The sequence below is a fragment of the Anguilla rostrata genome, chromosome 13, assembly GCF_018555375.3.
Source record: "Anguilla rostrata isolate EN2019 chromosome 13, ASM1855537v3, whole genome shotgun sequence".
Taxonomy (NCBI): Eukaryota; Metazoa; Chordata; class Actinopteri; order Anguilliformes; family Anguillidae; genus Anguilla; species Anguilla rostrata.
The window spans coordinates 8114632-8171391 of NC_057945.1; the positions used below are offsets into that span (position 1 = coordinate 8114632).

The window sequence follows — 56760 nt, forward strand, 5'->3', positions numbered from 1 at the left end:
CGTCTGACTGTAGGAATGATGTTCTTACTATGAAATGCCAGTTTTGCTTCATACCAGACATAATGGGCCCTATGTCTTCCAAAAAGTTCCACTTTTGACTCATTTGTCCAAAGAACTAAACAGTAGGTAGTATGTTTAGTAGATATTTCATATTTTGAAGACATACTAGTTCGGTGGGCGTTTCTCTGCCCAGGTTGTTTGTGGCCAAGTGAAAGTGAATACAAGGTAATAAATTCAAGAAGCCTTTCATTTTTCAGCACAACTAGCCAGTCGTCTTGTGAGGGCATGTTCATATTATATTTGTACTCATAACTCATATTGTTCCCCTCATAAAATAAGTTTCTTTTTTTCGCTTCCACATAAAATTACTATCAGAAAAAGGAGCACCAATTTCTCCAGATCTAAACAGAAACACCTGCAATACCATCTACACAGGATGCTACCATTTGCGAGTTAAATCGAAGGGGGTTTTTCATACATGCATGCTCTGTCACACACAAATGCTCACACACACACTAATGCATTCACTCACATACTAATCTTCATGCATCCACACACCCTAATTTGCATGCATGCACACTCACAATAATGCACATACATGCAAACACACGTACATAGACACAGACAAACAAAACAAAAAAAACAACAAAGACAGACTGTTTTATTATAATCTGCCTTTTATTTGAGAAAAGCACATCCTCCTTCATTAAGAGGCACTCGTCCATGGAACCCCGCCCTGGGTGCGTCTTGGCTGAGTTAAGAACGTCATTGGCTGGATGAACATCGCACAGAGGTAGGAAACAATGAACTGATCACATCCTGCTCGACAGGTTCAGCTCCTGTCCTTCGCAGCGCAAGTGGAAGTTACTGCAGAGACCGGGCGATGCAGTTGCGGGCAGATGCGGGCAGGGGGCGCCAGACGGGCTCTGGAGGAGGACGGCCGGCGAGGCCTGACTTTAAGTGCTTCTGGCATTTCTACAGAACGCGGTCGGACAGCGGCTGGACCGGGGGTGGGGGGGGGGGGGGGGGGGGAGGGGAGGGAGAAGAGCTACCGGGGCATCGCTAACAAGCATGACGAACAGACGAAAGGAGCCGCTAAGCTAGGAACGTAGCAGGGGACACAGCGAGCAGCGATGCGTGCGTGTAGCCTGGTGTGAGGTGCACGTACATAAACGGACTGAAAGCTTTGGGGTGTATAGGGACACACGTCCTCTCCCTGCCCACACACACAGGTGCACACAGGACCCCACCCGTTCCGCCCCGCGGGCGTGGCCACGTGGCTCCGCCCCCACCTCCCCGTTAGTAGCGGTAATGGTCGGGTTTGAATGGGCCCGTCTGTGGGATCCCCAGGTATTTGGCCTGTTTGTCCGAGAGCTTGGTCAGCTTCACGCCCAGCTTATCCAGATGAGCTGCAGCTACCTCCTCATCCAGCTAGAGAGAGAGAGGGAGAGAGAGAGAGAGAGAGGGAGAGAGAGTGTGTTCGGTTTGAGTATATAGACTCCAGCCTCTGTTCCAGTAAAAGGATTTAATGATAATACGTGTGTAAATAATGCCTAAATATGCATATGTACTGACATAAATACGCATATATACCAAGATAAAATGTGTATATGTACTAATATAAATATGCACTTAGCGGGTGCTTGCTGGTGTTGGTCCACAGTTTGTTCCCTCCGTTACCTGGGCAACGTGATTGCTAATTACGCCTTGCCCTGTGTCGCTACCGAGGGGCCTACCCTCTTGTCCAGGAAGTAGACCCCTAGCGGCTACTTGCTGGTGTAGGTCCACAGTTCGTTCCCTCCGTCACCCTGGGAAACGTGACTGCCTATCACGCCTCGCCCTGCGGAGCTACCGAGGGGCCTACCTTCTTGGGCAGGAAGTAGACCCCCAGCGGGTACTTGCTGGTGTTGGTCCACAGCTCGATCTGGGCCAGGACCTGGTTGGTGAAGGAGTTGCTCATGACGAAGCTGGGGTGGCCCATGGCGCAGCCCAGGTTGACCAGGCGCCCCTCCGCCAGGAGGATGACGTGGCGCCCGCTCTTCAGCCGGTAGCGGTCCACCTGAAACCGCGGGCCGGACCAATCAGAAACGGCCCGATCGGCGGCCAAACCGCTGTGAACAGCGCACAGCGCACATCTCCGATCAGGAGAAAGACTGAAGGACACAATGACCGGGGGATGGCCTGATGCAGGTTAGAACACCAGCCCGTTTAAGACGTTCACGTATAAATAAAGCACATTCAATAAAGTCATAATGCCCACTCACAATGGACGGCTCCACTAACTTCTGTCAACAAAAGAAGAGCTAGTCCTGCACAAAGAAATACGAACGGGCTAATTTGTCAACTTTTCAAAAATATTGCATCCCTGCCCCATTTGTTACAGCTGATGCAGACACCTACACAAGTCTTCAGATTGCCAAACAATAAACCGCCAGATATGGCTTTGAAACGATGCGATTCAAAAATCCAGCAGAAACACTGAAAATATGTTGCTTCCTTATGCTTCCTTCACTTTTCTGACATGTTACAACATCACGATTTCAATTCGATAGTTAGAATTTTATTTGGAATATAAAATGTGTCCAAACAACCAACAGCCCTCAAAATTGAATACAACTGAGGACAAATGGATTTTTCAGTAAGAAAAAAAATATATATATATATATACTGAACCCCTTTATCACCATGGCAGACCCCGGGGGTTAGCGGTATTCTGCAAGAGCAGCGAAAGGCGGCGCCATCGAAGCCTGACCTGAGGTTTGATGTTGATCTTCTCCGCGGCGTTTTCGTTGAGCCACTTCACGTCGATCTCGCAGTCGAAGTGGCCGATGTTGCAGACAATGGCGTCGTCCTTCATGTTCTCGAAGTGCCTGCAGGGAACGCACACACGATCACGTGACGCGTGGAGATCTTGGGACACTGAACGAGTGGCTCTTCCTGCCTCGCCTGTGGATATGGCAGCACCTCGATGCGAATGACATAAATCATTTCCCACCGTGTAATTCTATCATTATCATTCGATTATCCTTGATTTCACCAGGAAAACCCCCCTGAGATTGACATCTTTTACAAGGGATGTCAAGGGAGGTTCACATTTCAACCTGCGCTCAGCCACAGACGGCATCACTGTTATCGCCTCTGAACACGCTGCTCAAATCGCACGTTGCGTTGAGCGCAATTTTCAGCTCCGCCGTGATCACGGTGTTCAGTCGCCTTTAAATTGCCGGTAACGCCGCAAACGTTAAATTACGTGAGAACGGCCTTGGGAAGATGCCGGTTTCCGGCGGTTTTGGAAGTCTTTTTGCCTGGAATTTTGCGGCTGCTAGAACCTGCCGTCGACAAACGATATTCCGAATAAGATGGGAGTCTCCCGGTGCCGATTTGAGTTTGGCCCCACAGCCACGAAAGAGCTCACAGCTGCCACCAGCATTAGTGATACAGGAACTTCTGAATTACACTTCAGCCAACCGTCCACAGGGAACTTTACATCTCTCTAGCTCTGCGTGTGACTTGTGAACGATGTTAATTTCTTGAAGCATTATGGGGGAATATTAAGACCATCTTACAAAGGACAGAATTGAATGAAACGCTCTGAGGAAGCACAGGTCTACCTGCCCATCAGGATGTCTTCGCAGCCTGTGGTGGTCACAAAGATGTTGCCTTCTTTACTGGCCTCGTCCATGGTGGTGACCTCATACCCTGAAACAGACCACGCCCCCTCGGTTAACATGGAACAAATCACATTAAAACTTCACAACGGCCCCACCCACCACAACCAGGGAATCAGAATGCGGTTGGCGTACGTCAGTACAATTAGTTGTTCTCAATGAAGCCGTGAACAAATTAAGCTCTGTGGACGTCTATGAGTAAGTCTGTGTCTTCATAATTGAAAATACATTGCTGTTGAGTTTTTCCCAAATGTTAATTTTTGGTGAATTGGGCACCAAAAAAATATTCTAAAAATAGCTGAAGCAAATATCAAGAAAATTCGTCACGTATCAGCAAAACTATTTTGGATCGCTACAATCGATGGACAGTACACTGGGTAAGTGGAAACAGAATAGGCCTTGCCACTGTTCATTCCAAGTTATTCAAGAGGTAGGCGTATATTCACTAGTTCAGCCGACAAATAGACAATAGCTATTCAATAGACAAAGAGTCAAGTACTCTTGGAGCACATATTTATTCTTTGTAGGCCAAAATTGCATATGCAGGAGTAGCTTACAAGATAAGAGCACATATAGTGTGGGAGACAAATACATTTTCGCTTGCAAGTATCATGCATTTCTGTTCTTAATAATCAGTGTCTTTCAAATTGTTTTGGCTTGGAACCACTGCCAACTGTAAGAGATGTTAGCTTCATTTTGCGCATTTCCACAAATAGCCAAATTTAACGTTTATCAACGTCTGCAGCTTATCAGTCCACTAAATCCTGCTAAGTATTAGAAAGGAGGTGGACAGCTGTCAAGTGCTAATTCACTAATTCCTGTCCTGGTGTTCTGTGAAATAAAGCTGGAGGAAATGGTCTGCGATGGCTTTAAGGTCTGTGTAAAACAGGAGTTGGGGGGAGTTTATTCGAGTAATCGCAAGGACAAATCAGCTCGCAAGAAAATCGTACTGTCCCACCTCTACGCTAAGCTCAGAACATACAGAGAGACGAAAGACATATCATATACATTATTACATGTACCCATCCAGAACCATAAACAAATTATACACGTCCTGCTCGCACACATACACACACACACGCGCACACACACAATCTCACGCGCACACACCTTCCATGGCGGCTTGCAGGGCGTTGATCGGGTCGATCTCCGTGACGATGACTCGGGCGCCGAACCCGCGCAAGGCCTGCACACAGCCTTTGCCCACGTCCCCGTAACCGGCGACAACCGCCACCTTCCCCGCGATCATCACGTCCGTGGCGCGCTTGATCCCGTCAATCAGCGACTCCCGGCAGCCGTAGAGATTATCAAATTTACTCTGTGTACAAATAAAACATGACAACCATAGAGATTATCAAACTTACTCTGTGTACAAAGAACATGACGACCATAGATATTATCGAATTTACTCCGTGTACAAAGAGAACATGACAACCATAGAGATTACCAAACAAAAATATACATGTAATGGAAATAACGTGTGTAACGGAAATAGAAATGTAACAGAAATATAAAAATATACATGTAATGGAAATAACGTGTGTAACGGAAATAGAAATGTAACGGAAATATAAAAATATCAAATGTAAATGTAAAAAATGTATATGTACCCAAAATATATACAGCATATATATAAATATAGATGAAATCAAAATATTAATGTAACGGAAATAAATACGTAAGGGAAACAAATGTAATGAATATAAAAATGTAATGGAATTCTAAAGGTAATGCAAGTATAAATGTAACAGAAACATAAATGTAATGGATAACAGCGTCACACAAGCCCAGCCCCATTCCGGAAGTTTCCCTGCCGGGTGCCCGGCGCACCTTGGTGACGGAGTCGTTGACGTTGATGGCGGGAACCTTCAGCTCGCCCTTCTTCAGCATCTTGTACAGGTTGTGCACCCCGGTGGTGGTCTCCTCCGAGAGTCCTTTGATGCCTGAGGGCAGACAGGGGAAGGGGATACTCAGCGGGAGAAGTCGACAGGAAAAGGCCGTTTCCCAGCAGGAAGTGGTCAGGTGCTACTTAAGGTGAGCCACAGGAAAAGGCCGTTTCCCAGCAGGAAGCTGGTCAGGTGCTACTTAAGGTGAGCTGCACAGACACGGTGCTGGAGCCAAGTGAGCTGTCAGAATCAGGCTTATATTAACAGCACCATTAATGCCGCAGAACACAGCACTGCTGAGGAAAAACCCTGCTCCGATCCCCAGCTTTGCATTGCGCTTGCCTGCCCCCTAGTGGTCCCACACTGCATGTGCGATATCGAGATGAAGCTGTCAGCTGTTCCAGAGACAGCTCTGTGCACTATAGAGCAATGTTGCCACCTAGAGCACGACATGGAGAACTACGAGCCTCATCGCTGCTGAAAAGCAAGCAACGTAGAACAAGACAGCAGCAAATCAAATTTAGAGTGAGATTAGGGTAAATAATATCTGCAATTATGAAATACGGTAATTTAAACAAGTTGCAATTACGCATGAACTTTGAAAACTACATTGCACTTATATTGTATTTTGAGCATACTGCATTTAATCTGAGCATCATAACGGCTCAGCTCACACGGAGATGGATATGTTAAATATTCAAATATACAGCCTCTAATTGGCTGGAAAAGCACAGTCCCTCCCCAGCACATTGCAACCATCTGTCAGATTTACACACACATTTACAGATCACACCCCACGCATTTCTGAATACTTCTGGCACTGATTTAAGGGACAAAAATGGGTCCCAAAATGCTTTGCCCGAAGGGCTGATGAGGATTGTGCAGAATCTGCGAGCCATGATGTAAATTTGTAAACTGCATTTCCTTGTGAAACATTTTCAAATTGTAAAGCATGATTTGCCCACGAACTGTTTTTTTATATACGAGATGCTGCTGAAAACGTCTTGCATATTTACAAGTAGCGTTCTAGGGTTCTATATCTCACTTCTCACCACTTACACAAACCCCTCCCCCCAACACCGATGTTGCTAGATCGCTGTAGCCGATTATAAGCTATCAGAGCGTTCAGCTGATTGACAGACAGGTGCATTTAATAGCTTTAGTCCATCAAGGAAAGAAAGGGCAGGCTTTTTTTGTTGCCTCTAACAGAACGTTAATTAGAAGCACATCATGCACAAATTGCATTAGGCCTACTAAAAAGAAAAAAAAAAAAAAATAAAATAATAATAATAATAATAATAAAACAGAGTTGTGCTACCACGTGTCCGTTTTTATTTCCTTAAAGTTTGTTTTGGAACAACCTGCTGTAGGCTACACGGCAAGGTTAGATCTCTGATAGAGAACCTGTTGTCCCTGATGTTTTTGTAACGGGGGAAGGAGAGCTCAGCAACACCTCTGTACACAGGGGCTGTCAAACACTTCTGACAAGGACTGGAATTTCGATCCCAGCGCATTCTAGAGTCTACACTGTCGCACTTTGTTTTCTCCCAGGGTTTGGCGCTGTCGTTCCGCGGACCTGGCGGTAATGTGCGGCATCTGCGGTAAATATCGCTCTCCTGCTCGCTTTAATTCCGGCATTCTCGTGCTAAAGCAGAGTAGCGGTCCTTCGGCCTGTGTGTAAAAAAATTAGCTTTTCTGTGATGTAGCGGCGAGCGGGGGTGCGGCGCCGTGGAAACCCTCCCCACGGGACGAGCAGCAGCCGCGGTCGGCAGGTCACATGGGAAGTAAACCATTTGCTGCACGCAACACCGTCCGCAACGCCTGCATCCACACCGCACCAGGCCCAGAGACAGAGCTATGCTAGGCAGTAAGTTTACATTCATACATCAGATAGCTGAAATACTGAATATGGTTACGGGATGTACCAAAATCCGCTCTGGGCTCAACATCACGTCTCAGTCAGCGATATTATAGCTGCACACTATGCCTTCCACAACACACTGCCCTTCAGAGCCCTAACATGTATTCTTATGTTCTAGATGGGCTAAATGGCCTGTTCTCCTCATTATGTGTTCTTATGTTCTAGATGGGCTGAATGGCCTGTTCTCCTCATTATGTGTTCTTATGTTCTAGATGGGCTGAATGGCCTGTTCCCCTCAATATATATACACTTATGTTCTAGATGGGCTGAAAGGCCTGTTCTCCTCATTATGTGTTCTTATGTTCTAGATGGGCTGAATGGCCTGTTCCCCTCAATATATATACACTTATGTTCTAGATGGGCTGAAAGGCCTGGTCTCCTTGCTTAGAGCCAATGTTAGCTGGCTATTTAGCAAGTCTCCATTAATTTGACAGCAGATGCTTGACAAGAAACCTTGTCAAAATACCTTTCTGTTGAGCTCCGACTGATGAAAAATATTCTAACTGGGTAAGTGAAGCTTGGCTCAAAAGATTGAGAACCCTTGACTTTGGATATGGATGAAAGCACTGTACATTAAAAACACTGCAGTTAGGTCACAGCAGTAAAAATAGCTTATTCATAGGTGAAACGGATAGGATGTGTTCATGTTGTTGTACATACTTTGAATGGTGTCACACTGGCATGGTTAACCTTTATAAGTGCTTTAGCTATATGTACACTCTCTCTGTTCTGGGTGTGCTGTTAGCCAGATCTGTGTCTCTCTCTGGTCTGGGTGTGCTGTTAGCCAGGTCTGTGTCTCTCTCTGGTCTGGGTGTGCTATTAGCCAGGTCTGTGTCTCTCTGGTCTGGGTGTGCTGTTAGCCAGGTCTGTGTCTCTCTCTGGTCTGGGTGTGCTGTTAGCCAGGCCTGTGTCTCTCTCTGGTTTGGGTGTGCTGTTAGCCAGGTCTGTGTCTCTCTCTGGTCTGGGTGTGCTGTTAGCCAGGTCTGTGTCTCTCTCTGGTCTGGGTGTGCTGTTAGCCAGGCCTGTGTCTCTCTCTGGTTTGGGTGTGCTGTTAGCCAGATCTGTATCTCTCTCTGGTCTGGGTGTGTTGTTATCCAGGTCACTGCTGCTTATGCATCTCAGGTGAAACCAACAGTGTTCCCTCCCACTGTGGGATGTGGAATGTGTGTGTCTGCTAAATCAATGCAATGTGATGTAATGCTATGTAATTTAATGGAAGTTACCGGCAAGCAGTTTAGGGTACTTCTGGTGAACCAGGTTGGTGAGATCACCGCCATCGTCCAGGATCATGTTGAGGGGCTGGCCGTCTTTGAAGTAGATGGTCTGCTCTATGCACCAGATGTACTCCTCATCCGTCTCCCCTTTCCACGCGTACACTGCAATGCACAGAGAGTTCAGAACAGGCTCCCTGTTCAAATTCCAAAAAACAGTCGCGCGCACGTGCACACACACACACACGCACATGCGCATACAAACACAACCCTGCCCACATTTCAGGGAGCAAAGTGTTGCACTTAAACGCAAGTGCATACAAGCTTTCAAAAAATAAAAAAAGGCTTGGTCACTCTTCCCTCTTCAAGAAGAGTGCTTTAACATTTCAGATTTTATTTTGGAACAGCCAGAGGGGCCATCATTATGTCATTTTTATAAAAATCATTTTGACACAAAACAAAAAAATTCTTTCCCTAGTAACAAGTGAAAGTTTTAGCCCTCCTGCCTTTTTCTAAATTTTTATTTACATCAGCTTTGAATATAGATCCCAACAAGTACCTAGGACACGAGCCTACCAAAGTTCAAAACAAATAAGTATTCCAGAACTGCAGTGCAAAGGTGTTCTGGGTATGGATTTAAACTGTCTGTGATGAGGACAGGCTGAGGGGGCGGGTTCAGCCGGAGTGTCTAGGATTTTTAGGACACTGGCCTGATCTCACCTAGCAACCTCCGGTTAATCTTTACTATCCTACGTCACGTGACATTTTTTTCTGTTTTTTTTTGATGAGTTAATGCTCCTCTATCTGCCCTCCTGATATAACGTTATTAAAAAATGAAAGACTGCAATTTCAGTACGGCTTAACCTCAATGTAAAAACAGCAACTGATTGGCTGCTTTGTATGATAAAGCTTTTAAAGAGGTTAATCATTTAGCAACTTTCAACAGATATAAAATTGCATGAGAACATAAAAATTTACAGGCACACAAAAACGCCCGCTGTCAGTCGTCTTGTGCTTCTGGAGGGAAAAATAGTCGGCGAACTGGCTGTTGAGCGCGAGTCTGTTCTCCCCGTGTCAGTTTAATCAGTGCTTCACTGATTAAACCAGGGACGCCTTTGCCAGTTACGTTCAGCCTATCGCTGAGGCGTACGAGGCTCCGCAGCGACCGGACAGGACCAGCCAAATCTGGGATCGGGAGGCAAACTGTAACACATTTATCGATTTTATTCAGTCACCTGGAAAACCAGCCTTGGCAATAGCGGCAGCCGCGTGGTCTTGAGTGGAGAAAATGTTACAGCTGGACCACTGGACCTAACGAGAGAGAGGAAGAGAGAGAATTTTTTAAAAAAAACCTTAAAACATGATTTACAACACGCATCCACATCTTGTCGAAAACAGTTTACGTTTGGATAGTTTCTCACAACTACTCAGTTTTTCTTTTTAACAAAACAAAATTTTCCAAAAAATAAATAGTTTTTTAAAACCTTTTTTTATTTTTATAAATTAACAAAGAAAAGATATATATAAAAACAAACTAGAGGTACTTCAAATGATACCAACAGAGAATATTAAAAAGCAACCAAGGCATTGAACATAACAGCCAGGAGGAATACACAGAAATGGACAGTCAGACTAACAGCCAAATGGGCAAAACAGGGGGAGGGTCAGATCTCCCTGCAATGGGAAAGCAGACCCGAAACGCCCCCAACCTGTCTACAAACAAGGGACAGAACAAACTATAACAAAACCGAAAACAAAGACCACTAAAGCAAATGAACCAGAGTCCGAAAACAAAAAAGGGAATCAAGAGAGGAAGAGAGACGGAGAGAGAGACGGAGAGAATGAGGAACATTTTTCAAGGACACAAGAATAATCTACATTACGCATTCTTTTCCCACACATTTAACTCAACCTTAACACACAGCAAGGACACCGCGCCATATCGCTGCGTGTTCTTTAACGCAGTGAGGGCACAGCACTGTGTGTGTTTAACACACTGAGGACACTGAGCTGTGTGTGTTTAACACACTGAGGACACTGAGCTGTGTGTGTTTAACACAGTGAGCTGTGTCACTGTGCTTGTTTAACACAGTGAGGACACTGCACTGTGTCACTGTGCTTGTTTAACACACTGAGCTGTGTGTGTTTAACAGTGAGGACACTGCACTGTGTCACTGTGCTTGTTTAACACACTGAGGACACTGAGCTGTGTCACTGTGCTTGTTTAACACACTGAGGACACTGAGCTGTGTCACTGTGCTTGTTTAACACACTGAGCTGCGTGTGTTTAACACAGTGAGGACACTGCACTGTGTCACTGTGCTTGTTTAACACACTGAGGACACTGCACTGTGTCGCTGCATGTTTTACACAGTGATGACACTGTGCTTCATTCTATCTTTTTATATTCTAGCACTCGCAATCTATTTTGATGCTGCAGCCTCTGTCCTCGTGAGTTCATGTTCTGAGAAAGAATCCACAGCCACTCCGTGTTTGTTTCATGAGAGCTAAGTCCAAGTTGCGTGAAAATGTGTGTTTATGTTCAGTTTTGCATGGGGTACAAAACAATTTACCCCCACTTTCACGAAAAACATTGGGGCATTGTTTAGCATGATCCTTAGCTGTTAATTTAAGTGAAAATGGTTAGCAATATCCATGCCAGTACAGTCAGTGCGGTGAACATTTGTCTGCAAGGAAGTGTGCTTGCAGGCATATGATTTCAATGGTAAACAGTAATCACTCTGGACCATTTTATGCAAGAATTGTGATTGACTTTTTTGTACACATCCTTCCGATTTGACCACCATGAGTAAACACTGTGGGGATTGGACAAATTTGCAAGACACCAAAAAGTTATTGTGGGGACTGTAAAAATGAACCAAATCAAACAAACAAAACCGCAAAATCCTTGAGGGACTGAATAAGGAAAAAAATCAGATTGACTGACAGCCGACCCAGCCAATCAGCGCCGTGTAACAGTGACTCGGCTTGTGCGGACTGTGACATTTATAGCAGAAAAAGCAGAATCTGACATTCAGTGGCAGAGAACTCAGCCTAAAGGAAGCCACGTTGCAGCAGAACTCTCAGGCCCTCGTGAGCCTTGGGGAACGGGGAGTGCAAACACTGCTGTTTGTCCGGTTTTAAACGACTGCGGCGAGGTTCCTGGTGACAGCCTGCTCGCTAATGAGACTGTGAGCGGCAGCTGGCCAACACTCTCTGGCTGTGGGTGCAAACGTGCCAGCGCAACCGGTTAGAGGTTTGCCCGAGGTGGGATTTGAACCCGAGGCCGTCATTTTGAACCTGGGTCGTGCCGCCAGACAGCGTCGTCACGGTAACCTGCCACGAGGCCATTCGTTTTTTAACCCGCGGCGCTCTGCTGGCTAACCGGCTAACCGGCTCACCTCAGCGCCCAGCGCCTGCAGCGTCTCGATCAGCACGGCCGTCTGCAGCGTCATGTGGAGGCAGCCGGCGATGCGCGCGCCCTTCAGCGGCTTGGACGGCCCGTACTTCTCCCTCATCTTCATCAGACCCGGCATCTCGTTCTCCGCGATCTGGATGGCCTTGCGTCCCCAGTCTGCCAGGCTGATATCGGCTGTGGAAGGGCACGGAAGGGATGAGGGGTTACTTACCCATCGGGAAGCTTGAAGCATCTCAATATACCATTTAACTAACCAAACAGCTTTTAGTTTTGTGCACCATACCGAACAAAAGAATAATAATAAAACATTATTCTCCTCCAAAAACTGCAAAAACAAGAGAATTTACAAAAGCGTTCATTCTGCATACAACATTAAACACAAAACAGGACGTATCGGCAAAACGCATGAGCCCAACCAATTCAGGTAAAACTGCACATCAATGGAAGTTGTCAGTTGCAGTAAAAATATAATCATCCATGTGTAAATCATTCATGTTTAAATCTAATCTGCAGTGATGGATAGCCACCCTGTGGGTGTGCTCAGGACGGTCCATCACTAATTTGAATTTGGCAGCCGTCCCACAGCTGTGGCCGGAATCTTCTGGAAATAGCATGTGTGCGCACCTGCTCATAGCTGGCCAAATGTGCCCATCCCTACAGATCCTAACAGCTGCACCCGCTGGGAAATGTAGTCCTCCTCTGACACTAACGCTGATCATTGACCCACACTGGTGTCTCATTGAGACTGAGAGAGAGAGACAGAGGGTATGTGTTTGTGCGTGTGCGCGTACGTGAGGGAGTTGTGGGTGTACGTCTGCGTAGACTGTCGCACTGAGCTGGTAAACTCTTTTGTGACCCCCGGTGCCGTCACCATTACGGTTCCCAGAGTCCCAAATATCGTAATGTTCCGCTGTAGTCTACCGCTGCCCAGCGCAAAGACACATGCGGTATACCACATCGTTTTGATCCGCAACACACAACAAATAAAGCGTACAATATGTTATGAATTTAACGATAATTCCGTCCATTCGGGATTTAGAAACCTAATTTTAGGCGCGTGTTGTAACGCCGCTTGTAGAAGCACTGGACTCTGGACCTACGAATGAGCAAACGGTCCAAATTCCATTTTGACAGCAGCATTAACTTATTCTTCTGAGAAATGTCTGATACTTCAATCGCATTAATACGATACAACTATAAACAATTTTCCAAGTCAATATGTATCAAGTAGCGTAACATTCAGTGCTTTACTGTTACAATCACTGCTACTAAGGAAATAATATAAAACACGATAACGGCACCAAACTATATTCATTTGAACAGCATCCAATTTCGGAAGAAAAAAAAACTGTGCCTTCATTTCCAAGCTCTCCTAGCTGACACTACAAGATTCGTTTAACAGCCCACGTGTTTAACTCAAGTAGTGGTTTGCTGTATTACGTTTCAATCCATTGCCTGGGGCTGTCGATCACAGAAAACTGGCGGCATCGCGTAGTGCATCGTTGGTAATGTAGTGTTTTCAAAAATAACCTGCTGCATATTGTAGGGGGCTTAATCCTCTATATGGACTACAACAACCTTCATGCAACTACATGCGCTGCTGTATGAAACCATGCTGCCCTGATAGGAAGCCAGGAGTTAAATATTACACGTTGTGTTAAAGATAAAGCCAATACGTATACGAGAATGCAGTGAATCTCTCCATTCGATAGAAATATATTGTGTAAAATGTTTACAATCTTATTCCCGTCTCTTCTGCAAACATCATAGTAAGCATTTCACGCAACCCGTTTTTGTTTTAGTTCAATCTGCGGTATCAACGCCTGCACAACCCACATTAACGCAAATACCTCGCTTGCAAGCTAGCTAGCGAGTTAGCCTGTGAGCGCTTATCACATTGGAGCTGCATGGCAAGTTAAACAGCTGGTTAACTAGTATTGCGTGTATGAATTAATCCAATACAAACATTGCCTAAAACGATATGCAAATACAATCATTAGAAGTACCTATGAACTCTATAGTGTATTGCTACAATTCAAAAGAGATTTATAGCTAGCTAACCCTAAATATATATTTTAGAAAGAACAAACGGTTAGCGCACAAAGGAGATAAACATGGTACTTTGAAATGATCAGATACTGACCGACTTTGAAAGGTAGCTTCTCCGACATGTTGGTATATTTTCTGTAGTTTCCAAGCAAAATGAATCCTGTTCACCGCCGGATATTGACAGGGAAGGGAAGGACCGTAATGTGGACTTGATTATATGTACTACTGGTTTCTTAACATATTCATTAGCTTTCTTCTGTCAATCATACAGCTTTTGCTACCAATAGGACGAAATGGTCTCTGCACACGCCTTTCAGACTTTGACCAGCCAATCAGTGACCGACTTTCCAGTGGGTGTGATAGCTTCGTTCCATTGGACAGTAGATTCCTCTTTCTACAAAATGCAATGACAGTCCAAGTTTTATCAGGTTAGATGTTTATACCTTTTGAGGGTTATTCCGAGTATTTGAACGAATCAAATACAACACAAGCTACGAGAACGAGACGAAGGACGGAAGGTTGATGTTTCGTGATGACTGTCTTTCTCAAAGCGAAAAACAATGTTATTAAATGTCTATAAAATAGAGATATACCTTTACATTTTACATTACACTACAGGCATTTAGCAGACGCTCTTATCCAGAGCGACGTACAACAAGTGCATTAGTTCAAGGTGCAGAGGTGCAAAAGAATCACATTTGCCTATCAGAATCAGACAAAAACAATCCTGCCAAATAAAAACTAAGGTTATCATATTAGCCTAACTAGGTACATTGAGCTAAACTATAGGCTAGGGAGGGGTGGGGAGAGGTGCAGCCTGAAGAGATGAGTCTTTAGTCTGCGTTTGAAGATAGTCAGATTCTCTGCTGTTCTGACCGCCACGGGAAGGTCATTCCACCAGCGAGGGGCCAGGACAGACAGCAGACGGGAGCCGGAAGTACAGACACAAAGAGGGGGAGGTGCCAAGCGTCCAGAGGTGGCAGAACGGAGAGGTCTGGCTGGTGTGTAGGGTCTGATGATCCTCTGGATGTATCCTGGTGCTGACCCCTTAGCTGCCTGGTATGCAAGCACCAAGGTCTTAAATTTGATGCGAGCCATAACAGGCAGCCAGTGGAGGTCAGTGAGCAGGGGGGTGACATGGGAATGTCTGGGGAGGTTGTAGACCAGACGCGCTGCAGCATTCTGGATGAGCTGCAGGGGTCTGATGGCGGATGCTGGCAGACCAGCCAGCAGCGAGTTGCAGTAGTCCAGGTGGGACAGGACCATTGCTTGAACCAGGAGCTGGGTTGCGTAGGTGGTGAGGAAGTTACTGTTACTGAAACGTAATTCTGAAATAGGAAGACTGTTTAATTACCTGCGATTATGTAAACAAAACAAAGAAAGTAGAAGAGGAAAAACATGTTATTTTGTTTTTAATTTTTTTTTTTTTTTTGGAATTAATATTTTTTGTTCACTCGAAAATGGTTTGTGACGTGGTCTGCTGGATCAGACTTTCCAGTGCGAGTGCTGAGAGGTAATAGGTCTAGGAAGTGCATGCTCAGTTCTGCTGTGACCTTATCTAATGATCTCTCCTGTGCGATTATCATCTCATGTGTTATTCACTGCCTTACTGATGTTTGGGAACCGATGTGTCTCTGCTTCAAAGCCATGATGGCAAGCTAACTCAGGGCCTGACTTGCGGGCACCTGGACATGGGGAGGGGCAGAGGCACCCTGATGGTGGGTGGGGAGCACTGCCCAATGCGCCCAGTGAGTAGGGCGATTGTCAACATAGAGGGAAATAATGTTCTATGGGTGTGACCTCATGCACATGAGTTTCAGCCAACTGTTCATAAAGGTGAATGTATCAGGACATCTCTCTGAGCTTCTCTTGGACTTCCCTTAGAGATGCTCTCCCTGTGTTCATTGGTAAATAAATTTCACTTATTGCATTTGCTGCTGCCATCTTATCTTTGGTGTTCCTGGAGCTTGTTCCAGGGGTATTGGTCACCACGTAAGTTTGAAACTAAAAAGACTTACAAATCTGGTCCAAATCAATCACTGTTGAAGGAGTATGACCAAACCCACTCAGGCAGGGCCCAAAAAAAGAGTGCCCTGGTTGCCTGGTCACCTGGTTACCTGGTCACAGAGCCCCTCTTCACAGGCTGCTGACTCACTCGAGTTTGCATCAGAGACAGAGTCGGCGTCACAAGTGTCCAGCCTGTCAATCAAATCAGCTCAGTTTTACAATGCTAAGCCGAGGTAAGCAAACAGTCCTCTAGAGCAGTTATCCTCATTTCTGGTCCCAGGGAGCCACAGGGTCTGCATATTTTTGTTTTCGCTTTAATATCATCAACCAGTTCTGACCCAAAAAAAACAGGTGAGGTGAGTCAATTGTAATTGACTGCTTTAATTGATCAATTCAGCATCGAGTAACAATAAAAATCAACAGGACCACGAACGAAGATGACTGCCCTAGAAACAAATCATTTTAAATTGCTAGTATCATATTGCATGTACCATAACAGTGTGTAGCAGGGGAGACAAGTTGAACTGATATATTTTTTTGATACGTTAATAGTCTTTTGCATGCAGTCTCCACAAACTCATCTGTATGTTTCCAAATTCAATTTGCATGTGTGCATAACAGTCTATTCCTTCTCAGGGGTCACAGTATTAACAAGGTTTACTAAGGCACAAGAGTGTGAGGTCATTCATTTAGAGATGTGGGTTGATGCAAATTCACAGGGCAGTGGTATTTTCTCAAATTTAAGGGGTCTGTACCACCACCGAAATCCAGGTCATAACCAAAACATAACTGCAGTTCCACAGCACTTCATAGGGGGCGATGATGAGAAAAATTACATTTAAGGAAGGTCTGATGCAAGCCATCAGACCTGAAGTTACATGAAGTATTTTGTGCTTCAAGGAACTATAAATTTAAACTCCAATATTAGCAAATTTATTTTATTAGCAAAAAAATTTGGTTGGAGAACAATTAAATAATGGTACTTAAATTTTCTGTGTTATATTTTAATATGAAATTGCTCTCTAGTTGTATATACTGTATCTATCTATATCTACATATTTATGAATGTTAGATGTGGGTGAAATAACATATTTGAAATCATTTTAAATTCTAATAATTTTTTTAAGTTAGTAACTGATATTTACCATTGCGTGAAAAAATAATTTTGTTTGACAAGAATAATGGGAATAATAATTTTTTGTTTGTTTTTTTTTTGTTTTGTTTTGTTTTTTTATTGCCATTCCCCAAAATATATATTGGAGGTCTAAAAGGTCAAACAGAACACAGACAACACAGAATGATTCATCCTAAAACATTTGTTGTGTCGTCAGGTAAAGATTTTAAGTTCTTCAGAAATTGATTTGTCAGTTGAATCAATGTTGCCTGTTACAGGCACAAAATGCAGGTAGGTTACCACATACCGTTTATCTGTTTATCAGCAGAGCAACAGGCAAATAACAACGCCACAACCAGACCTGGGGCAAATTAAGGGCTGGCTCTAGGCCTAGGCAGCAAAGGCCATCTGCTTGGGCAGCATTGCATCTGGGGGTTGCTAAAAGGTACAAAATTTGTCTAGTCCATGATTTTTTTTCTTTCTCATAAAATTCTTAAAATTCATTATTTAGAAATAAAACATATTTCCGGATTGGAAAACTCTTGAAAACGGAACAGAACTCTTGAGAACATTTACAGAAATGAATATAACGTATTTTAAGTACAGCAGTTGAGCAAATGTTTGTATTTACAATTGCAAACCATTCATGAATTTTCAAATGTTCTGACTGTGGCAGCGCAGTTTTGATTGGTTGGTCGAATTTCATGTTCTAATTACAGCATAGTCTCATGGGTCACGCAACTTAACTTTCGCCCACACTGGCATCATTCAAGTAAGTCATGTTGCACTTCGAGTTTCATTCTAAACTGCAAAATATACAGACATTTATTCAACTCATAACTTCAGCCTAATTAAATTTTGTTGTCTTGTCACAAAAATGAGATTTAAACAAAAAAGGTACATAATGCATGCATTGTAAAAGCATGTAAGAGTAAGAAGCCAAAATTATTTTTAATACCTGTCTTCTACATCCAGTCTTCACACACTCACCTGTCCATTTCCAAATTCCATTTGCATGTGTGCATAAGTCTACCCGTTCTCAGTGCCCAGATTTTATAGAACGCATACAAAGGGATGTTTCAGGGGGTTCAACCTGATTAATTTTAATCTAAACAGGTAACAATTCTGCCTAGATATTTTAAATGGGCTTTTATCCAAATTGTGAATTGTTTTATGAAGAATTGATTCGTGAGATATGCTAAAATAATGTTTGCTTTTCTGCATGAAAATAAATGTTTTGGTCTATAAATGGCATATAGCCTTGCTCACTCATCTTTAAACCTAGACACACTTTTGGGCAATACTTTATAAGGCTTTTAATCCTTGCCCTGCTTGCATCTGCTGCAACAGACCCCCAATCTTAGCCCCAAAGTGAGGCAAAAATGATCAAGGATCACCAATCAAACAACTTTCACCAGGATAATGAAAACATACAAATGTGTGCACGCTGCTGGCCCAGTTAAAGCGCTGTGAATGTGAACGTGCACTGCAGCTCTACACAGCCATCCAGCGTGTCTCATGAGGATGCCGTCCCCCCCATTCCACCCTGGACACACGTGGCGCGATGAATACAAACCTGACACACCCGCTGCAGTTAAGGTACCACACTTTTCTTCTTTTATGAAACATGTTTTAAAAAAGTTTTTTTTTTTCTCCCAAGGCGGACGTACAAACAGCAATGCAATCATGTCAGCAGATGCCACACGGACAGACAGACGGACGGACAGACAGACAGACGGACAGATGAACAAGGGTGAGAGAGTCGCGGCGGAGCGGGAACGAATTCAGATTTCATTCGACACAGAAAGCGATTGTTAACCCGCTCGTATACGTACAGAATGCCTTTTATTCAAAGCAAGATGGAACAGATAGGATCATTTGGCAAAAGTTTAATTCAGGCGTACCATTAGAATAAGGTCCGGTGGTGATGGGGGGGGGGGAGGGACAAGACAGAAAAACAAGGAAAAGAAAAAAAAAAGAAGTGATACGTGATCAGGAGAAAAAAGACTGAAAATGACAGTAGTGAATGCAAAGAAACCGTTGCATAAGTTCAAGTATTTCAGCGCGTGTCCATTTAAATATACAGTTGCCATACATTTGTTAATTTTATTTTATTTTTATACCTTCCTAAACCTCTGAAAATGATTTACAAACAGAATATACATATCTTTATATATTTTTGAGAGGAAATTAGAAAATTAGAAAACAACAACCTTTAAGAATCAGGATGAACTACAAAAATGTAGGGGAGAAAAGAAAAAAAAAATCACCAATTGAGGAGCATAATTTAAAATCAAAACTGGCATGCACAAAGTATTGCACCCTGGGACAGCTTTCAGATTCACCCCACCCACAGGTACAGAACCACCCACTGCATTTTAGAGCTTCGATGCATTTCACGGAGGAAGAGAATGAAACACACATGCACACACGCACACACACACACACACTCACACACATTCAAAAGCACCTGCACACCTGTGAATGCTCTCACAAGCACACAACAATGAAGTGCACACACACAGACATCAGAACACACACAAATGTAAGGACAATGTCATAAGTGCCTACGAATTTGCATGTGCACGCACACACCCACACACACGCGCGCGCACACACACACACACACACACACACACAGAGCCAGTTAAATAAAAAAAGAACAGATTAGTCATTTACAGCCAACGGACAGCCAACCTGCTTGCTATTAGTGTCCTCGTGTTGCTTGAAGACCAGAATTTGAATCACTGGCAAAAGAAGCTTTCAGCAGATAGGCCTACATTTCACAGTAGGGTGAGAAAGACATTTCCATTGGAGCATTTTACCTCCGTCCACAGCCAATGTGCATTCATGTTTGGGTAAATATTTGTACTTTACAGATATGGGGCCAAAATTCGTTTTTTTTTTGGCTTGAATGATTATATTTATGATTTATTATTTTTTTCAGCTCACCATCAGAGCAGTAAAATCCCACAGTCTCTGCCACAAATTCATGAAAATGTTGCCAGTTTAAAAAAAAAAAAGAAACATTGACAAATTTCCTTTTAGTAAATCTTTCTTTCATCTTGGATCCATTTGTAAGTATCAGCTTGTGGCTAAAAGATGCCAATTGTTCAGATTTTGCATGTTAAATATCATTAAAGTTTGGGATTGCGTAAAATGCCAGATGCAACTGCCTGTAATTATATCTGAATTTCCTTGACTGTCTGCAAAATACACTCTTATGCTTTCACAAATGATACTACTGCCAGTTCGCTAGCGTCAGCTAGCGGCTTTCCTATCAAAAGGGTGGCTGTTCATACGAAAACACACTGGGGCAGAGAGGACCCGGCTTTGCAGGGTCCCTGCCAAGGGACGAGGGCTTTTTTCAGTTTTTTTTTTAAATTTAACAATGCAAATGGCCGACTATACTGCTTTTCAAGATGAAGAGCTATGAGTTCGTGAGTATTCTGTTTTTTTTTTTTTTCTTTTTAATTTAGCATTCCTCCAAAAAAAAGACAAAAAAAAAAAAAAAAACCAATCAGCCGCACTGAACCAGAGAGTCCGTTCTTTCCTTGCGTTTCCAGGTGAGGTCGTCGTTTCCATGACTACATGGCCTCGGCCCACGCCTCCAGATCCTTCATGTCATCCTCGTCCTCTTCCTCCTTTTTCTTTGCTGGAAAAAAGAAGGGAAAATTAAAAACGTGAGGAAAGAAATGCTGACTGCTGACAGAAAACACAGAAACGGGTGCAGAATGTTTGCTTTTGTAGTGCTGAGACGTTGTGAGTCCAAATCATTTAACCAGACAATTCTGAGAAAATCGTGAGCTCACGCAAGTCTTTGGTGAAGAGCTTTTACTGGGGTCTGACTGCGTTAACCAGCACTGGCGGCCATTTTTTTAAATTAACCCAAGATTAACTGGCCGAAATGAGAATTCGTATAGACAACGGGCCCCCCTGGAGTGGAGCTGGCAACCTCTGACACGAGGCAGAGCAGGGAACAAAAAAAAAAAAATAAAAATAAAAAAAACTGACAGGCCATCCCAGAGATGAAGCACAGACAACCCAGACTGTCCAGAGAGAATTTAATTACGTGGGAAGCTAGAGAATAAACACAGTGTTCCGCTCCCCACACAGCCCCTCTGCAGGAACACCGTTACTGCACAACAGCTGTCCAGGACCTGGGAAATACTATGGTGGAGATAATGTACATTCAAAAATAGAGCACTTTTCTGTGAATGAAAGCAGTGTTTTTCTCATGAAGCAAACAGAAATAATGTGAAGCGAGTGTTGACGGTTCTACTGAAGCATCACAGGATCTCATACACATGTGAAATACACTACAATGCTATGTTTGGAGCGGTAAACGACCCAATATAAAGTGGTCAGCTCTTCAATTCAAAAAGTCAGATGGGGGATGGGCATGTCCAAATTTTAAACTGCATCACTGGGCATTTGTATTAAGAAGTCTCAGCTACTGGATGGAGGAAGATAAAGTCTCATCTTGGAAAAATATGGAACAAGAATGAATAGCACCAATAAGATTAAAGGATTTTCTCCTTATAGGTATGTCTACCAAAAAATGTGGTTTATATTACGGTCCAATTTTAACTCATATGCTACAAGTGTTTAGAGCAGCAGAGAAAATCCTAAAGTTTAAAAGCGTATGGTGCAAGTCATATGTAACAATAATCACCTTTTATCTGGGGGGAAACCATTCCCTAACAAAGCTTGGGAGGATAAAGGTATTACAACTCTTCAAGACATTAATGGGGCGAACAATATCCTTAACTTTCAAGAAATTGTCTCTCAATATAATATTGATAAGCACTCTCTTCTCTTCTACTTCAGAGTAAGGTCGGCCCGTAAAGCCTACAGGGTTCCCTGGGGGCCAGATTTAGGAGACCATCCTATTTTTAGTTGGATACAGAGTGCTCCAAAACAGATAGTATCATATATCTATGATAATTTAAACTCCCAGAAATATACGCCTACATCAGGAATGAAAGCTTGGGATAGGGATATGTCTGAAATGGGACAAGAGTTAGACTGGGATGCAATTTGCGATAATGTTATTGGTGCTTCGAAGAACCCAAATCATTTGAAATTTTGTCATAGAGCATATCTAACACCAAGAATTAGACATCGAATGGGATTGGTACCTGACCCATATTGTTCATTTTGCTCCCAGGGAACAGTTGGCTCTTTTATACATGTTGTATGGGAGTGTCCAGGGGTTTTTAATTTTGGGGGGAAGGTTATTAGTACCCTTACAGAACTAACCGGGGTACAATTACCAATGGACCCTGCAGTACATCTTCTAAATGATGATTCCCACTTGTCCCTTACGAAAAAAAAACACGTAGTGCAGTACATCTTCTAAATGATGATTCCCACTTGTCCCTTACGGAAAAAAAACACGTAAGGGACAAGCAGGTCACTCTGGATAAAAGCGTTTGATAAATGCCGGTAATGTGATGTACTTTGTCCCGAATGCTGTTGGAAACAGCTGTTTCTTTTACAGTGCGTTTCACATAAATCTAACCGAGGTCACATGAAAACATATTTTTGAAAAGGTTAATTTAATTCAAATATGTGTTAGAAATCGATGCCTTGTCCCAACCTTTGAAGAAGTGATGCACAATTAAACAGCAAATAAGCACAGGTGAAGTCCGAGCAGGCAAGATTGCACGTACGTGAGAGTGTCCTCAGAAAGGGTCATGTAACGAGCAGTGAGACCTGCAAAGCAGGCTGAAGCTATGGAAATGCATGAGCAGGGCCTGGATAGAGCAGGTGATAGTGACACGTAGAGACGGCCCGGTGGAGCAGGTGAGAGTACAACGAGCAGTGAAAAAGACAAAGGGCTGGTAGCAGAGCAGGGACGAGCCTGAGCAGGCCCCGCGTACGAGCAGGTGAGGTCACGAGCAGGTGAGAGTGCACGAGCAGAGCCATGTACGAGCATGTGAGAGTGCACGAGCAGGGCCCGCCGGGTACATGAGAGTGAGAGAGTACACGAGCAGGTGAGAGTGCACGAGCAGGGCCCCTGAACGAGCAGGGGAGAGCATGAGCAGGGCCCCGGTACGAGCAGGGCCCCGGTACGAGCAGGGGAGAGCATGAGCAGGGTCCCTGTACGAGCAGGTGAGTGCACGAGCAGGGCCCCGGTATGAGCAGGTGAGAGTACACGAGCAGGTGAGAGTACACGAGCAGGGCCCTGGTACGAGCAGGGGAGAGCATGAGCAGGGTCCCTGTACGAGCAGGTGAGTGCACGAGCAGGGCCCCGGTACGAGCAGGTGAGAGTGCACGAGCAGGGTCCCTGTACGAGCAGGTGAGAGCACGAGCAGGGCCCCTGTACGAGCAGGGGAGAGTGACGCTCACCTGGTCTGGCAGGTAGGGTTAGGGTTAGGGTTAGGGTACGAGCAGGTGAGAGTACAGGAGCAGGGGTAGTGACGCTCACCAGGTCTGGCGGGTAGCGATGAGGACGGCACGTTGGGCAGCGGTACGTTCTCTGAGCCGCCGATTTCCAGCAGGTTCTTGTCCAGTTCCTCCTGTTCCAGCTCTTCCAATTCCGCCAGAAGTTCATCCTGGAAGGGGAGATGACCAGCGCATAAGCAACTAAACAAATCTCACTTAATCAGCAACCCACTGAGACGCAAGCTAAATCCCATGTAATCAGCCACCCACTGAGAGAGAGAAGCAAGCAGAATCTGCCTATGCAGCAAAACCAACTTTGTACATGTTACTGACCCTGATATACAAGCACGCACTTTCAAATTACACACTGAATTACACAAGCCAGCCACGGTCTCTGAAATGTGAACAGAATTCAGGGCAAATTCACATTTAATAAAGCTCCCATTCTTCTTCAACTGAAGCACCACTGTTAAAAAAGGACAGACTCCATTTTGGTTCACGTTGCTGGAGCTAAATATCTTGCTGCTAATTGTGGAACGAAGAAATATTCGGGGGGCAATGCACATTAAGGCTGTCAAAAGTGCCATGAAATTGAGTTCGAATATTAGCTTTTGGAATTAGTTAGCGTTCGAATATATTCTAATATCATTTGCCGATAATTCACAAAAATAAGCTGCTTATTGTTGGGCGCAATAAGCACGTGACGCTCCCTAACTGGCCTTTGCGTTGTTTTCCACAAGCGGGCAGTAGAATAGAGGACATCGGTGAACTTTCATACTAGGTTACTACATCTGGTGCCTCATTTATAAAACGTATTTTAGATCAACTGTGTGGCGCGTACGTAGAAAATCACGTCAAAGTAGTGATTCATAAAATTTCAACATGACTCGATTTGACCGTGGAAACGGTCGTTGCTCTACGTCAGGTCTTCACTTGACGTATGCACACAAGTTCATTTATAAATGAGCCCCCTGCAGTTTCTATAGCCTAATGCGCAAATGAATAAAGAACTTTCTCGTGGATGTAATTTCCCGCAACTCGCCATTTATTAATCGCAATAATAGGGAAATGATTGTTTATGGTAAATCCCTGTTTATTTCTTAACACAAAAACTATTCAAACGGATACACCAGACTTGCTCTGCAAAGCTTGCACGTAACTCTTCTTGTCCTTGACCTCGCCATTTATGGCCAAGAAGCCGAAAAATTCACAAACAGGGCTTCTACTACCAGCTAGTGGGATCAATGGGACCAACTCCTCCGATGCTGCTCTGCTGCCATTTTCACCGTTAGTTTTCAATATTTTGACGTGACAGAGGACATAACGTTAGCACAGGAAATTTAGGTTCGAACTTAAAAAAAGAAAAAGATTTTCGAATAGTTTTCGAACTTCGAATATTTTTTGACAGCCTTAATGCACATATTTTCCAAGCGAGCAGAACAGCCAGCACAGAGTAGAGGGAAGCCAGCCAATCGCTGAAGAAGCCCCTCCCCTCCCAAACGCCCGTCACAGGGCCCTCACCTCGTCGAACTCTTCCCCGAAGCCCACGGGTTTGGAGATGGCGTCTGAGATCTCCTGAGCCAGCTCTTGCTGCTCGGTGATGTCCTGCATCAGGTCGTCGACCTTATCGATGTCCCTGAAAAACAACACGACGCGGATCATTCCGGAAATGACAGCCCAATTATAAAGAAGCATTTTTCTAAAGGCAGCCTCCAGTGCTGAAGCAAACGTGATCTACCCATGTTAAATTTTGTAATACGTGGTCATTTGTGCTTACTGTAGTATGAATGAAACGGTATATACTTTTCATACAGATATAAGAATTATTCAAGTTAAACTCAATGGAAAGGCATTTCTCAGCAACTGCCTGTTCAGCAAATAGCAACTATAATTTCCACCAACACCCACAAAGACTGAAAACATGCATTGCAGTTTTGGAAAATGAGGCAAAGGGGAAAAGCAAATAGATCAGTCCCCATCTTGGGTAACACGTAATAAAATAATGATGTCATTGCAATACAAATGCGAAATGCACAATGGTTTCCTGGTGCATCAAGACATATATCACTAATCTCGAAAAGAAATTGGACAAGACAGAGAACATAAAATGCTGGCTTTGCAGCTCAAAAAGCAAGAAAATTAGATTTCATGCTGTGAGCTAAATCGCAGAAAGGGGAAAAAGCTGTAAGACAGAACAGCCATAAGAGGGAACAACTCCAAGAGAGAACAGCAGTGGCAGGGACCAGCTATAAGAGGGAACAGCCGTGAGAGAGAACAGCTATAAGGACAAGAGGGAACAACAGTTAGAGAGAACAGCAGGGGGAGGGAACAGCTGTAAGAGGGAACAGAAGTAGGAGGGAGCAGCAGTGGGAGGGAGCAGCAGAGGGAGAGAGCAGCAGTTGGAAGGAACAGCAGTGGGAGGGGACAGCATTGCCCATGAGGTCTGCTTACATGTTCTCATGGGCGGCCTTCATGGCCTTGGCAGCGAAGCCCATGTTCTTCAGCACTTCGGTGTTAGTGTTGGCGTTCTCTAGCGCCTCCCTCTGGAACTCGATGGTGGACAGCGTCCCGTCAATCTGCGCCAGCTGCTTCTCGTACCGCTTCTTGCGTTTCAAGGCCTGCAGGGCAGCTGGTTACAGGAGAACAGGGCGTCAGAAGCGCTAGAGCGAGGGAGGAGCCCAGCACCACGGACATCGCCTCCGTAGCAGCAACACCACTACACAGCAGCTGTGCGTAAGACACTGTACGTCATACTTCACATTCTATCATGCCCATTCAGGAGCAGAGTCATTTTCCCTGAAAGAGCCTAGTGTTTTTCTCACTGAAGATACGGTTGCATTCGAAGAATTAAATATCAACTGTTGTGGCTCATGTTGAGACGCAAAGCAAACGTACCGGTTTTCCATCCGGTTTTTCCATCTTTTTCCGAGTAGTATCACCACAGGCCACAGCTCGGCTACTGCACAATCCCAATGAAAGATATAAACTAGGGGAGGAGCCGTTTATGGAGCGCACTGGTGGTAGGCCTAAACGGACCGTGGCGAGAGACGAGGACAGAGGAGATCTTCCCAGAAAAGTGCCTAATCCCAGGCCGACCCTCCTGACCTAATTAAATCACCCGGGCCTTGAGGACAGTGTGTGTAATCCCCCTAATGAAAGGAGAGGCAGCTGCATGCCCCATGCAGGTGGTTCCAGTGTACTTTCTCTCTCTCGCACGGCTCGGCGCTGATTTCTGCTTTTCACACAGCCTCATCCTCATTCAAAATCAAACTAAGTCCAACACTGGGGATCCCACTTCAATTAATTAAAGTGCAAAGGTTTTTTTTTCTTTGTTTTTTAAGCTTGCACTCATTTGCTGTTGCGGACCCCCAACCCTGGTCCTGAAGAGCAACAGGGTCTGTTGGGGCCCCCAACCCTGGTCCTGAAGAGCAACAGGTCGTTGGGCCCCAACCTGGCCCGAAGAGCCACAGAGACCCCCCCAACTTTAAAGCCAATAACCAGCTAAGAGCCAAGAAACCAAGTGAGATTAGTTAACTGTATAATCAGCTACCTTAATCATCCAATCAATGATCAGTAGCAACAAAAACCAGCAGACTCTGGCTCTCCAGGACCAGGGCTGGGGGCACCAGCAGACCCTGTGGCTCTTCAGGACTAGGGTTGCAAACCAATGTTGGAGAATAACCAAACATGCTGTGTGTCGACTGCTGAGATGAAAAAAAATATATCCAAAATGCAGGGGAAAAAACAGACTGTGTTCAATAAATATAGATATTATAAGGTGTTTTTTAAATACAAGATTACAACGAGAGACGACCCAGACTTAAACCAGAACAAAATAATCACTCCTGACTTTCTCTGTCTGACATTTGTGTCATTTATTGATCATAACATTTACACAGCATTGCCAGATTCAAAGAAAAAGCACTCCATTAGAATGAAAAGCCAAAAACAAGATGGAGGTAAAGTAATTAGTGGAATCAGGTAGAGAAGTGGATGGTAGGAGTGAATACCTGTAGACCCTGTGGCCCACAGGATCTGGAGTTGAGTAACCCTGAGCTAGAGCTACCCTAAATGTACAGGCTGTATGTTCAGCCGTGCGCTGGAAGTGATGACAGGGCTAAGATTTTCGCGAGGGGCAAACATTTTCATAGGAAAAGGCAAGGGAGAGCAAGCATTTCCTCATTCACTACATCCCAGAAACTCAATCCATACAAGGCAATATTCCCCCTATTACCAGAGTCTCTTACAGCAAGCAGCAACAACCGCTCAGCATCGATTATCATTCATTTTGGATTTAGTTTACTTTGTAAAACTGTGAACATTCTCTTTTCACATGTCGAACTATGCTCAATAATTCATTTGGCATGGACCCATTTAAATATATTTAGAGACCTTAAAATTAGTCTACTTTACTGTATCTGTTTGTCAGTCAGTTTTTTTTTCCCAGAGGTTGAAACTAAAAGTCCTGCCATGTGTTTCTTCCACCAATGAACTCAGCGAGCTGATTTCTTTCATTAGTTCTACCTACCGGCTAAAGAATTGTGCTAATTAGTAAATGTTCCACGTGACAGGAACAAAATACCGGGGAGGATTTTCCACCTCTGAATTTTTCTGTAGTCTGTTATTTTATTATTTTATGTATCCAGCTCTCATTTATTTAATGTGCCGATTCAATTTATTTTAAATATATTACGTCTGACTTAAGCAATTGCGGTGCAATTTGAGCCCCAATTACCCTGGATGAAAGCTACTACATAAGCCTCTCCGCATTATTATTATTATTATTATTATTATTATTATTAATAATAATAATAATAATAATGACAATGGTTCCGATCAATAACTTGGGAACTATAACACTAATTTACAAACGTGAATGAATGAGACACTGGCGTCACTGATCTGTTCAAATCAGATCAGTAACACAATTAGATCTTAGAATTCCGACAAAAGCAAACCGAGAGCCTATTCCTGAAACCCTCCGGGCGTATGCTACAGCTAGGCCCGTACACATGCCAGGGCACCAACGGCGTAAAGGTGTGCAGCCTAACTTACGCCATTTCAGGCCTGGTTAAGACACACACACACCCGCTTGTTTTATGGCTCTACGTAAAGGAAATAGATATGTGAACCACAGAAGTAAAAGGCCTATCCCAGGAGACTGACAGCAACCGGGCTCGTTTACCTACACACACCAAACGCAAATGAAACACTTTAACCGCAACATATTCGTTGACGAGCAAAAATTCTGTAGTGTGTGCATGTGAACGTCAACATTAAAAATATCCGCATGTCAGTCTTGTCGATTATGACAAATGTTAAGAAATGACCTGGCTAGTTACAGCGCAGAATAACATCTCGTGTTAGCTACGTTATAGTTATGCACTTCCGCCAATCCACAACTCTTATCGTACCCAGGAGACCGAGGCAGGACCCACGGAAAGAGAAGCGATCTGGTTTCTGGGTGTTGCTAACAAACAAGATAATCTCCCAACAATTCTCAATGCAGTTTCAAGCAACCACGCGATCAGGATTGTTGAAAGTCTAAGACTCTCTCCAATAACTGAAAAAACAACAGAAATTAGTTTCTGAAACAACAGTAGTTGTGATAACTGTAGCTAGTGCAGCAGTTCTACCTGTCGAGCTGGCTATCAAACTGTTTTAGCTAACGTTACGTAAAGTATACGGATAACATTACACATCCAAAAAAATCATTTATCCACGCCCTACTCACACTCTATGACGAAACTTAGCTAGCATGCGAATTTAGCTACTCCACAATGACACCTTTAGCTAGCTAGCGTTAGCACTGGTGTTACCTGCCGCGTCAGTGGTACCAGGTAACGCTGCTGAGATTACACTAATTTACCCAACCGGCCCCATCAACTCCATAGACTAACTTTAACAGGTTAGCCAACGCCAGCGAATCAAAATTATGTTAGTGTTAACGAGTAGTTACATAGCTATGTTTAGATATCTAAATTAGCTCATACAGCCAGCTAACTAGCAACCCGCTTCCTTCTTCCTGATCGCTGGATTGCAGGCGGACCAGGCCCTACCTCGTTTGTTTTTTGTGCCGTTCTTCTTTGCGGTCATGAGCTCCTGGTCTATCTTTTTCTCCAAGAATTCCTGCTTCTTCGTCAACATCTCCTCGGTGTCCCGGAGTCGCTGGATCGCCTCTTGGGGGCTTGCGGATTTTCCAGCTTTCCCTCCGCTACCAAACAACTTTCCGAACAAAGACATCCTGGGGGTCTCGATCAAATAATATCAGACACTAAATAACGTTATCTTTCCGTATTCAATTTGAGGGAAACTAAAAATTGTACAAGTTGGCTTGTATTGTACTGCTTCGATTGCCCGTCACTGTCACTCGCCCAGGCGTTGTTGTTATTCTGCTTCCTCTTGCCTGCCAGGCCCCGTGATGTCACCACGTTATGCGTCACCTCACCAGGGCGTGAGTCACGCTAATGACACAGGCAAAATTGCTCAGAATCGCTGAGGAGTACTTGGTTCCAGGCGGGCATGCGATGTCGGACCCAGCTCCCTCAGACACAGGAATAAAGGCAGAATTAGCTTGTATTATGTAACTAGACAGTAAGCATGCAGAGAACATTCATACACTACTGCAATTGAATGATTAGTTGAGTGCCCTAGCAGCAGTTGGTTATAAATGAAGAAAGTATATCCAAAAAAAAAAAAACCCTGCAAATTTGAGTGAACGTACAAATTCCCAGAGCTAGAAGACAACCAAGCTCTAAAACTAAGCCAAAACTGCTAAGAAATTGAAAAATATGCTTGCAAAATTCATGGTGTATGAAGCTCATGTTAAAGAAACGATATCACAGATCTTATTTAGGTTTGTGGTCTCTAACACTGCTCCTCTGCAGCACCACTCGTGTATTACTTGTATCTTGATATTCTACCACTTCCATGTTGCGCTTACATCTTCATGTTGATGTTGAAGCTCTTTATCATATCTCTTGTAATCATGCCTCATAGTAGTTTATGACTTTCCCTAACTCGCTTTCTGTGTGAACTAGACTCGATGTTTATGGCTATGGATAACTGAGCCTTTTTGAGTATTGTACCTTTTCTGACCTGTGTTCTGTAGTTGTTCATTGACCTTTGGTATGCACTTATTGGACATTGCTTTGGTTAAAACTGTCTGCCAAATAAAACATAATGTGGCGTTTGAGTTTACTGGTTTTTCCTTTTTTTTGGGGGGGGGGGGGGTGGTTGTATATTTGGCACAGATCTATTTTGGAGGGCAGTGCTAATATAAATGTTCTTTGTGGTTTCTGGGACATTATTTACATTCTTGTGTGTGTGGAGTGATCCTCAGTTTCACTGTGATCAAGGCTTTATTTCTGGCCTTGTTTTGAGCCACATCACTTCTGTTGGTCCTGATTAGGGCTTTCCGTTCTAGAGGCCTTTTTCTCCGTCTACTAAAATAAGTCTTAGAGAATTTATGTGTTAACCTGGAATTCAGCCTCATTTAGAGCTCAGGGGTTCCACTGAGGTTTTACAGAGATCCAGAGGTTCCAAAGAGGTTCTACAGAGGTCCCATCGAGATTCCACAGAGGTCCCATTGAGGTTCAATAGCGGTTCCACAGAGGTATCATAGAGGTTCCACTTTGGCCTTTCTGACAGAAAATAGTCACATTGAAGAACTCCCAAAACTGCTCCTACCTTTTATATTTACTATCGCCACACGCAAAGCTGGAATAATTTCAAAATAAAAGTATCTTAGTGTGTCACTGCTTTTGTAGTCTTGATGTTCTAGACGGGGGTGGGGTCCTGCAGGGCCAGTGTGTATATAGGTTTTGTTGTCGCCAGTTACACTGGCCAACTTAGCTAATTAGCTGAATACACTTATGCTGATTTATCTGTAGGTGAAACCTCAATAAAAATGGACAAAATATACATTATTAAATGATTAGGCTAATTAAATAATTAAGTGTTTATGCATCCTTGTATTTTTCCAATAAAAAGGAGGCTAATTGTTATTATTTAATAATGAGCTTGAGTGTTAATTTTGACCATTGAAATGAAATTGAAAAAAGTATTGCCTATGCTTTTATTTTATACAGCACATTTAGTATGTTTCTTGGGTTTACACTTGACAAGCAATGTCCACAAGGTGGCACTTGTATTTTACGGCTACTGAAAATGTAGTGTTTCTAAACTGTGTTTAAGCCTTGGGTGTTCTGAAATCTCATATGTCATTTGGAGCTCATCCTAATGTATCATATCAATCCATTTGTTTTGATTTGAACCTGCAGCTCTTTTCTCACATGGATAACTCCTGTACTGTACCATACTCTTTATAGACTCATATGGAAGCCTCTCATATTACCTTATCACTTGCACTCTTGTTCAAATTTTGATATGCTGGACATGCTGGAACTAATTTTTCTACAGATCCTGCATGCCTGTATTTATTTAATATTCAAAATGAAAGGATGAAATGGATGGATATAGAAAGTATGTTGAATATAATTTATAATTTAAGGTTTGGCCCATGTCTCTGACAGTTTTTTTATTTTTTATTATTTCTCAGCCTCATAATGTCTTCCTTGACTTTCATTGGCACAACTTTGGTCGGCATGTAGACAAACGTCAATAACAGACTCCAGAAGGCAATCAAAATCTTAGAATCAAAACTGGATACTGAAAGCTTCTATACCTGCCCTAAGGAAGTGATTAAACACACCTGACTCATCAGAAACACGTGAAGCCATTTGTCCCAGACATTATGATTCCTGGATATGGGGGGGGGGGGGGACTATTTCTAAAAAGTGCTGCAATTTCTACACAATAAAACAAAAATGTATACAAATACCCTTAAATAAAAGCTGGGTGTGCAATTCAAACATATATGAATTATTTGATTACAAACCTAAAACTGTGGAGTCTGGAGCCAAGCCATTAAAAAGTATGTCTTTGTCCCAGACATTGTGGAGCTCACTATAGTTATGCATACAATTGTATAACATTTTAGCTAGTAGAGAACTTATGTTTCTAGAGGGTGTAAAAATGAACAGATTTATTTAATAGCATCTATTCACAATTATCAACATACATATCAGTTTTTTGTGCTTGTACTTGAGAGTAGAGCTATCAGGTTGCATGCACAGAAAATAGTTCCAACCAAAAATTATAATTTTTTTTTTTTTTTTTTTTTTAATAATCAGGTAATACACATACATTTGACCTCTTGATGCATGGTGTCATAGAACAAGCTGCTTACTGCTTCCTGCTTCCTGCTCAAAGGGTGTTTTACACTACAAACCCCTGAATTCCCCTTTACCTTCGATTGCAAAAAAGACAGGTCTCCATGAAATTTCTTTAAGTATCTGTAATAACCTTCCTCACACACAAAAACACCTGGGACACCTGAAAACATAACAATAAAATTGCAACAATATAAAAACATAGAAAGTGAACTTTACCTAAAAAAATATTTTAAGCATTGTATTTTGGATGATAGCAAAGTGGGGTAAGGTTTGTCGACAGTCCAATTTGACGTGCATTGCATTTGAATTCTCGGACTCCCTTGGATGTTCAAATATAAGACAGACAGTGAAAATGACTGACACTTAAGAAAAGAGACCTACATTAGGGGTGTGCTTTGGGTCACTGCCAGACAAAGGCCAGTTCTGCTCTATCTGTACAATCGAGGCCCCTGGTCTCCATTTTCAGACAGAGGACAAATACAGCGGACGCTGTGTTTGAACTTCTTGTTACCGCCAACCGCATAGCAACAAGACGCTTTTTCCCCAGCGGCCTTCTCCATTTCATGCACCAGTCAAGGTGCTGAAGTTATGGAGCGTGTGAAGGACAATGCACTGGCTAAGACAAGCATTTGTTAGCATCAGGTCCATGGCATTTGTTTAAATAAATTAAAATGCCGATCTCATTCAGTGTGTGTACCGGAGGAGGTCGTTTGAGGCAGATGGATGAATGTGAGACAGGTGTCTCCTTTGTGAATTGAACATGGAAGAGAAGTGGATGTTTTTACCCATTGATTGTGTTGAAGTTTGAGGGAATGGAGGGAAATTGCCTGTAAATTAAAATTTCAGCTGTGGAAGTGAAATGAATTAAAGCCGAACAGCATTGTGACGAAGTTAGCTAGTGATTACCATCAGCTGCCAAATTTCAAATACAAACAGGTTTTGTTATATCCAGTGGCCACCTGCTGCTACAATAGCTGGCCAAAAATAAAACAAAATAACTATCACCAAGAATGTAGTGTAACTGCATTCAGGAAACAGTACTGCTTGGTTGATTTGAGAATCCTAAATAAAGTGTAAATGTAGTCTGCCTTTTAAACAAATGAGGGCACGAACCTCTACAAAACTCATTATGACAAAAAGGAAAAAAAAACTGTGTGAGTGTGTGTCAGTGTACATGTGTGTATGTGTGTGTGTGTGTGCATATGTATTTGTGTGTGTGTGTGTCTGTGCGTCTGTGTGTATTGTGTTCTTGTATGTGTGTGTGCGTGTGTGTGTACATGTCTGTGTGTGTGTGTGTGTGTGTGTCTGTGTGTGCGTATGGATGTATATATGTGTATCTGTGTGTATTGTGTTCTTGTGTGTGTGTGTGTGTGTGTGTGGGCGGGTGTGTGCGTGAGACGGTATTTCACCATCTTGGGGAATGTGGGAAATGTTGCTGTGGTGATAAGGGGTCATGGCAGGGACATTTGAGGCAGTGTCTGGCACCTCAGCCAAGCAAAGCAAACCCTGTGGGAGGAGTCTCAGAGCAGCCAGGGCAGGACCGTCAGCATGCACAGCCTCATCTGTGCCCAGTACACACACCACACACCACCACACTATTATTGTTTTATTGGTTGATTAGTTTTCCCCACACCTGTATGATGTTATTTGACAGTCACACCTGATTCCGCTCTGTATTTAAGTGTACCTTGTTTGCTCTGTTTGGTTTTCGTTGTCTTCCTACAAATCCTCAGCCTTGTTCCATGCTTTTTTATGATCTCTTTTTTGTGGTTTATTGTCTCCCGTGTTTGTTGGCTTTCTCCGAGCGTGTTCCTCGTGTTATTGGTTTTGTTTCCCAGTGTTAGCATCTCATGTTCCCTCCTGTTTGTTATTTTGTTTTTTCTTTATTAAAGTTTTCTCGCTCGCTTATTCCACCATCTTGAGTCGTTCCCTGCATTCGGGTCCACCTCGCTCGGCGGCCTGACAGAAAATCTGATTTAGTAATCTGAAGTGTGCCTTCTGCAAAATACCCCCGAGAGCAGGCTGTGGAGAGACAGCCTTTTTTGAAATGCCATTGCAGCTGCACTGTGAGATTAGATTCATTGTGACACAGCTCTGTCGCCAAGCCAGAACTCCAGTCATTATGCGTATGACATCACATGCGAAGAAATTCAAATTAAGAAAAATCTCATTTCCTTTTTTTCCAAGTAGCACTTGAAAAAAATCATCAACCGTCCAATAAATAAGCAATTCATTCATCTTTTATTAGTTATTAACCCTTTGCAAGACATTGCGACATAAGATGTAGCACAATATATGGATACAAACACAAGTGAATGACATTTGCTGCCCAAAGAGAAATAAAAGATATGCCAGTTGACATGAATTTTTGGAATAGTCTCTCAACTGGGTTCTTAAAGCTCCTACTTAGAGACCTAATCCAAATTCAGAGATACTACTGGTGTATGTAAGGGGTTTTAGCTGTAGGAGAAGAAAGGGTTACTGAAGATTGCTTCACTATGTCCACAGCCATTAATAATCCTGACTGTTACCAACTATTTTGGCATAATAATCCTAATAAGAAGAAGAAGAAGGGGGAGGAGGAAGAGGAGGAGGTATGGATAAATATATGTTGTTTGGAAAAGCTCACTCATAAAATAAATCACACTGTATTTTTTGGCAGACTTTCCTTTTTGGTTAATTTGGTTTTCAGCTGATCAAAGACAATACTGCTTTATTACAAGTGAATTATAACAGCATTTTAACAACATTCCACATAATTTATAGGCTGTTTTATTTAATTGTGCGATCTAAACTGAATTAAATTATCTATGATAATTATACAGGCAAATTTATAAACATAAGTGTAATATACTTCCAATATATACCCTGGTATATATTATAGGTAATTAGTTAATACTCTTATAATAGTCCTATATTTTATAGTGGTATGGTTTGCTTGTATTGGAGTTGGCTGGGTTGTGGCCAGTTGGGTTGCGGATTGTTGGGTTGCAGTTGGCTGGGTTATAGTTAGTCGGTTTGGAGTTGGTTGAGGTTAGTTGGGTTTGGGGTTTGTTGGGTTAGGGTTCGATAGGGTTGGGATTAGTTGAGTTGGGATCAGTTGGTTTGGGGTTAGGTGGGTTGGGGTTAGTGAGGTTGTGGTTAGCTGGTTTGGAGTTAGTTGGGTAGGGGCTATTTGGATAGGGGATTTTTAGATCGGGTTTGGCTGGGTTCGAGGGTGATTGGTTTATGGTTAGTTGGATTGGGGTTGGCTGGGTTGAGGTTCATTGAATTGGAGTTAGCTGGGTTGGGGTTAGTTGGATTGGGGTTGGTTGGGTTGGGTTTAGTTGCTTTGTAGTCTGGATGGCGATTCGTTGGGATGGGATTAATTTGACTGGGGTTAGTCTGGTTGTGGTCAACAGGATTGGGGTTAGTTTAGTTGGGGTTAGTTGAATTAGGGTTGGCTCGCTTGGTGTTAGTTGGATTGATGTCAGCTGAGTCGAGATTAACTGGGTTGGGGCTAGTTATGTTGTAGTCTGCTGGATTGAGATTAATTGGGTTAGGGTGAGTTAGATTGGGGTTAGGTGGATAAGGGTTATTAGTATAGGGCTAGTTGGATTGAAGTTGGCTGGGTTGGGGTTAGTCTGGTTAGGGTTAGTTGGTTGGGGTTAGCTGAATTGCGGTTATTTGTATTGGGGCTAGCTATTAGTTGGTTGGGGTTGCTGAGTTGGGGTTAGCTTGGTTGGGGTCGCTGGGCTGCGGTTATTTGTATTCAAGCTAGCTGTATTGAAGTTGGCTGGATTGCTGTCAGTTGGTTGGGGTTAGCTGGGTTGGGGTTAGTTTAGTTTGGGTTAGCTAGTTGGGGTTAACTGGATTGGAGTTATTTGTATTAGGGATAGTTGAATTGAAGTTGGCTGGGTTGCTGTTAATTGGTTGGGGTTAGCTTGGTTGGGGTTGCTGGGTTGGGGTTAGCTTGGTTGGGGTTGCTGGGTTAGGGTTAGCTGGGTTGTGAGGGCCATCTGATGAACAGTATCAGGCATTAGCTGCAGCTGTTCAATGCCCAGCCCAGCTCTTTAAGAAAGCTCTTCTTGCCGCACTGCACCCGTCCGTACCGCTCAAGCTGTAGTCCTGGAACCGCCGAGCGCCAGCCAATGAACGCTTGCGTTGTCTGGGGAACCGGAGGAGACGGCCGCACCTGCGTCAGGGAGACACAGATACCGGTAAAAGACTCCCAGAAGATCTCTGAGAGGTTTCAACAACACATGTTACATGCCTGAACCTGCAATTAAATCAAAGGGGAATGTTGTCCTGAATAGTAGGGAGAATAGACATTTCATTTTAAATTGTCCAATGGCTTAACCATGTAATAACTTCAGATTTTTTCATTATGAGCCCAGTAACTTCAGGTGTATTAACCATTATTGGTTTTTCCGGCTCTGTGTTCCAGTCAACAAGACTCCTGCAAAACGCTTTCAACAGTGTGATTGACTAATTGAGTGATAATGCTGTATAGCACAACGGTATATGACACAGGTGTGTTTCATAATAATGTTACTGCACAGGACACTGGTATGTATTATTGTGTATGACAGTGGTGTGAAATGCATTATTACTGCCCATCCATTTATCTGTAAGACAGTTTGGGGGAGATCATATGAAAAGTACTGTAACTGACATGACATCTTTCCAATACATTTATGGACAAGTTCCGTACACTACCACAAATAATTCTCTTCCTACAACAGTCAAAAAAGGAAGGATATATGAGCTTAATTATAGAAACAAATCGCTCTGCTTTTTGTCTGATAAAACAATTCTGCCCTGGAAGTCCAGGAAGTGACCTCACCTCCAGGTATTCCTCCGGGGGAGTTGGGGGGCGTGTCTTCAGGTGTTCCGGAAGCTCCAGTTTCAGGATTCTGTCCGTCACCTTGCTGCTCTCCTGCATTGCCTGGCAGAAGAGCACGTGAACAGGTGAGAAATACTGCCACACCTGCGACCTGTCTGCACATCTTCATCTTTTTCTGCCCACGGAACAGTTCGGGCAAAGTCGTTTGTTCGGCATAAGTCCTTTGTAGATTGTAGCATTTTTTGAAGATACAGAAAAGGTGTGTACCAGTTGGTAAAGTCATGATAGCAAAATATTCCTACTATTTTACCAAGAATCTTTATGTTATCTTAAATTATGCATCTACATATTTTTTTATAATTCTATGTAGAGGCAGTAATTCCTTTTCCCTCCTTTTTAAAAACTGAAACCATTTCCATGTTGGTATTCATACCAATATTTGCATTTAGCCAGTAACAACAAAGAGAAAATAACACTGCAGAACTCAGTCTTAGTACTCGCAGTTGTTGACAAACAGCGTGATTTTTGGCAGGCTAGTGAACAGCTGTTATAACCTCACCTGGTTGTAGGACTCGGTTAGAAAACCCCATTTCTGAGGCCAGCTCTTGGCGGATTCCAGTTCCATATTTATGTGTACTTTCCTGCGAGCGGTAAAAGAAATTTAAAGACGAATCAGTGTACAAAGCTTCCTGCTCTTCTCTACAATGTTCCTGAATTAAAACCAGATGGAGAACACAATGGTGATGGAATTCTGGGGTTACTTTATGTGCACTTAATTAGAAATATAGATAGAAGAGGACACTTGAAACTTTACTGTGTGTGGCACAAGATTTATATTATCAGAAGTTTTATACAAGGCTAATAATGTGCTCAGGAAGTAGCAGTATTTCAAGTACTTGCATTTGAAATATGTGCTAAAACAACCTACTCCTCCCCTATTTTGATTGTAGTATAGAAATACATTCGCTTTTTTTTCAGTTCAATTTTATTTGTATAGCGCTTTTTACAGAGAACTGCCACACAGACACTTTACAGAGTAGCAGGGCAAGAGCCAGAGCGAAAAGAGTAAACAGAGCAAACACCAGGCCTGAACCCCCGTATGGCAAGTATATATGGTCAAAAAAATTATCTTTGGGGAGAAAACCCTCAAATGACTTTGGAGGTACAGTATTTGGTATTCTGTAATAGGATGAAACATATGTGATCAGTTGATGTTTTACTAAATTTACTCAATTACTATGGAGTACACGCAGACAGAAGGAACAAGTTGGACAAGGAAGGTAAGCGTGCTTTCACCATACTGTATATGGGTGTTCCTCAGGCAAACCGAAACAGTTATTTAACATCACACTTATAATTATCACACCATATAATTATAGCTGTCTACACCACCTGTGTGTGTGCATACGTGCGTACCTGCCTGCACATGTGTGTCTGTGTGTGTGTGTGTGTTTATGTGTAATTGTTTTTTGTTTTTCAAAAACCAAACTGATGATCCTCAAATATTCCAGTACAAGTGAATTAGAACCATTATTTTAATCATATTGAATTTCACCACAATCTGTGTCTACATTTGCTTGCAAGATCCAGACCTCTGTTCCTATGTTTTACAGTTGTAAACATTTATCTTGTTGTTCAATGATGTCAGGTTTTCTTATATAGCCCCCCCCTCCCCCCAACCCAATAAATGATACCCACTTTTGCTGTTTTAAATATGGTTATTCGCAACTCTGCTTACAATTGGTACACATCCACCTATGCTACTCTTTAAGATATTGTAACTTCTACTGTTACTGCCAATATTACAAATACTGTTACTTCTACTACAACCACAAATGCTACTGCTACTGCTAATACTACTTCTACTAATAATACTGCTGCTACTGCTAATACTGCTGCTACTATGAGACAAAAGAAGAAAAGAAAGAGAAGCAGAAGGCTGACAGAATTACAAGCAGCACGTGCAATCCATGAATAAAATATTAATGCAGACATATTAATGCACACTAACATGAGGAATTAAAAATAAGAACATTTACCAGATTTGATCATGATTCACCAGGTTGCATGGCTTGCCTGATGTTTTGGATGTAGCCATATTTTCCCGTCTCTTTCTTTTCTCTCTCTCACACCTGGAAGATATGTTTGTTGCCACCATAGCAACAGAATCCCGTAACAATATCTCTTTTGTTGCTACTATGTCCTAGGAAACAGTGAGGTTTACTTAAGGTGTTTTTGTAAGCTAAGCCGGTCTGCTGACTTTGCCATAGCACTTTGTCCTTTCTGCTTAATTCACACCTTTGTTTCATATTCTCAGTGGAATACAATTTCTCACAGGCTATACTTTCAAATTTCTTAGCAGGCTTGTAAGGTTTGACATTATTACCAACCAATGGATGATTAACAAAGATTGTGTTTATAAAAGGAAGACGCTAAGCATTGTTATCATTATATTGGAAAAAACTGCCATTTCAAACAGGCAAATTACTTCATCAATGACCTTTGACAGCATTGTTTTTTTTTTGTTTTTGTTTTTTTTTTGTCTGTCAAAATGCATATCATTGAATTAAGCTTCCTTTAATTTATATTGACATTGAAATGCTGTACCCTTCAGGGTTTAAAAAAAAATTTCACATCCAATTACAGTTTTGGATTTCAGCTGGAACCAAATACAAACTCCGGAATTAATATCTGAAAGGCCATCTTCCAACTTTACACTGCTTTGTGTCAACAACACTATTTTTTCAGTCATGCTTGACTGTTTTATCTGGTTATATTTATTTATATACAGTATAGTAATGATAACAATGATTGTGTCTGTTTAAAAATGTCTGTTTAATAATCATACCTATTGCTACAAAACTGGTTGTTAGACTTGCTGTACACTTGGTAATTGTAATGGGCCTCTGTGTTATAGTGATTTTTGCATAGAGTAACACTGGATTTCTGCACTTCTGTAAGGCTCTCTGGATAAGATCATGAGCTAAGTGAGTGTAGTGTAATGTAAGTTCCTTTTGCATGATTTAAAAAAAAATAAAAATACAAGTCCTCCGTTTAATTTTTACACTCACCTTTGGACTGATTCTCTGTATCTGCACTTCTGTGGCGTTTCTGATGTTGTGATTATTGCTGTCGAAGTCTTCTGGACTAGAGCAACTTCCTAGATCAGACTTTTTAGCCCTCTTAGCTTTCTTAGCTTTCATTGGCTGCAGTGCAGCATGTGACCAGTAGGGGCTGCTTGTGTTCTTCACCGATAACATGGACATGTACTGTGGACTGTGCACTATCAATTCCCCTATCAGTTCTGTTTAAACTGTACTACTTCATTATACCCGTGGCATTATTTCAATGCTTTGTTTCTGTGAGCAAGTTGTTTGTATTGATATTTTCTGGGCCTTTTTTTTTTTGCGCAGTGCTAAACTTCAAAGATAAGCCTCGCAGACAGTGTTTCAGATTGATTAATTGGGTCTGTGTACCGTCATAACAGCAGAGAACAGAACAGGAGTGAGTAATGGAGCTGCACTGTGCCCCAGTCAAACCGCTGCCACAGCCAGCAGCTTCATTAGCGGTTTCAGATTCAGTGCAATCCGGTGTCACAGGGAGCGTCTCCTTAATGCTGGCTATCAGAAATGGAAGAATATGGTTCACAGACACTGTAGGTGGAGCAGAAACAGGCTGTGAATTGTTTAGAGGCTGCTGGGCTAAAAAACTACTGTTACATATACAGGTGCCAGGTTTCAGGACCAGCAGCCATGCACAAATGCACACCTGGGGGGTGGGGGGGCTTGGGGGGGGGGGTATATGGTGCTGGGTTGTTCATTTCTTGAGACCTTTTCTTGCATGAGTCACAAACCATCTTCAGAGGACCTAATTTAAAGAGTGATGAAATCCAAAAGTGATATCACTAATTCTCTGAATGCTATGCCAAACTAATGACTGTATAAAGTTATGAACAAAGGCCAGACAAAATATAAACTTATATGCACACACACACACACACACATACATGTAAACACATTTACACAGACACACACATGCTCACTTAAATTGGCACATAAATAAATGTAATTTAAATTATATGCATATATATATACACACACACACACAAACACACACTGTTTTAATTATTCCTAGACATTGAAAATACGCTGTTATATGTGGATATCTAAGCATGGACTACTAACAATAAAAAGATAATTTCACTCCAGACTATATTACACAACATTATTACCTTACATCAATATAGCAGACATCTAGAGCAAACTACAATACAGGAGAACCATAAATGCCTTCATGTGATTAATATCAACAATAGAGGCAGACCTGGCCAACAGCATTCCCAGACCAGTAAGTGAAGCTATAACATCACTAAAGCACCAGTGCAAGTTATCTATGCTAACCAAGAACCAAAGTACAAATTCTAAATAAATGCACAACAAGCTCTAAAAAGAAAACCATAACACCTTAAAAAGGTAACCTAACACCATCTGTATTAATTCTGTAATTCTTTTAATTCCACAGTACAGAGGACATTGAAGCACATTGACATCAACCCAAAAACAACTGAAGCCAAATTTACGTAACCTTTCCTAAATATGTGTATAAATAGGAAAGTGCAAATGCATTTATGTACAGTTCAGTTCAATCTGAGGTGAGACTCGTTGGAGCAGTAGAAGGATTTTTTTTGTTTTATGCAAAGCTGCAACGCAGGTTCTGGAGGAACAGACACACTCTCTAGTTTACCTCATGAACCTCTCTCCTTCACAGAGACCATAGGAACAGGCATTCATTTAAAAAGGTGAAATGACTGAAACCAGGCTGCAGGGGAACAGTTCGCAGTGCATTCAGCGCTGTTATCATTAGCTTGCACTGCAGGTCCCAGATGCTGGATTTAGTTGTTACACATCACTGAATGCATGATTAAAGTGGCTGATTACAGAGTTAACTCGTCACAACTGGTGTCTTTGCTCCAAACTGAGCAGATAGTTCAAATAAACCCTGGAAACCTCAGAAGCAGATGTTAAGGGAAAATACCTGAAATTTAGGATAATCAGTAGTGTAGAGTAAGAGGGTTCTGTCTACAGTGTAGTTTTCAGGTATCAAGCACTCATACATTTTTCAAAACTCAAGTTAGTTTAATATGTTTTTAAAGAAAAAAGTGTTTAATGTATTGTATTGCACAATGACATGACAAAAAGCATTCCTATGTTAATAAATTTTCAACATAAAGTCCAGGTAGAACCTCATAATTTTAAGATCTCAAAATTTCAACAAAGTTGTGCATAGAGATGGTGACATAAGCAGCTTGCTCAGTGTTTGTGAAAACTGTGTGTGTGTGTGTGGTGTGTGTGTGTGCGTGCGTGTGCGCGCGCGCGTGTGTGTGTGCGTGTGTGTATGTGTGTGTGTGCGTGCGTGCGTGCGTGTGTGCGTATGTGCGTGTGTGCGTGTGTGTATGTGTGTGCGTGCGTGTGTCCGTGTGTGCGTGTGTGTGCGTGTGTGTGCGTATGTGTGTATGTGTGTATGCGTGTGTATGCGTATGTGCGTGTGTGTGTATGCGCGTGTGTGTGTGCGTATGTGTGTGTGTGTGTCGTGCGTGTGTGTGTGCATATGTTTGTGTGTGTGTGTGTGTGTGTTTGTGTGTGTGTGTGTGCGTGTGTGTATGTGTGTGTGTGTGTGTGTGTGCGTGCGTGTGTGTGTGTGTGCGTGCGTGCGTGTGTGTGTGCGTTTGTGCGTGTGTGTGTGTATGTATGTGTGTGTGTGTGCATGCGTGCGTGTGTGCGTGTGTGTGCGTATGTGCATGTGTGTGTGTGTATGCGTGTGTGTGCGCGTGCGTGTGTGTGTGTCAGTGTGTGCGTGTGTGTGTGTGTATGTGTGCGTGCGTGCGTGTGTGTATGTTTGTGTGTGTATGCGTGCGTGAGTGCGTGCGTGTGTGTGTGCATATGTGCGTGTGTGTGCATGTGCGCGCGCGCGCGTGTGTGGGTCAGGAAATGCGCAGGGACGGATCAAAGCGCTGACGTCTCCCATTTGAAGCGTCCCGGGGGAATGAAAGGAGTTTTTAAGGTGAAGAGCGGGACGGAACCATTCAATAGGCATCTGAAGGGGGACGGCGAGGCCGTCAGCGCACTTCAAAAAACGGCCAGCGCCTTTCATGTCTTCTGTGACTCAGCCCTCCAGCTCCCGTCACAACAGACTTCTGCCAATATGACGAACGGCCGCGTCCGTGCAAACCTCAGCCAGCGCTACTGTACGCAGACTGATCGACTGACTGATTGGGCGGCAGTGTAGTATAATGGGTAAGAAACTGGTCCTGTGACCTACAGGTCGCGGGTTCGATTCCCGGGTAGGACACTGCCGTCGTACCCTTGAGCAAGGTACTTCACCTGCATTGCTTCAGTATATATCCAGTTGTATATATGGATGCAATGTAAATGCTATGTAAAAGTTGTGTAAGTCGCTCTGGATAAGAGCGTCTGCTAAATGCTTGTAATGCAATGTAATTGATTGGTTGATTGAAAGTCAGAGGCTGTAGCTGAGATAGCAGTAGAATGTGGATAGCATTTGGGTTCAGACCACTCGACAGTGTCCCTTAACACCGCCTGAAAGCCAGAGCCAATGGGAGTCTTCAAGGTGCTAAAGCAGATTGGCCCAGCTCATGACATTGTAGATGAGGTCAATGGGCATACACGTGAAGTGTATACATCAAATTGTAGAACAAACAACCAAACTACAATGATTGTGACATGGTGTAATCCAGTTTCAGTTTCAGTGTGTGACTCAACTACTTACTCTATTTGAATACATTTTAGGACAATTTGTTCAAGATTAAACAAAGCATTACATTATTGTTGAGTCTGTTCAACCCCCACCAGTCCCTGAGTGGTAAAGAAGACCTTTTATTTTTGATCGTCCTTTTGAAATCATTCCATCTGTTCTCTACATCTGTCCCTCACATTAAGCAACGCCTACAGAACTGACATTATGTGTTTGTGGGTTCCTCTTCGTTGTAATTAAATTTATCCAGATTAGTCAAGTTAGCAGTGACCCACGTCAACAAGATCTCAAGCACCTCTTTAGAAAACATGACGTGTCTCCCTGACATATTTTTCTCTTTTCCACATGTCTCGGTCTTGGTTATTACTGCATTCACTGACCGCTGGGCACGGTTGTTGTCATGCTTGCATCAATGTTTTTTTGTGCAGAGGTGTCCAAAAAAAGGGCCAGTGTGGGTGCAGGTTTTGTTTTAGCCAGCACTAAGAAACCTGATTCTACTGATCAGGGTCTTGATTTGGAGATGATGATGATGATTATTTGGTCGAATCAGGTGCCGTAGTGTTGGGCTAAAAAATTTTTTAAAAAGACTGCACCCAGTCGGGTCATTTTCCAATAAGATTTGACACCCATGCTTTAATGAATCGGACATTAAGAGGATGCCATAATGGCACAGATAGCATTCACAGCCGCTGTGTGATGAGCAGCCCATTTTAGACCCAATAATCTTTTTATAAGTGGATTTACCTATAAATCTCATATTCCGATGATATAATGCACTTTCTTTTCTGTTTCAGTCCTCTGAAATAAGATGTGCTGCTCTCAAAGCGTGTTTTTCTCAACTGCGTCATGGCGTGCCCCTCCCAAAATAACTCATTTTCAGAAGAAGGGATTATCTTAAATCATATTGCGTTAGCATATGACACAGCAACGGGGTACACTGCTGCAGGGTCTGGGTGATCTCAGCACAGTGGAAAAATGCATATCAGCATACAGTCACAGTTCGCTCTGACTCAAGCAGTGCGGGCATGGCAGGGTCCCCAGTGACCAGCAGGGGCCCCGTGACCTGGAGGGGGCCTAATGCTGCACACTGGAATAGCACAAAGGCCGCTTCCCTTCAAATACTCATATTTACTGTGCCTTGGAAAAGTATTACCCCCCCCCCCTTCCTGATTAAATCTATTATTGCACACTTGTGTCACACTGGATGTGAAATGGTTTCAGCTTTTTAGACCGAATGCAATATTGCACAAAGGGAATGTGAGTAAACAAAAAAAAACATTTTTAAAATTATTATTTTATTTATTTATTTATTTATTGCCCCCTTTAGCTTAATAACTAACTGGTTGAACCACCTGTAGCAGCAACAATTGCAACCAAACACTTTATGTAATTTGATATTAGTCTTTCACATCACTGAGGGTGAATTTTAGCCCACTCTTCTTTGCAAAATGGCTTTAATTCAGACAAATTGGCAGGTTTTTGAGCATGAACTGCTCGTTTCGGGTCCTGCCACGGCATATCTATTGGGTTCAAGTCAGGACTTTGTCTAGGTTACTCGAAACTTTAATTTTGTTTCTTTTCAGCCACTTACAGGGGATGTGTTTTGGATCACTTGCTGCATAACCCAATTACACTTCAGCTTCCGCTACAGGGACACATGATGGGACATTCTCCTTAAGAATTCTGTGGTACAGGGCAGAATTCATGGTTCCTTTAACAATGGCAAGTCACCCAGGTCACAGGGCAATAAAGCATCCCCACACCATCACACTGCCACCACCATGTTTGACTATTGGTATGGTGTCCTTAATGTAAAATGCTGTATATAACTGTCATCCAAAAAGGTCTACTTTTGACTTTTTGTCCATTTGCCCATAGAACATTATACTAAAAGGCTTGGAGATCATTCAGGTGCTTTTTTGCCATTGTGAGATGAGCACTGATGTTTCTTTTGGTTAGCAATGGTTTCCACCTTGCTACTCTCCCATGAATCCCATTTTGTCTCAGTTTCTTTCTTATTGTGGAGTCATGAACACTGACCTTAGCTGAGCCTAGAGAGGCCTGCAGTTCTTTGGATGTTTTTCTGGGATCTTTTGTGAGTTCCTGAGTTGTTGCTGCACTATTGGAGAAATTTTGGTAGGCAGACTACCACTACCCTTTCCAGACTGATATATTTCAACTTATTTTTTCATCTCTTCTAGAATTTCCTTTGATTGTGGCATAGTGTGATTGTAGAAACTTTGTGGTGACTACTTTACTCTGATGGTAAGGTTCAATATGAGTGAGGATTAGATTTAACAAGACTGGCTGCAATAAAGCCTCACTGTGTTCAATCAGCTGAATCCAATTATCAATTAAGTCTGGTTAATTAACTAGAGGGGTGTGGCAAACACGCCTGCCACAGGCCACCGAAGTGGCTTTCTTTGGGGCCCTCCAGCACAGAGACACAGGGAGAAGATGTTCAAACAGTCCACATTTATTCCACGAGGGTTTGGCAAGATGGTATAGCCAAATGAGCAGATGTTAAAACAGTCATGACCGAAGCTGCCTGGTGTGGTGGGATGCAGATTACCTGTGCGCAGTGATTACCCACTGCACAGGTGCAGCCCTCCTGTTCCTGGGTCCAATTAGCCTGGCCAATTATCTAATTCTTCACCAATTATCCAATTGGCCAGGTCTAATTAGCTTGACCCAGGGCAGGTGTGGCTGCTTAAACCAGCCATCCCCACACCACAAGGGGCAATTACGTTTTCACACAGGTGATATGGGTGTTTGATAACTGTCCATGAATTTGTTCAGCTGGTCTTGCAAACAGTGCATAGAGTTCACCTGGTCTTGCAAAATGACTTCATAGTCATTGGCTGTTATACAACTATTTGGAGCAATCATCAGACCCAATGACTCCCACCAGATGACTGCTTATAGCATTATAGATCCACCACAATATTTAGCGGTCGGCTTTGCAAACGCACATGTCAAAGCGCTGATTGTCAGGACTCCTCAGCAGGCACGTACTGTGAACAGGCATTCACCCTTATGTGATTAGCTGCCTTCATAACTGTGATTTAGTTTCTTCAAAGTTAAAGAGCTTCTTCTTGTGATGTTATTCTCTCCAACAATTACATTCATGTGCATTCATGTGAAAAACAATGTACACTCTTTTTCAATTCTAAGGTTTCACGTATTAGGTGACAACTGACTTTCTTCTAGTCCTTGCCAAGTCCTAACCACTGATAAATCTATCCTCGTGTGACAAATAACACATAACAGATATTACTTAGTTATTAATTATTCAACCAAGAATGAGCCAACATGCAGAAGGATTCAGGAGTCAGCATGTATGAATACCCAAGACACACTGCATAACCTAATATTCACAATCCCCCAGAAAGCACAAAAGTGCTGGACAGTAGAATTCACTGGTAACGGTCTATCAGTCAGACTGAATCTGTGAAAGGTGCTTTATATGGAAATCAATGTTATTTTCTCACCCTTTAGTCATTGTGACAGCTATGATTTGACTGATTCAGTCTGGAGGCCAAGCTGTTGGTGTAAAGCCTGTGTGTAGACCTGTTCGAAACTAAGACCATCTCGTGTGGATCCACAGTGTCGAGCGGAATCAGCAGTAGGACTGCAGCCTAAAGCAAGCTCCGGGCATTCTGTCTGAAACATCGCTTTGCAACTGTGAGATCTAGGGAGACACAACCTTTGCTGTAAATGGGCCCTGAACCTTTCCTTCCTCCCGTCTAAGCTTCATCGCAAAACCCTCCGACCACCTTCCTTCAACCTTTCTTCCCACTTCGTCTCCCCAGTTCGGAAAGTCCGGCAGCGTTCATCAGTGTTCGTCAGGACTGTTCACTGCACCACAGGCTCACGCAGTCACGAGTCAGGTTAAGGGATTTTCTGTGCAGCTCAACAGGCAGACTTGCAGGCGATGGTGTCAATCCAGCTAGCTTAAATCCTCTCATCCCTGGGTGACACTAGAGCCAATCTTTTGTCACCCTGAACCCTACAGGTCCACCCAACCCTGCTGTCCAGGGTTTAAACTGCTTTGTAGCATACGGGATTTAACATCCACAATACCGGAATAGTCCTTTAAAGCTTCCGAACCTTCCACGACATAACCTCAGAGTCAGCCCCTCCAAAACTAAAGAAGCACCATGAAAGTAAGGAAGCAATAAATCAAACTGCTTTCACATCCAGACTTGTTTGGGATCTAAGGAAGTCAGGAAGTCAAGCTCACCAATAAAAGATGCCTCTTGCAGACTTTTAATTGAAGTTTTAAATGTGTGAAAACCTGTTAAGCCAGTTTTCCCTGCTGGTATAGATCATCACGTGCCTCTCCTCCGTTGGGCCAGCTGTTCCCCACCACCTCCTCCCACCTTTATTTCACATTTTATTCTCTCTCCTCTCCCTTTTTCATGATGTCCCAGTGGGGGAAAGTGTCAATAGGCTTATTCTCATGGCCAGGTGCAATCCCCTCCCTGGTTAAATTAGTCAATGATCCATGACTTAATTAAAAGTGTGTCTGCTGCATGTAAGTGTCCTACTGGAGATGTAGTAATGTACTACTAAATTCTACTGGACAGGATCTGGGTGCCCAAAGAGCCCCGTCCCTGGGAACATTGGGGAAGTCCCAGAATGTGAGAGTAAGAGGGCCTTCCCAGAGCTCATCCATGGAGTCTGCACCTTTCACAGGCATTGCCATCATGCAGATTCAGTTTAATGTGACAATATGACAATAAAGGGAGCCCTATGAACTCATTTTGAATGTAGCAGCTGGCAAGAATTTTTAGTTTATTAGGAAATGCACTAAACAATGCCATCAATCCAAGAGGGATGTTCAAGAAGCAGGTGCTTTCTCCATTCAAATTAGTAAAATCTGATGCCATCAATTTCTCCCTCCTGATACAGCTACGGCAGCTGTGTCAGGGTCTTCATGGGAAGAACAGCTTTCCCCAGACAGCAAAGACACACAGTCATCTCACACGGCCATTTTAGTGTTTAGTGTGTCCACCCTTTGCCTTTATTACAGCTTCCATTCTTTTCGGGAGACTTGCTTTGAGTTTTATGAAGAAATCTGCGGGTATATTTTTCCATGCTTCTTGTAAACACCTCCAAAGTTCAGCCCTAGAAGATGGTAGCATTTTCTGCTTCTCTTGATCCAAGAAATCTCGAACACAAAATGGTCTCTGACATTTGCACAGTGCTATAATGCTTTGCATCTGTCTTAGGTCTGTCTTTGTAACTTATAAACCCAACCAGTCTTTTTTGTCTTTAATGTACTTCTCTGAAGTTTGTTCTGAGACATCCTTCTTCTAGTGCATCAACAACATTTGAATAACTATTTATTCATTCAATCTTGTGCATTCAGTGTGTGTGCATAAACCTTTTCTCCACAAATGACGGTGTCCTGATTTTCAGCATCATTAGTTGTTTATCAAAATATTTTTCTTCTGAATAAAGAAGAAACACCTCTTACGGAATACATTAGCCTAATAAAATGTAATTTTCTGCTATTCACCACTGCGACTGGGCTTATTTAGATAGTAGCCGAAACATTCATTGGCTGTAGCTTGCAGTACTGAAAAATGCACTTAACATCAAGAGAATAAAATAACGATTTGCTGATCACATCAAGCGCATTATTAGGCTTATTCACCTATTCTAGTTCACCGAGTTTTGACCGAGTGAAAATGGCTTATTTACAGACACAGTTACATTAGTGCTTTGATAGATGAGCACCAGCTTATTTAGGCTACAGTATGTGCTATTATTTGCACCCATACGTCAGGGCGTGGAAGTGGGCAGCTGCTGACTTGTAATGACTGTCTTGTATGTCTTAGTGCATTTTGAGATTAGCATTAGCCGCATAGCCTCCTCCTGCAGCAGCTTCTCATTGGGGTTCTGATCAGATAGAAATCACTGCTTGGTGACTAACTGAGCCTGCCAGCCTGCTGGAGGGGGATCTGGGGTGAGAACAGTGATAAGCTGCTGTGCCTTTGAGACAAAATAAGCTAAATGCGTGTTTGAGACAGTACGAGCCATGACTTTGGCTCTAGCCTATAAGTGTTTATTTATTTATTTATTTATTCATTCATTCATTCATTGCTGGTCAGAATGTATAGAAGGTTGTATACCTGTATGTATGTCTGTGCATATACAGTACAGGCCAAAAGTATTAGGCTACCTGCAGTTTAAAAAAATATAAATCTTTTTTTTAAACTTTGGGTAGTGTAGAATTTATGTGCATTTATTGAATAACAAACTAAACTACAAACTTAAAAAACATTCTACTAACAATAAAACTGAAAGATGAGTTTAAAAAAAAACATATCCTCAAAATAGCAACCTTTGGTTTAAACTAGAAGTAAACGTGTTATTGCACATCCATCATTTTGCAAGGTATTAGGTGGAAGGATGGGAGGGAGGAGGTGGAAGAGTAGTTAAATTGACTGAAATCTTTTCTAATTAGACTTTTTTTAGAACTATGACAATATGGCAAAGAAGAAGGCTTTAGGCATAGATGTGCAGAACCAAGTAAACATTCTGGCATGACATTTACTCCCAGTGAGAATTGCAAAGAAACTTAAGATGTCCAGGTGCAGTTTGCAGTACACACTGAAGTTTCCAGCTGATGGGCAGTAATGTTAACAGAGAAGACCAGGAAGAAGGATAACATCAGAGGCAGAAGACAAATATCTTGCGGCATCTAGCAAAAGAAACCATCGTAAAAATGCACCACATCTACAGGAAGAACTCAGTCCAACTAGAGAGAAATCAGTTTCCCTGACTACAGTGAAAGCAACTACTATCTGCTTGTCTAAAAGGATGAGTGTCTGTAAAAAAGTATTTTCCCAATCTTTCTTCATCCAGTGTTGATGCTCTTTTCCTCTTGTTAACAGCATGTAGCAAGGGCTTTTTCACACACACACACACACACACACACACACACACACACACACACACACACTCATTTGCCACTTTATTTCTTTATTTGTTACACCTGTCGAATACTGAATAGGACCCTCCAGAACAGCCTGAATTCAGCATGGATTCAACAAGGTGCTGGAATCATTCCTTAGGGATTTTGGTCCATGCTGAAATTTTTCAGCCACATTCATGCTGTGAACCTCCTGTTTACCTCATCTCAAAGGTGCTCTATGAGATTGAGATCTGGGGACTGTGCAGGTCATTGGAGTAAACCGGAGTCTTTGTCATGGTCATGGAACCAGTTTGAGATGATACGTGTTTTGTGATATAGTGTATTATCTCGCTGGAAGTATCTATTTGAAAAAGGTTAGACTGTGGCCATAAAGGGAATGATAAGATTGGCATTCAAATGTTGTTTAGTTGGTATTAAGGGAATTAATGGATTCATTCTTCCAGTCTTCTGTTCTTCAGTTTTGGTGATCACGTGCCCACCATAGCCTCATCTTTCTGTTCTTAGCAGGTAGGAGTGAAACCCAGCATAGTCTTCTGCTGCTGTAGCCCATCCACTTTAGAGACTTACCGAATTTATATAATTTAACATTGTTAAAGGGTATTGATTTGCATACCAAGATATAGGCAATAAAGCACCAGAAAAGCAAGACAGTACACATTGCACATACTCTCAAAGATGTAGAGATATGTGTTTTTATAGTTATGTATTCATTCATTAACCAAAGAATGAATATATATCTTACATCAAAGAGTTATATCTTCACACTAACCATTTGTACATAATGTCACTTTAACATTGGTAGTGATCAGACCTGGGTCAAATACATAATTGTTTTGGGTTAAAATACTTTTCTACACTTTACTGAGCTTGTCTGGTGTATTTGAACCTATGACATACTCTCAAGTGCAAACCCCACCTTTTGGTCCTATTGGCAGGTTCAGTTGTAACAGGCAAGATAAACAGAGCACAGAAGAGTATTTGAATCCAAAACAAATAGGTATTTGACCCAGGTCTGGTTGTGATGATAGATACAGATACCCAATGAAAAGTCAAGCAGGCTTTCTCCAGTCAGAATATATATCCCTGTGAGTGAATTTTTGGTTAATGGCGGGAACTGTGCTAGAGAGGGAAACATTCTGGCTGCTTTGAGATAAAACCCATGAAAAAAATGACCATTTCCGCTGCGTTCCAACTGGATATCAATGGAGTGGTGTTGCCATATCAGATCAGTATAACAGGAGAGCAAAGTGCATTGTTCTTGAGATCAACCATTCAAACTTAGTTTCTTTTCTTTTCCTTTTTTTGACAGACTGAACTCATGTGTGCAGATTCTTTCAATTTGTGACTCTGGTTTTCATTTTTTTTTATTTTCTTTGAACTCTGTCTGAAATAGCAGTGGAAAAGAGAAGAAAGTCTCATCAGAGACGCGTTCAAAGGCCGCCATCTGGCTGTCTCTCTCAATCGTCAATCGGAAACCGAATCGGGGAGAGCTTCCATTCCGGAACTCTCCGCCGCCGGATCCGCCGGTCGCTCCCGGGCCCGCCGAGCGGCGTGGCTGAATAGGCATCACACCTGCTCCCACAGATCACGCGCAGCGGGGGCCTTCGCTCCTCACACAAGCCCACAGAATGGAAAAATCATCAGATGAAAAACGTACTTCGTGAACTCTGCGCGGCTCCTGTTGCGTCATCTCACCTCAGACGAGAAGAAACAGCAAAGCGCAACTCGCAATCACGGAAAACAGTCTCCGTAAAATCTTTAAACCTCAGGACATTATACGCGACTTTACATTTTTTTTCTACGCCAATAGAATGTTGCTTCGGAAGAATAGCTTCTCAGGTGAATGTAAAAACGTGATTATTGAATATTTTGTTTAACGTATTCTGCTTGATATAATGGTCAACAGTAAAATTTTGTTACACTTATCTCCAAATATCTTCATACATTAGTAGTATTATACCGTTAATTAATTTGTTTTGTATGCCCTCTTTCACCAAATTGTGTACAGTTCAGCCATTTTGTCAATGAGTAATGGAGTGTTAAACTCCAATAATATAATGCCAGTGTTGGTTATTTTATCCTGAGTCTTTGCATGCTTGAAATTACAACCAGTACATTAAATTATGGTTTCCAAACTATGATATTCTTCTTGGATAAATTATGGAAGAGTTTTAAGGCAGTTATACGTAAACAATTTATTCCAGCAATGGTTCTTGCAAATAATCACACCGAAAGTATCTGCAAAGATCATAGGTTGAAGCAAGAAGCGAAGTCAAAGGGAAATGAGGTGAGCACTGTTTACTTTCTCGCTAAATGAAATGGGGGCGATAGAGTACTGCTCTGCATATTTTTATTGGTTGGATACAGGATAACAATGCATCATTCATATAAAGATATTTAGTGGTGAATTGCAGAGAGGAAGAGAATGCCAGACCTGGGTCAAATACATATTTGTTTTGGATTCAAATAGTTTTCTACACTTTACTGATCTTGTCTGGTGTATTGGAACCAATGAAATACTTTCAAAAAGTGCAAACCCCGCCTTATGGTCAAATTGGCGGGCTCAATAACACCAGACAAGATCAATAGAGCACAGAAAAGTATTTGAATCCAAAACAAATACATATTTGACCCAGGTCTGGAGAATGCCTAGGTTTTCATTTGATAATACATTTTGCTGTTTACTTTTAATGTTTAAATTTGTAATATGGAATGTGTGGAATCTCAAACTATGAAAACCGCCAAAAAGGCAAGAGGGCTAAAATGAAAAGGCTCTTAAACTTCTGAACTCAGTGTTTTTTTTTTTCCCTACAGCTGCGTTCTCTATGGAAAGTCAGCAGAGCAGAAGAATTCCTAGCAGCTGTGCGACTCTGAGGGAAATAAGGGCTGAATGATCATTTTTACCCTCTCAGTATTAATGTTTCTGATTCTCCCTAAGACCTGCTGACCTGCTTGTTCTTCCAAAAAAAAACCAATAACAAACAATGTACCTGATGGCACATAATGCAGTGCATCACTGCGGACTTCCTAATGAAAGCATTTGATGAACTGACAGTTTAGCCATGGACAGCACTAACGCGCAAGTGTGGAATGCACACGACCTCCGCAACTGTCATGCACAAAATAACAAAATATCATTTTTAGTTTGTGTCTCCATGGTGAGGGTTTTTGTTTTCTTCTCAGTAATCAGTGTGTGGGAGTTTGTGAGGTAGAGAGTGGAGCAAGGGCAGAAAATGAGAATAATGACTGAACAAAAATATTACTTTCCTTCAGGATTCAGAGATAAAAAAAAATAAATTAAAAAAACGATTAGGTTGTTCACCAAAGAATGACATCAAATCTTTAGAATTTTGTTCTGCGGATTGTCTTTACTAAATACTCTTGGATTCCATACCTTCTACTCCGATTCTCTCTCTCACAGCACATTCAGTAATTCTGTGGGATATTTCTGTTACTTTTAATAATATTTACCCTTCTTTGGCTTTTTATTAGTTTAGTTCCTACTCTTTCTGGAAGAAAAATGAACACCGCTGCACAGACAGATCTCCCGCCCTGGGTCATTTACAGTATATTGGAAATCCATTCTGTGTGGGTCTGCAAATTACATTCATAAATATTTTATTGTCTGGATTATATTAATGCTTATGAACATTGCCCTGCAAGTCCCATAGATCTCCTTACATGGATACAGCCAGTGTTAGATGTAACAATGCTGCTCATGCATGTGTAATCACAGAAGTACATTATTTTCAGGCGTCATGACAGACAGACAGACACACTGAAAAGACGGATGGATATTGTCTGTTGTACACAGAAATATAAAACTACAAATAATATCTTCACAAAAAATAATCCATAGCTCAGTTTGCATGGAAAGTTAAGCCACAAACTGCAGTGTTGTCTGCATTATTTAGAGCAGGCTGCTCATAAACTTACAGCACTATGAGCCTGACCAGGCTGCTCATAAACTTACAGCACTATGAGCCTGACCAAGCTGCTCATAACCTAACAGCACTATGAGCCTGACCAAGCTGCTCATAAACTTACAGCACTATGAGCCTGACCAGGCTGCTCATAAACTTACAGCACTATGAGCCTGACCAGGCTGCTCATAAACTTACAGCACTATGAGCCTGACCAAGCTGCTCATAACCTTACAGCACTATGAGCCTGGCCAGGCTGCTCATAAACTTACAGCACTACGAGCCTGACCAGGCTGCTCATAAACTTACAGCACTATGAGCCTGACCAGGCTGCTCATAAACTTACAGCACTATGAGCCTGACCAGGCTGCTCATAAACTTACAGCACTATGAGCCTGACCAAGATGCTCATAACCTTACAGCACTATGAGCCTGGCCAGGCTGCTCATAAACTTACAGCACGATCAGTCTGACCGGGCTTGTCATAACCTACCAGTGATACTATGACCAGGCAGCTCATATTATGAGCCTGATGAGGCTGCTCATAAACTTATAGTACTATGACCCTGACAAGTCTGATGATAAGCTTGCAACACTATGAGCCTGACCAGTCTGATGATAACCTTACAATACTATGAGCCTGACCAGTCTGATGATAACCTTACAATACTATGAGCCTGACCAGCCTGATAATAACCTTACAATACTATGAGCCTGACCAGTCTGATGATAACCTTACAATACTATGAGCCTGACCAGTCTGATGATAACCTTACAATACTATGAGCCTGACCAGCCTGATAATAACCTTACAATACTATGAGCCTGACCAGTCTGATGATAACCTTACAATACTATGAGCCTGACCAGTCTGATGATAACCTTACAATACTATGAGCCTGACCAGCCTGATAATAACCTTACAATACTATGAGCCTGACCAGTCTGATAATAACCTTACAGTACTATGAGCCTGACCAAATCTGCTCACAACCTTATAGTACTCTGGGCTTGACTAGTCTGCTCATAACCTTATGATTTTATGGGCCTGACCAGGCTAATAAAGCACACTTATTCAACAGCCAGAACAGAGCTGCCCAACCCTGTCCCTGGAGATCTACTGCCCTGCAGATTTTTACTCCAACCCTAACAAGGCACACTTATTGAACACCTAGAGCAGAGCTGCCCAACCCTGTTCCTGGTGATCCACCGTCATTAAGTTTTTCACTCTAACCCTAACAAAGCACATTAATTCAACTGCCAGAGACCTCGCTGAGCTGCCAATTAGCAGAATCGTGGGGTGCCAAATTAGGGATGGAGTGAAAACCTACGGGACGGTATATCTCCAGGAACAGGGTTGGACAGCCCTACTTGAGAGAGAGAGAGAGAGCAAGA

At 42.6% G+C, this 56760-nt stretch overlaps 3 protein-coding genes across 5 annotated transcripts; all 3 read right to left on the reverse strand.

Moving 5' to 3' along the window:
- Positions 1-659: 659 nt before the first annotated feature.
- ahcy (adenosylhomocysteinase) lies at positions 660-14408 on the reverse strand. 2 transcript variants are annotated; one of them, XM_064304769.1, is made up of 11 exons: positions 14248-14408; positions 12088-12278; positions 9922-9997; positions 8699-8851; positions 5499-5611; positions 5006-5033; positions 4779-4958; positions 3612-3699; positions 2753-2870; positions 1865-2059; positions 660-1431 (listed from the first exon to the last, which is right to left on the reverse strand). In XM_064304769.1, exons 1-11 carry the CDS (start codon positions 14273-14275, stop codon positions 1300-1302), a joined length of 1302 nt encoding a protein of 433 aa, XP_064160839.1. In that variant the 5' UTR covers positions 14276-14408; the 3' UTR covers positions 660-1299. The 2 variants fall into 2 exon arrangements, with proteins under 2 accessions (XP_064160839.1, XP_064160838.1); XM_064304768.1 differs by lacking the exon at positions 5006-5033 and having other exon boundaries at positions 4779-4986.
- Positions 14409-19148: 4740 nt separating this feature from the next.
- Positions 19149-30099, reverse strand: chmp4ba (charged multivesicular body protein 4Ba). Of its 2 annotated transcripts, none has more exons than XM_064304585.1 (5): positions 29724-30099; positions 26116-26293; positions 25186-25300; positions 23629-23834; positions 19149-20929 (listed from the first exon to the last, which is right to left on the reverse strand). In XM_064304585.1, exons 1-5 carry the CDS (start codon positions 29905-29907, stop codon positions 20899-20901), a joined length of 714 nt encoding a protein of 237 aa, XP_064160655.1. In that variant the 5' UTR covers positions 29908-30099; the 3' UTR covers positions 19149-20898. The 2 variants fall into 2 exon arrangements, with proteins under 2 accessions (XP_064160655.1, XP_064160656.1); XM_064304586.1 differs by having other exon boundaries at positions 23708-23834; positions 29724-30096.
- Positions 30100-35118: 5019 nt separating this feature from the next.
- Positions 35119-40910, reverse strand: LOC135238177 (ciliary microtubule inner protein 1-like). Its single transcript, XM_064305891.1, has 5 exons — positions 40797-40910; positions 39765-39857; positions 38285-38366; positions 37726-37827; positions 35119-37074 (listed from the first exon to the last, which is right to left on the reverse strand). The coding sequence occupies exons 2-5, from the start codon at positions 39821-39823 to the stop codon at positions 36919-36921; spliced, it is 399 nt and encodes a 132-aa protein (XP_064161961.1). The 5' UTR covers positions 39824-39857; positions 40797-40910; the 3' UTR covers positions 35119-36918.
- Positions 40911-56760: the final 15850 nt, after the last annotated feature.

Coding starts and splice junctions, on each gene's coding strand:
- ahcy (XM_064304768.1), bottom strand. CDS start 14,275: ATGTCGGAGAAGCTACCTTTCAAAGTCG. Junction 4,987..5,498: donor TCAACGACTCCGTCACCAAG/GTGCGCCGGGCA, acceptor ATTTGTACACAG/AGTAAATTTGATAATCTCTA. Junction 3,700..4,778: donor CCTGCAAGCCGCCATGGAAG/GTGTGTGCGCGT, acceptor GGTCTGTTTCAG/GGTATGAGGTCACCACCATG.
- chmp4ba (XM_064304585.1), bottom strand. CDS start 29,907: ATGTCTTTGTTCGGAAAGTTGTTTGGTAGCGGAGGGAAAGCTGGAAAA. Junction 25,301..26,115: donor AAGGCCGCCCATGAGAACAT/GTAAGCAGACCT, acceptor GTTGTTTTTCAG/GGACATCGATAAGGTCGACG. Junction 23,835..25,185: donor TCGGGGAAGAGTTCGACGAG/GTGAGGGCCCTG, acceptor CTCCCCTTCCAG/GATGAACTTCTGGCGGAATT.
- LOC135238177 (XM_064305891.1), bottom strand. CDS start 39,823: ATGGCTACATCCAAAACATCAGGCAAGCCATGCAACCTGGTGAATCAT. Junction 38,367..39,764: donor GTGAATCATGATCAAATCTG/GTAAATGTTCTT, acceptor TACCGCTCGCAG/GAAAGTACACATAAATATGG. Junction 37,828..38,284: donor TAACCGAGTCCTACAACCAG/GTGAGGTTATAA, acceptor CTCTTCTGCCAG/GCAATGCAGGAGAGCAGCAA.